Source organism: Dermacentor andersoni, chromosome 6 (assembly GCF_023375885.2).
Source record: "Dermacentor andersoni chromosome 6, qqDerAnde1_hic_scaffold, whole genome shotgun sequence".
Lineage (NCBI taxonomy): Eukaryota > Metazoa > Arthropoda > Arachnida > Ixodida > Ixodidae > Dermacentor > Dermacentor andersoni.
Window position 1 is genome coordinate 22,811,482 of NC_092819.1, and position 64,101 is coordinate 22,875,582.

At 45.9% G+C, this 64,101-nt stretch overlaps 3 protein-coding genes across 3 annotated transcripts; all 3 read left to right on the forward strand.

Moving 5' to 3' along the window:
* Positions 1 to 5,325: 5,325 nt before the first annotated feature.
* Positions 5,326 to 35,881, forward strand: LOC126521366 (uncharacterized). Its single transcript, XM_050170049.3, has 29 exons — positions 5,326 to 6,269; positions 7,766 to 7,870; positions 8,357 to 8,656; positions 9,165 to 9,362; positions 9,677 to 9,857; positions 11,718 to 11,843; positions 12,740 to 12,927; positions 13,712 to 13,996; positions 14,725 to 14,898; positions 15,167 to 15,438; positions 15,789 to 16,041; positions 17,049 to 17,340; positions 18,043 to 18,245; positions 18,883 to 19,145; positions 19,696 to 19,774; positions 20,106 to 20,264; positions 20,434 to 20,547; positions 20,628 to 20,814; positions 21,585 to 21,828; positions 22,479 to 22,659; positions 26,340 to 26,550; positions 28,616 to 28,732; positions 29,387 to 29,559; positions 30,058 to 30,241; positions 31,006 to 31,047; positions 31,459 to 31,534; positions 31,630 to 31,676; positions 32,534 to 32,773; positions 34,812 to 35,881. The coding sequence occupies exons 1-29, from the start codon at positions 6,264 to 6,266 to the stop codon at positions 34,889 to 34,891; spliced, it is 4,980 nt and encodes a 1,659-aa protein (XP_050026006.2). The 5' UTR covers positions 5,326 to 6,263; the 3' UTR covers positions 34,892 to 35,881.
* A 3,933-nt stretch (positions 35,882 to 39,814) lies between these two features.
* On the forward strand, positions 39,815 to 43,798 carry LOC129382259 (uncharacterized). The gene is made up of 2 exons (XM_055065937.2): positions 39,815 to 40,274; positions 42,987 to 43,798. Exons 1-2 carry the CDS (start codon positions 39,860 to 39,862, stop codon positions 43,472 to 43,474), a joined length of 903 nt encoding a protein of 300 aa, XP_054921912.1. The 5' UTR covers positions 39,815 to 39,859; the 3' UTR covers positions 43,475 to 43,798.
* Positions 43,799 to 44,272: 474 nt separating this feature from the next.
* LOC126521369 (U3 small nucleolar RNA-interacting protein 2-like) lies at positions 44,273 to 58,864 on the forward strand. Its single transcript, XM_050170051.3, has 14 exons — positions 44,273 to 44,454; positions 44,537 to 44,643; positions 45,186 to 45,301; positions 45,387 to 45,454; positions 45,553 to 45,594; positions 45,703 to 45,829; positions 45,890 to 46,011; positions 47,739 to 47,831; positions 48,143 to 48,243; positions 52,979 to 53,113; positions 54,558 to 54,620; positions 55,788 to 55,921; positions 57,246 to 57,325; positions 58,695 to 58,864. Exons 1-14 carry the CDS (start codon positions 44,389 to 44,391, stop codon positions 58,842 to 58,844), a joined length of 1,404 nt encoding a protein of 467 aa, XP_050026008.1. The 5' UTR covers positions 44,273 to 44,388; the 3' UTR covers positions 58,845 to 58,864.
* Positions 58,865 to 64,101: the final 5,237 nt, after the last annotated feature.

Genomic DNA, 64,101 nt, shown 5'->3' on the forward strand with positions numbered 1-64,101 from the left:
GAAAGATCTGATCAAGAAACGCCAATGTATGAAAGCCTCTAATCCTACAGCTAGAATAGAACTGGCAGAACTTTCGAAGTTAATCAACAAGCGTAAGACAGCTGACATAAGGAAGTATAATATGGATAGAATTGAACAAGCTCTCAGGAACGGAGGAAGCCTAAAAGCAGTGAAGAAGAAACTAGGAATTGGCAAGAATCAGATGTATGCGTTAAGAGACAAAGCCGGCAATATCATTACTAATATGGATGAGATAGTTCAAGTGGCTGAGAAGTTCTATAGAGATTTATACAGTACAAGTGGAACCCACGATGATAATGGAAGAGAGAATAGTCTAGAGGAATTCGAAATCCCAGAAGTAACGCCGGAAGAAGTAAGGAAAGCCTTGGGAGCTATGCAAAGGGGGAAGGCAGCTGGGGAGGATCAGGTAACAGCAGATTTGTTGAAGGACGGTGGGCAGATTGTTCTAGAAAAACTGGCCACCCTGTATACACAATGCCTCATGACCTCGAGCGTACCGGAATCTTGGAAGAACGCTAACATAATCCTAAACCATAAGAAAGGGGACGCCAAAGACTTGAAAAATTATAGACCGATCAGCTTACTGTCCGTTGCCTACAAAGTATTTACTAAGGTAATTGCAAATAGAATCATTAACACCTTAGACTTCCGTCAACCAAAGGACCAGGCAGGATTCCGTAAAGGCTACTCAACAATAGATCATATTCACACTATCAATCAGGTGATAGAGAAATGTGCGGAATATAACCAGCCATTATATATAGCTTTCATTGATTATGAGAAAGCGTTTGATTCAGTCGAAACCTCAGCAGTCATGGAGGCATTGCGGAATCAGGGTGTAGACGAGCCGTATGTAAAAATACTGAAAGATATCTATAGCGGCTCCACAGCCACTGTAGTCCTCCATAAAGAAAGCAACAAAATCCCAATAAAGAAAGGCGTCAGGCAGGGAGATACGATCTCTCCAATGCTATTCACAGCGTGTTTACAGGAGGTATTCAGACCTGGATTGGGAAGAATTGGGGATAAGGGTAAATGGAGAATACCTTAGTAACTTGCGCTTCGCTGATGATATTGCCTTGCTTAGTAACTCAGGGTACCAACTGCAATGCATGCTCACTGACCTGGAGAGGCAGAGCAGAAGGGTGGGAATAAAAATTAATCTGCAGAAAACTAAAGTAATGTTTAACAGTCTCGGAAGGGAACAGCAGTTTACGATAGGTAGCGAGGCACTGGAAGTGGTAAGGGAATACATCTACTTAGGACAGGTAGTGACTGCTGATCCGGATCATGAGAGTGAAATAATCAGAAGAATAAGAATGGGCTGGGGCGCGTTTGGCAGGCATTCTGAGATCATGAACAGCAGGTTGCCATTATCCCTCAAGAGAAAAGTTTATAACAGCTGTGTCTTACCAGTACTCACGTACGGGGCAGAAACCTGGAGGCTTACGAAAAGGGTTGTACTTAAATTGAGGACGACGCAACGAGCTATGGAAAGAAGAATGATAGGTGTAACATTAAGAGATAAGAAAAGAGCAGATTGGGTGAGGGAACAAACGCGCGTTAATGACATCTTAGTTGAAATCATGAAAAAGAAATGGGCATGGGCAGGACATGTAATGAGGAGGGAAGATAACCGATGGTCATTAAGGGTTACGGACTGGATCCCGAGGGAAGGGAAGCGTAGCAGGGGGCGACAGAAAGTTAGGTGGGCAGATGAGATTAGGAAGTTTGGAGGGTCAACATGGCCACAATTAGTACATGACCGGGGCAGTTGGAGAAGAATGGGAGAGGCCTTTGCCCTGCAGTGGGCGTAACCAGGCTGATGATGATGATGATGATGATGATGATGATGATGATGATGATGATGATGATGATGATGATGATGATGATTTACTTATAGGCTCGGCATACCGCTTGAGAAATCATTCCAGGAAAACAAGCTCAATGAAGCTCGATTTAACGAAGTGATGACCAGGCTCGGATTATTTGGTTAAATCGGGTCGTTTGTAAAATCGAGAAAGGAAGTTTTCGGTCCTTCTAAATCTATAATTGTAACGTAGCGACACAAAAAAGCTACCGCGGCATCGTATTTGCCGCTAAACCAGCCATCTGTCGCATAAACCGTGCAATAACGAAAGCAACCAGCGCCGCCCCTACCAAGGCGGTGTTGAGTCCGCAGTTCCGTGCATGGGAGCAGCGCGCAGCCTCGTCAGAATAAAGCTAGGGCCTCAACTAGGGCGCCTAGATGTTTTAACGCGTTAGCTTTAGGGCGCACGCTCGAAGAAAGACCCGTCTGTGTCAAAATTAAAAACGAATCACCGCTTTTTAAACTTTTATTTCAGAAAAAAACTTCGCTAAATCTAATTGGGCCAAGTTAGTTTCCTTAATTCGGGTTGATGGCAACATTGAACCCTATGGGTACCTTCCGGAGAATGGAAATTTCTTCGTTAGATCGGCAACTTCGTAAAATCGGGCTTCGTTAGAGTGTTAACTGTATCAGGCTTTTTGCAGAGCACACAATTTGTCGTCCAAGGTACGAACAGAGCTTTTTCGCACAGCCATATTGTCACTGGTAGTGTGTTCGTGCGCAAGTTGAAGGATTCTTTTACGTGTGGCTTAACCGGGGACATTTTTTAACTCTCTTTTAAACAATTTGTCCTTGTCCTTCACGCTCTCTCAGTCGATATAGAGGTTCTGGAATGAGTGGGTCAGTAAGATATCTCTGCATTTTTTTTATTAGAAACGGTGCACCAAGTATGTCATAGAAAATCTGACAGCCAGCATCTCGACAGAGAGCACAAGTTCGTGCATGCGTCCTCTCCGAGCACCGAACATGTCTTCACAGGACTTTACCATACATCCTGGAAGTAATCTGAGCAGTCGCATTTAATCAACTGTCTCCAGAACGATATCTTTTCGGTCTCGAAAAAAAATAACACGCGAAACATCTAGCCGCAAAACTAGTGAACGAGTCCAAGTCCACCGCGTTTGACGGAATGGAACAAGTTCGTTCTGCTAGTTCGCTCACTGCTCGATGCGCAAATTAATGCTTCAAGGACCCTGTGCGTCATCTAAATGCTGGAACGCGATGCGCACAATACGTTCATTCCGCACCAAGTTTTGGATACTAGGAGTACATTGCAAATGGATGTTCGCGAAAACATTGATAGATATCTTCCTTGCTACCCATCTGTTTTTTTTTTTACCTTCATCGTCAAGATTGCTTACGTCCAGTGTGCTTCATTACAATCGCACTTTTTACCCCTATTGTAGGCAGCAATTGCAGCGATGCTTCTACTGTGCCAACGCCAACTAGCTATTCGAGATGATCGCCGCTTGTGTCACATTGCATAGCACATGCGCGCGCGTCAGTCTCCTTTACACCTTGAACCAGGGACTGAAATGGGCAAGTTTATAGAATTTTATTAACCGCTTTACGAAAATTTAGCTTCACATATAGGTGCGTTGCATCTACATAATATTTTCTCTTAGCCCCTTAATCTTATTGTTCGTCGTCGTCGTCGTTGTTGTTGTTGTTGTTGTTTCCTGGAGTGAGTATTCTTGTATTTCGCTCTCTCACTATCTCTATTTACGCTCTAAAAATGTTAACCTTGGCTCCCTTATTAAGGAATTCATAGATTGCATTCGTTCAGACCAAATTCACTGCTTGTTCTATTGCTACAGGGGCAGCAGACGGAAGCAGCTGCACAAGAACTGTAGAAAGCTGCTTAGATGGCGACTGCAAAGTGTAAGTCTCACCGAAATACAAGTGATCATATTTCTCTCTCTCTCTCTCTCTCTCTCTCTCTCTCTCTCTCTCTCTCTCTCTCTCTCTCTCTCTCTGGTGTGTGTTTGTACACAAGCATCGGCACGCTCAAGGAGTATTAGCACATTTAAGGAACTGCTCAGCGCGAACCAAGAAGCGCATGCAGTTGCGTTTCGGGAGTTTTGTCCACGTCGTCACAATTTGTTCCTCTCCCAGGCCAAGCACGCAAAGTGTGCCATCGCGTGTAAGACCAAGCACGCGAGAGTCCCATCACAACATCTTGCGACTCGTCAGAAGAGCTACCAAACGGAACTTCCAGATTGTACAGCTTCATGTGCTTCTGCCTTTTTCTTTGCTTTTTTTTATCTCTTTTTTCCCCCCTTTTTTTTTTTCTCTGTGGTCGTTCTTAAGCTGTCGAGATATACCTTCAGTAACTGTTTCGGCCACATTCAGTTCTACAGAAACGAGCCTGAAGTTCAAGTATAGGAAGACCAACGTCAGTCTACCAGTGCATATGTTTCAACATTAGTTGATAGTGTTTAACTGGTCTTTTCACGCCATGGTCGCAGACCCGTTATTGCTGTTAAAGTAGAGGCTAAGACATTCGAATACGACAGCACATACCTGAAAAGCAAGCTTGATTTACCCTAAGCCTGTTCCTACAGTAACAAGAAAGCAGATTAGACCAGACTCATGAGATACTTTAACACCACCGTTCATGTTCACTTGCGTTACCGTGAGGGCATGATGTACGCCGGTATCGGTGTCAAGGTACGCTCATATGCGCCTAAGCACCCGCTTGCAACCTGTGTATCGACAGAAGCTTGCTTAAAGAGATTTAAGTTTTCCGACTGTTTTTTTTTAACTGTTCATTATACGATTCCACGTTGACTCGCCTGTGTGCGCATTGACATTGTTATTTCGGACTAACCGAGCCGAGCAACTATATACATAATGACTAAGACTTACGTTGATTACGTTGGCGTGGCAAGCGTAAAACTGTAACATTCTTTTCCAGAACGATACCCTGCATCAACGGAGCTTGTGATGGACTTGGCCGCTGTATCTGTAAGCCATGCTGGGAAGGTGACTCTTGCGACGAGTTTGGTGAGACGCATTTCGTTCGGTATTTTCTCTGCCTGTGATAGTCTGTAAGGGTAACTTGAGTGCTTAATTTCTTTTTTTCTCTCCAGCGTATCATTAAAGCTTGTTTCTTTCTAAGAAGATATTGTGTCGAGTACGTGGTGTACAGCTATTATTTGCTGTCACATGACAAATTTCTCTTTACCTGTGGTGTTCCGTGTTATAAGAAAATGCATTAATTTAATAACGAGTTTAAAATAGGCAGGTTGCAATATACAACCAGCGTTGATGTTTACGATCATGTGGGCACCATACTAGTGACTGATTGGCCGTTTGCTAAAATACTCTAATCATCGTTAGCGGCCTGTTTTGTGCCCACTGCCGGACAAAAGCATCTCCCAGCGGTCTCCAACAACCACTGTCTTGCGTCAGCCGAGGAGGAGGAGGGAAAAAAACGTTATTTTGACAAGAAATTTGGGATCTCCCAGGCGCCCCTGGGTCCCCGCACGACCCTACTGCACTCAAATGTTCATGTTTAACATATCCATGACGCTGGCAGCTCAACTCCTCCTTATGCCTGCAAAGCTCCTAATCTCATAACGCCACCAATTCCTCTGCAATCCTCGACTGTCTGGGGTTTTTTTTTTCGGGGGGGTGGGGGGATGCAATTACATGCAAGCATGCAAACCCGATTCATGCAGATACGTATTCCTTTGGCAAGCCATTTTATTACTCTGGAAGACCACCGGTTATAAGTTCTGCTCATCACGTGACCTGTCAAACGTCCCTATACTTCTTAAATTCAGCTAGAATATCAACTACACCCTGGCTGCACTGTAAATTCCGCCATGTTGGAATTTTTAGCCGATCAGAGAGGCCGTAGCAGCCCTCTGAGCCAATCAGAGCTGACAAGATCGCGAATTTCACGATTAGCGGTGTTTGTAAACGTTCCGAGTAGCACTCCCTCGCTCTAATTGCACTCAGAAACTATTAATGTCGAAATATAGACCACATATAGACTGCTCCCACGCATGACGCGTGCCGTCACCGCGCGAAACGCCGCCCAGTGGACCTGTACCCGCCGTCGTTTCCGACCCGGTCCGAGGTGGTCGGCATCTCGGAGCCAGATGTCGCCCGGCCCGTGTTCCGCGCCGTGGCCAAGGACCGCGACCTCGAGGACACGTGCGAGGGCCGCGAGCCGTGCGCCTGCGCGGTAAACAGCTACGGCATCGTGGCTGGCAACCGGTACCAGCTCTTCTCAGTGGACAACGTCACCGGCCACGTGACTCTCGAAGACCCACACCACCTGGTCGAGGGCGTCCCCTTCCCTGTCACCTTTGGCGCCTGGTCGCCGGGCAGCTTCGAGAACGACACCGACCCGGACACGACCATGCAGGTGTGCACCGAAGTGTCGTTGTCATTGCTAGTGTTTAAAAAATATAAGAACAAGAGCTTATTAGAGTGACGTGCACATTGCAGATGGTGCTTAGAGAACAAAATAGAGAGTGTTTATAAACTCGCTACAACCTGGACAGTTTTATAAGAGCATTGTGGAATCATCATATCGTGCATTAACCGTGCGTTGTGTGTCATCTACAAGAGACCGAGGATTTGCACCGATGCACTGGGCATGCTTCAAGGGGATATTAATGACACGCAAGGGAGCAGTAAAAACTAGTTTATATTTACAGCCGAACGCTTTCAAGGTAGGAACGTTCACGTACCTAAAATAAAAAATTACCTGAAGGTTGAAACGGTTGCACTCAAGTGAAGGTTGAATAAACTGCCGTTTCAGAGTTGGCTCATCGTAAAAGCCTAGAAGCAGTCCTTCAGTAACCAGCTGTCTGCCCTGCCCACGCACTTCAGCTTCCTCCCAGCAGGTTAAAATGGTCATAAAGATACCGCCTAGGCGGCAAGCATCGATGCCACCAACATGCAGCTTATCTGCGCATATATTACGACGCAACAGTCGCGCATCTCCGGTTCCAGAGCGATCACTTTGTCGTTTATGTTTCAACACGCTATTTGTGTCTGTTTAGAAGAAGGTTGTCTGTGCACGTGGCTTCAGAGGCATCCGTTCTCTAGCGTAATGTGCAGAAGTATCATAGTTCGACTAATCTTTGTAAAAGTATATTAATGATGGTTTGCCAGCTTTAGCTGCAGTGACAGAGGAGAGGTCAGTACTAAAGTGGCAATAATTGCAAGCGGCCTGCAACAATGCTGGCGTTAGGATTACCGGATCGGCGGTGGTTTATGTCGTAAATAATACCACGATAGGGGCTGTTTAAGGTACAGTTTGGATCACCCTTAACGGGAACGCCTAAGTGACAATAAAACCAACACAGCAACAGTATTTCTTCAAAATTATCGGATAAAGATGTAGTTAATGTGAGGCGTCAGAGATATATCTGTGTTTTAACGACATATAGTCTACGGGCATTTGTGTTACGCCTCATGTTGTAATCGATAGATGGAATGCTAACTAGATGTCTCCGTCAAGGCAGGATCATACTTTGTGTCTTCGAAATATGAATACAATAAACATTGCTTTCTTTCTTTTTTGTGTGTGTTCGAGCATCTAAACGTGGCTTCGGAGCTAAGAAATTGTGATAATAATCATCTGATTGCAGCCGCGCTCTTAATCTGCTTAGCCACTGCCCAGATTTCGCCCTTCAAAATTCAGCTTGTTTGCTTGGCTGTATTGAATAGCGCTAGAGGTGTGTGGTAAAGCTAAAACCAGGTGCGCGCCTGTCGCTTTAAATATAACTTATGTAGGCCAAATTTGTGCTGATAACAAGCTTGCTCATGGCGCTCAGTGGTAGCTAAAGTGACAATCTCTAGACAAAATCTTTCGTGCTAAGTTTATTGCACTTCGTCGATTCCACGTCTCAGGTGACCTTCTACCTGGACACAGCCGAGGACCACGAGGAACACAGCCACGCGCTGACTGGCGACATTGACAGGGCTCGCCATTTTCACAACCGCACTAAACGCCAGGTGGGGGCTCACCACCAATGAACTACTTACGGTAGCTCCGTTCCCGGCTCCTGCTTATTTTAAATAAGCGGATACGTCCGCGTCACGGCATCTTCGTGAGGGTAGTAAATAGTCGACGAGTTTGTTTCCGTGATCACGTCGTGTGCAGCTGCCAAACCCTAATTTGTTCATTCATCACCTATAGCTTTGTTTTAAATCATCACTCTGTTTAGACATTTGAAAATGCATTTTAAAACATGTCACGTCACTTGAGTCTTCTCGTTGAATATCAGCAGTTATCAAAGAGACGGCGACAAAAGTTGCCGTGTTCATTAAATCATTAAACAAACCGATCAAGTAAATCAATATCGCAGGCAAAAGTCTAACGTGGTGAAGCGAACTTGACAGTTAAATTGCGCGGTACGTCAGACGGTACAAAATCGCACCCAAAACACATACTTATACTATACACACGCCACGAGTGACGGCTGCCGTACGGTCGCACAGGCGCCGCCTTCGTCGACGGACTCGGAGAATTACCGGACCGACTTCAAGCTGAACATCGTGAGCGGCGACCCGGCCTCCATGGAGCTGGGCCGCGTGCTCGAGTACGAGCTACAGATCACCGTGCCGCCCACCGAGAGGCTGGACCTCCTCGTCGACATCTTCACCAAGGACGTGATCGCGGAGAACTACGTGCCGCCGCTGGCCATCTTCGACGTGAAGACGGACCTGCCGCCCGAGATGACCTTCAGCGTCGGGGAGCCCGAGCCCAAGATGATCCTCAGTGAGTCCCTGAGGAACGTGGTGAGTGTCGCGGCCTGTCAGCGATTGGAGATAGCAAGTTCCTCCTTGCTCTATGGCCCACATTTTATTTCTAAAACAGAACAGGTCTTTCTTAAAGCACTGCTTGCGGTGGGTAGCCCGAGTCCAACTCTTCCAGTGGATCACTTCGAAATGCGTGCATTACTGTCTCGATGGATCTGAATATTCAGCCGAGAAAATAACAAATTTTGAGAACATGCTGTAAGTCCGGAATTGAATCCTGGCAGAAATCAAGTCACGTGCGTTTACCAGAAAGTCTCGCCACATATTTGCACCCAAAATGGGCTGAAAAGTACCTGGGCGTTCCAGTAAATCCCCCTTCTCCACAGACACGAGAAAGTTTAAATAACAGCAAACTTCCCTCACTGCGGGGCACACTTAAGCGGGACGTCATGCCCGTGATAAGCTTAGACTTTCGCTTTTATCATGTGCTTGGCCGAAGCATTTTCCAACGGCTGCTCGATTAATGGCGAACGTCATCACTTCCCAGTATGATCGGGTGGTGGTGGAATTCGGCAACATCATGAATCCGGACACCAGCAGGAACATTCTCGTCCGCTTCTCAGTGACCGCCGTGCGAACACGAATGACGTCTAAGACTCACTACGTCACCGTCGGCGCCGAGTTCGACTTCGAGACGTACGTCTGGGTCGGCCAAACAGAAGTCACCGTTAACCCGCCCAAAGCGGTGAGTGCACCTTTTGTGATGCTATGAAGCACTTTTCATTTTGTAAATTCCCTATCTTTCACAATAAGCAATTCCTTACGTCTGCATCCCAAGTTGCACTTGTACAACCCATGGCGCTGAAGTAGAAAATACTGGATTGATTTGACTACATACAGTTTTTCAGCGGGCATTCGTATTCTGTTCATCTCTGTTTTGTCATAAATAAATTGCTGTGGAAAAGTTGACACAGAGAATGCCTCTCGGGCTACTACATTTCTATCTGTTTTAAACACACACGAAATGAATACTAATGGCTCAATGGTGGCTCATGGCAGAACGAGGACGAGAAGAAGCTGGAGGTCGATGTGAGTGGGCCGAACGAGATCGCGCTGGACAGCGCAGGCATCTACACCGTCGACATGTACCTCAAGATGCGCTCGGACCGAGTAACCATCTCCGTCACGGGACCCACCGACCTCGAGGACCTGCTCGCTGTCGGAAACCTTGGGGTCTCCAGTGAGTGTCCGCTTAAACCACGAGCGTCTTGCGAGGCAAAATACACGAGTTCTTTCACTACGTTGGACGTGGAGCTCTTTGCACGCTTGTGCATGTTTTCCTACATTTGCGGTAGGCAGCAATTATGAGCGCGGAAATTGGCTGAAGCTGTCAGTTCGCCACTGAAACTTCCCGTATGCATTCCAGTAATTCCGTATAGCTCTTATGGAATTTTTACGAAATTTATACGGAATCTTTATAGATTCCGTAAGAAACTAAAAACTATACGGACACACACGGCATTGTTGGAAGGACATACGGATCGTTACAATAGGGTTCATTCGTCCGTTCGCAACTATCTTAACCTGTGCAGCCGCTGCGAGGCTGGTGATGTCACGCTCGGAGACGGGGAGGGCTCCTTGAGCTTCGCAGAACTATAACGCGCAGATGCAAAAGAGAGGGGACGGCTCTCGCGCGGTATAGTTGTGAGGCTCCATATATCACATCCTAAGCTGCCTATGCTGAGTTATTACTACTTAAAACGAGTTCGAAGACGGTAACGCGGCCTACAATGCGTGTACGTGTAGTCGCATAAAACTCACCTTTGCTTTCTGTTTGCTAAAGGGTGCCCCGAGATAACCCTGTACCCATCGACTTTGGTTGCATCGTACGTAGAATTATGATCTAAAATGAAAGAAGAATGCCTGCGTGATGAAAGCGACGAGTAAATACGGCGCGCTCGAAGTTCCCGAAGGAAAACAATATTACAGTCGACTCTCGGTAATTCGACCTCGGCTAGTTCAACTTCTCGCTTAATTCGAACGCACTGGGAACGCACCGTACATTGGCATTGAGGACAAACTCTTTTAGTTTGAAAGTGAAAGCATGCCGTTTCGCTCAAATCGACCCCCGCCGGCATTCCCTTGTGTGCCCGCGGTGGTTACTAAGGCAAGAAAACGCAAGAAATTCAGCAGATAGCGCTACTGCTTCCCGAGGCGTGAAGCTGTTTGACTTTTCTTCTGTTTTACTTTTATTTTCAGAACACTCAGAACTTTACTTTTGCTTTCAGTTCAACGCAAAGGCAGCGCCTAAACATGTAGGCGCTCGTTGCCGCGTGCAGGTTGAGTCGCGCTTCAAGAGCAAAAGCAGGAAGACATCACAAACAGCTTCGGGCAATTATTATTTATTATAATTATTACTTTTTCATTTGCATTTGGCCGCCGTTTCTAAATTCGACCTTTTGGATCATTCGACCACATTTTGCTGGCAGGCGAGAGTCGAATTAACGGGAGTCGAATGTATACACTGCAAGAGTCCTGTTAAATATACTTATAGCAATTGTTCTCATTCCATTCCGTTCCCATTCTATTTATTTCCCTACCCCAACACAGTGTATATAGCCGGTATTTATACTGGCCATTTCTTATTACTCCTACTTTTACATCTATTATTATCATCTTCGCTTCATTTATGTTTCTCTCGAGCACAACCCTTTTTCTACATTTAAGACGTTGCAACGCGTCCACAACCACTCATCTGTGCGTTAGCTTCTACAGGTGATGTTGCTGTTACGTGAACCTGTGAAAGAGTTGCACATCTGTGCGTGTGTGAGTACACCAGCGAAATGTTGTGGAAATATCTGCTGAGTGTGTACTTCCTTTCTACAATTACTATGGAGCAAGCAGTAAGTTTCGCCTACTACATCGATCATATATTAATGTATTAAAAACATTTATCGTGCTTAACCGTGCGTGTTCCGTTACCATGTGGTTTTATTTTTCGCTGGAGGCTATAGAAGGCGCGCTTGTGCTGAATCTGAGCGAATGTGAGGTGTCGGTATTTTCCAACGCGCAATCTCCAAGGCGCATTATTGTTCTTCAGGTTTCAGCGAAAACTACCGGGCCGTTCCCAACGATATCAACCACTACAAGACGGAGCTCACGCCATCGGCGACGAAGGAGACCTACAGCGCTGCCAAAATCGACATGGGCCTCATCACAAGCACTGGTATATTAATTGGATTTTCTCTCATGTGCAAAGCTCAAACATATTGCAAGATCTACCACACGACGCCTTCCGTTAGCCATGCATAAATATACGTGACAAAGGGGCGGTTCTTCACGCGCCTACTTGCGGCTCGCGGCTGGCTACTCTAGCACCGTCCGCTGCGTCATAATCATGCAATATTGTATATTCTTTCCAAACTACGTAAAACTTACCAACTTATACTTTCGCGGTCCACATAAACTTGACGTGTGTTTTTTAGCAACGAGGAAAAGCCGCATAAGCAGTCAGAAGGCTAACTCTGGCATTGAAATTTGAAACAGCAAGCTCTTCTGTAAATATAGTAACTGCGTAAAGAAAATTTTAAAATTAACGTAGACAAACTAAGAACACGAAAAAAAAATATATTATTAGTCAGGACGTATTGTTGGGCTAGTTCGTTCACTATAGCGGCAAACGGTGCCATAGAACGCGAGGAACAATAAAGGGAGACAGGGACGATTACAAGATGACAAACGGCGCCACAGAATACTAAGGACAAGAAAAGGAGGCAGGGACGATCACAAGACTCTTGTGGCCGTCCCCGCCTCCTTTTCTTGTCCTTAGTATTCTGTGCCACCGTTTTCTAATGTAATTATAGTCATTAACAAGCTATAACGCGACCTATGCCCTTCTGGTGCTGCTTTCTCAAACGTACCCCCCTCCCCCCGCCCTCTGCTCTTGAGGCAAGATACAGAAGAGCATAGTGCCGCACAATTCCCGTGGTCTATAGAAAACCGGCGTCGACGACGTCGTCGAGGGCCATTAGCGACGCGCCTATTGCAGAATCTCACTTGATATGCGACCTTTTGAACTGCCTCTACGAACGGGTGAGCCTTTGCCCGTGTGTTCTTTTGCAGGCTCGATCTACCAGAAGGCCCGAATCGACGAGAACAAGATCAGCTTCACGTTCGCTCTGTTCGCCCTGAACAAGCCGGAGTACGTGGGCGAGACCAAGACGGCCATGCTCGAGATCACCGTGGCCAACAAGGTCATGTACAAGGAGCCCATCTACGTCAACCTCACGGACATCAACCTCGACGAGCCGGTTGGTATCGCGCTCTGCAAAGCAGGCTGCACAGACACTCGCCACGGTTGCAGCGTTTCCGTTGTTGCCGCAAAGTTTCCTTCTTCTTCTTGCTGCGCCTGAATTCTTCGCAATCGTTCGTTGCTTCCGTTGCGTCAGTAAGCGTGTTGTTGCAGCTGCGATTACGATAGCGGCTGTGGTCCGATACGCTTGTGCACGACGTCGGAGGAAAGAAATATGCATCGTCGTCACTGTTTAGTGAGCGAGCATTGCTGCTGTTGAGCAAGCTACATCCGATTGGAACCCTTGCCATGTGGCACTGACGAGCGTTACGAATGACGAAAGGACGATGAAAGCGCCAAGGGAAAACGACAAACATTGACGCAGCCTCAGGGCTGCAGTGCGAGACTTTATGCCTCGAGGCTCCGCGCTATTGTTCTGTCGCATTATCCGGCTTAGAACTCGCCACTAGACGTGCTTAGACGTACTAAGCACGTTCTAGTGCTTACAACTATGTCTAAGAACTACGTCGACGTTTGCTTATTGGTCTGATTTACTAAAGATAAACAACTCTTTGCATGCAGTGTGGTTCATTCTTAAAGGAAACACCTGAGTAATATCAGGCCACTATATACCTTCGATTTCGTTGTGGAAGGGTGACTGAAGGGTGACTGGTCGACAGGTGCTTATACCAAAATATTCTCCAGACCTTATACCGAATATGAGCTGAAACCACTAGTGCAATATTATGTGTTGCGTTTGAAGGATGGACCATGTATAGTGTGCCTCCATGTACGCTACGCAGACAAACAACATCGAGGACGTCCTTCCGATAACAGAGCTGACAAAGACAACGCTAGGCAGCCTGCTCAAGTTTACGCTCCACCTGAACGTCACTTCCGGCGGTTTCACGGCGATCCGCGTGATGGCCGAGGTCGATCCCGAAAGCCCGATGCAGCTGTGCTCGGCGCGTTTCGACCTCGAGGAAAGCGGCTTCAACTTGCCCTGGGTTAACACCAGCTCGGCCGAGGCTACGCTCGAGAACGATCACTACGTGGTGGACCTCGGCCGCGTGTTTGTCTCCCACCAGGTCAGCTGCAGTTGATCGTTGTACTACTCGTAATAGGGTTCTCGTGCCTCACGAAGGAAGCACTACACTACACGGTCCCTGTAAAAATAACGTCGAACGCTAGATACCCATCAAACCAGCTGGTAAATATTTTTTTGTATATGACGTGTAAATTGAAACGAAGATCGAAGAAGTAAACAATATACGGCGCAGAGCTTTATTGAAGTTACGCGAAAGTTGCTTCAAACCCACTAAAATATTCAACAGAAATCGTTTTACTGGAGCCTGCGAGCCTTTTCGGAGCGGCCATTACTACTGCACTACCGTACGTGTCGCTTTGTACCACAGCTAAACCGAAACACTTCCGACTCCTAAGCTCGACTAACTTAGACGGATATGTTTCTTTCTTTTTTTTTTTTTACCCTCTGGTGTTAAAGCTCTACATAGCGTTGTAAAACCGCATCCAAATGATGGGGGTCTTAAACATGAGCGAGGAGGTACTTACCCTCACAGCCTTCTCCCCTATCATAGCCCCCAATGATATACATGTTTCTCTCTCTCTCTCTCTCTCTCTCTCTCTCTCTCTTTTGTTTTCTCGTACACCGATTCTAGTATCTGCAAGCACTTTGTGAACACCGCCTCGCCTTTCTACAATAAGAGTCGAGACTGTACAAGCCAGTCAACCCTTGGCGTGTTACTGATTCGTATACTCTGAGACGAGCACGGATTTCTCGTTCTGCTATGTGCAGCGTACGGTGAGTTCTGCCCGGGAGAACACTCTGGTGCTGGAGGTGTTCGTGTACGTCGACTACACGATGGACGTGAACCTCAAGGAGGGAAACCTGTTCCCCATCAAGATGAAGGTCGGCAAGGGAGACGACGGGCTGCTCGTCCCTTTCGAGGCGCTCACCCTCGAACCTAAGGTAGGGCGCGCAGAAGCCGCATGATTCATAACGTACGCTCTAAGGTTGTTTTTTTATCCAACTGTGCACTTTTCATGAACAGTGCTTGTTAAAGTTAGAAGGAACTTAAGAAAACAGCCTTTCATAAAATCCACGTATTGGCAGCGCTCTTTACTCAAAAAACGCCTCTCTAGAAGACTCGTAAATACTAGCTCGGGTGACGCTCAATAACCATATTTGCGGTCTGCAAGTGGCACAGTGTCGTGAGTGCCGTCGACTCTCCTTTCAGCGCTACATGTACAACCCGGACGTGAAGATCTTGGACGCGGTCGGATGGCGGGAGCTGTACGTGAGCGGCGCGGTGGCGCTGGACGTGGTCGTCTCGATGCCAGCGGGCTCGACACACGCCAACATCACGGTGGACGTGACGGGCCAGAACAACCCGAGCTTGCCCGGTCTACACGTGTGCCGCGCCAGGCTGTCCTTTGTGGGCCGAGCCATGCCCTGTCTGCAAGCAGTACGCGACACCATCAACATGGAGGGTGTCAGCTATCCCAAGCTGTAAGAAAGCGTCCCGCATTGCATTTCTAGTGCGTGCGTGCTAAAGAGAGGATATATGTGGCCCTCTTTCTGCCTCCGTTGCCTTGATTTGCACTGATTCTTTAAAAGATGCAAAGTAAGCATGCAAGTTAGTAAGCTGGCAATTAAACGAAAGAGGCAAGTGAATGTGTGCGAGAGTGACTGACAACGAACGAACGAGTGAGCAGGTAAGTAAGGTTGGTAGGTGATTTAGTAGGTAAGTGTGAGCAAAACTATAGCGAGTGAGTGCGAGAGGAGCGAGTGAGCGAATTAACAAAGTACGTGAAGGAAATTAAGCGGAGACTCTTCTGGTTCATCTCCGTCAATCGCAGCAACCCGGCCCGCAGCGACACAGACTCGGGGCAGGTGTCCCTGGGCACGGTGTCGCACATTCCGAAGAGCCTGAACAACCTGACCGAGAGCAAGATGATCATCAACTTTGTGGCCACCATACAGGACGACGCCGAGTTCGCCAACGGGGCGCCGTACGGCATCGTCACCACCGTGTCCATTGGCGGCAAGAGCGTCTTCACCGAGGAAAAGAAGTTTGCCGCCACAAGGGGGCCCTCCAAGGACTTGCTACGGGTGCGCTTTCATGCACCTTCAAGTTCAAGTTCAAGTTTATTGCTATTGCATGTAGAAGAAACGGGCTTACACATTATATACAGCATCAGGGGGTCCCAGAGTGAGAAACTGCCAGGGGGACCTCCTATCATTAGTGGGTACATAAGAGTATTAGAGCAGCAAGTAGAGGGCGAACAAATAAACAAATAAACAAAACAAAAAAGGGGGAAAAACGAGTCAAGAAATATAATTCTTCCTACCAGTCCTATCCAGTCCTATCCTACATTCGAGAATACTTCCCAGCTGGCCCATCTAGCAAGCCTGGTTTGATTAGAAAGACTGAAAAGCTCTGTGGAAGACATTACGGTGTACTGCGGTACCGCGAGCTAATTAGCCATTGATGTTGTGAACTTCTCCCCTGCATGTCACTGAATGACTGCTGGGTTGAAGAAGAGGTTGGTAAAGATGGCGTATAGATTCAGCAAGTTGAACGCGCAATTTATCCCAAGTCTCGAGTAAACGCCTAAAGACATAAGCACGATGAGACCCACGTCTGTTTTGAACCACCACTTCACCGCGATGTATGGTTTACGAACGTACGATGACATATGCAAGCGATGAAGACAGTTTTAACGAAATATAATTAATTAGATTATCATTTGTTCTTAATAATAATGCAGTAATGGCCCTCCGCCATCTTCCGCTTTTACCACTACCCCACTTACAGAGTAATTATTTGTTTTATTTCTGCAAGAGTATCACTCTCCGAAACATTCACTAATTTTCACTAACCTGGACCTTTGAGATCTGTTCGCAACGTACACGGAAAAAAAATGACCACTCGGCAGAGGCAAACGATTAAAATGAAGCGAAAGACGGTGACAGTTGTGTAGCGCGGTTTACTTTTCAGGTACAAATATTTCGATGAGACGCGCCATTCTTACACTCCGGTGGCTGGCTGCTCCTTTCTACTTCACGAAACGGACCCTTTGCTGACGCCTGATGCCCCGTCGCACGTTCTGGCGCAGAACAACCCGATCTTCGCGTACACGCGGCCGCTGTGGACGTCGCCCATCGTTCCCGGCATGGTGGCCGAGTTCGAGCTGGTGCTCAAGGCGCCGCCACGCAGCATGGGCCTGTACCTGGTCGAAGTGAGCACGGCGAGTACCGACGTGAGCGTCTGCGTGCTCAAAATAAAGTCCGTGGGCGACACCATGCCCTGCCTGGACCCCGACACGCCGGCTACGTACGCGCTCCACGACGATCCCAACGACGGCAACAAGAGGGCCTCCATCGCCCTGCAGGCTCTCGCCAACGTCGGTGAGCAAGATACTTTCTGGCTCCTTTGAGGCCACGCGAGTTCAGCATCATCGGCTCCTTAATTTACTTCGTGAAAAACGAAAAAGTGCATGTTAAAAGTGCGACTGCACAGTGGTCGAATGCTGCGTCCTTGTTTGAGACCTTCGCTGAAACATTGGGCTCAAAATTTAGCACTGAATTTTTTTTTATGCGAACGATACTGGTATGGGCTGAAGTCGAGTGACTGCGTGTAGTACTCATTTATTAGTGTCAGTTGAAATGGATTGATCCCAACGCACATAATGTGGGGCTAAAGTAGGACAGCCGGTCGTTAAGAGATATTCTCTGTAATACCTTTCGGCTATGGTATTGACGAAACTTCTCTTATGTTAAGAGCGTTCCGTCATTGGCCAGGGTTTCGACGCTCGCCATTTATGATAACAATCGACGTGATAGCGGTGAAGACCATGACCTATCCCAACTAAATAGAGAGAGAAAAATAGAGATCAAATTACGCCGGAAATGTTGTATCTTGTAACAGTAACGCTGGAGTTAGACATTCGTGAATATATTACCAAGGACAACCAAGAGGCGATGGCTGACCTGGGGAAATGTGTAACCACACTCTTGAACAGTCATTTAGAGTCCATTTAACCCCGCGCTGTCATCGCTTGTTAAGACCTTCATCGCTGCGGCGGTTGACGGGCTGTCGCTCTCGCTCAGGCACGTACCCCATGCGAACGGTGAAGGACCTGGACCCGAACACGGTGGTGTTCTCCGTCATGATCCGCGTCAAGGAGACGGCCACCAAGAACAAGGCGCTCAAGTGCCGCATCTCGTACGGCTCCAAGGGCAACTTCGAGGAGAGCCTCACCGTGCCCGTGGCCAGCGGCGCCGCCGCGCGGACGCCGCAGCACGACGAAACGGTGGGTGCGGTGTGCGCGCCCGTCCCACTCAGCAGACTGAATGATGCGTCAGTGGCGGCCGGGAGTAGGAATCGCACGTGTTATCAATATCGCCAGGGCGTAAACAACCTGATGAATGTTGTCATACTTGGACAGCCGATCAATGATATAGTAGGTAGGGTTGAGTGGGGTGCCAAGCGGGGAGGTCGTTGAGAGTTTCTGTACGTTTCCTGAGCAGAAATCTAAATGGAAGGGGAAGAAACTGCCGTACGCTTCCGCGTATTTCAGTGTACATATCTGAACTGATTCCGCTACGACAGTTGCGCTGATAGTTAACGGGAAAATGGTGCTTCGGTTATAGCTGCCCATGAGCGATCGGAGCCACAAGTCCCCGTCAGAAGCACGTTCTTAAATCAGCTGAGTATAGATCGTATAGCAGCGCAGTGCATTCCTCACGGTTACTGGAAGACGGGGCGACTCCACAACAAGCAGATGCAGAACGGCAAGAAGCGCATGTTCAATCCTTTCAGTTCTTTCCGGGCTTCTTCTCTATAGTTTTCCAGTGACCCCAGACCAGTTATAGCTCCAACTGTCGGCCTTATCGAACAGCTCATGTGATTAGGAATCAGTGATGACCCATCGCCGTCTGCCTGCACAGCTCGCCAAGCCCCCTCGGCAGATGACGATCAGCCCCCACGAGCCCACCTTGCACAGCCTCGCGCCTGGGGCGATGCTACTGGTGACCCTGTTCCTCGAGCTCGAGCCGTTCACCGCGTCTACGCTCAACTTCGACCTGACGCTGGACGAAGGGGCCGCCACCATGGACGATTTCGAGCTGTGCCACGAGGGGGTCTCGCACCTGGGCATGAACTACCCGTGCGTCAAACCCAGCCAGTGGAGCAAGCTGCCCGTCAACGCAGCGTGAGTTGTTGCGCCTGAAGAATTGTCGCGAAGAGCTCAGAGTCGAGTGTTTCTTATGGAAAACATTATCCCTTCCCCATCTCCGATGTAGTGCAATGTCGACCGTACAGAAGCACCATTAACGACACATGTCAGCCCAACTAACCTGCTAGCCCTCTTCGACAACGCTAAGCTTTCGCACTACTGAAATTGCCCCTGTAGAGGCACTCGCCTTGCAGACTCATTAGTTGTGGCACTCTGTTACTGGGAAATGTAGCTTTGTTACAACCGTTAACTAGAGCCTGGAGCAGACTACGAGTGTGCCTTGCATACATGGCAGGCACTTGATCGAGGAGCAACATGTGCCCGTAACACAGTGGATTGCTTTTCTGACCATTGGAAATAACACTAAGGCTAAGTATGTCAACGTGCTCAGCAATGATATTTGTTAACTATCAACACTTAATTTAGCCATAAGTAATCTAGTTAAACTGGCCGCATTCTCTAGCAGAGCTATGGCATCCCAAATCTCCTTTATAACCTGCAATTTTTTTCTCACTTTGTCCAACAGAAAAAGAATATTTGGGCACTACGACTTGCACCTTATCTGCAACTCGTACATCGAACGAAAGACTGAGGAAGAAAACATGGTAAGAACACTCCCTGCTGTTCGTCAGAAAATGCCGATTCACAGTAACACAAACGTGGTGTATCAATGCAGTGTGGTAAATTACGGCAATTATATAATATTCGTACAATTTGCGCAGAACTTTCATGATTACGCAGAAAGGGGATAAATAAGTTCACTCATTGGCACTAACAAATACTGACCAGAATCGTAATTCCTAGTCTACCCTCCAACCCATTTTCTACGCATATATATACGTCAATGCCCTAGGGCTGTCGTCAGGAATGTTGTGGCATGACCTTCAACCGAAAACGGTGCCAGACTGGATGACCACTTCACAATTCTGCCCACAGTTGAGGTTCACGGTGCCGCTGCTGCTTAAACGGAACTCGAGCGTGCTACCTGGAATGGAGGTGAGCATGACTGCCACCGCTGTCTCTGGACAATCGAGTCGGAAGACCGCCACCACCCGACTGCGCATCGTAGATGTGCCGGACCAGACATTGGGAACGGTACGTGCTTGGGAACGGTCCACTACAGGTGCCTGAATGAGCAGACTCAGCGGCTTCGATAGCTATACGCCACAATAGTAACAGATATATCCAGTACCCACCGCGTACGCTGCATGGATAACGCGGTGTGGTGTAGTGTGCGTACTTATACGGTCGGGCGACATTACAGGGAGATCCCAAGGTCAAGTCTTCTAACCCGGGTCCCACAGACATCCGAGTTCGACAGCGGCTCTGGATCCCCTTCAACATCACCCTGGCAAGGGGAACCATGGCCGAGCTGCACGTATGAGGCTGCATTATTGTGTAGCAAACAGTGAGTGCCGCACGGATCAGAAGCGCGAATAAAATCGAGCGCATGCGCAGGTCGAGGCCCGAGGCGCCGTGCACGAAAAGAGTGGCATCGTGAACCTACACGGGCTGCGAGTGGAGGCCGTGGGCCGCAACATTCCTTGCTGGCGAAGCCGACCTCTGAACTTCACGCTTACGTCGTCTTTTGCCAGCGTGCAGACCGACAAGGCGTCCGCGTCGCTGGGCTTCTATGCCAACCCAGGTCGGTTGCCACTGCTGCGCTCATTTCGATCGCTCTGATCTTTTTCTCCTTTACGGAACTTGCGACAGAGGCGTTCTTTAAAGGAAAGAGTAACACCGTGCGAGTTCCTACAGGGTTATACCATTGCGTTATACGTGACTATCCAACTGCTTATCTTTCCATACGACATGGACATGGTCGTATATGGTTTCATAAAAGTCTCGTCTGCGGGAATAATTGCCCTTACGTAACTTCATCCAGCGCTGAGATTGGCTTCGAGAGAAGCTCGGTGCGTGAACGGAGTGAAGCAGCTGTTCACTTTAAATGAGATCACGCGGCATCGCCACCTTTCATTGACACGTGCTTACACTCCGGTTACTCCGGTTTCGTACCTGTAGGGTACGAAACCGATTCAAAGTGCCGAGCGCCGAGGATGAGAGGGCCTGGGTTTTCAGTACCATCGGCAAAGATCATGCTCGACTTCTGTTTCTTTCAGATAAGCTATACAGTCAGTCTTAGTCCTGATGTGGGCACGGTCAACAAAGGCGGAATACATTTTACGCTCGTAACGCTGATAATTAGTGACATCGCTTTAGTTTGTTAAATCACAGCTTTGGGGGTTAGAGTAGAGTAGGCTATGAACCATGATGGTATAGAATGTAGAAGCTGTCCTTTTTGCATCACGTCGTGAGCGACTTCTAGTGCGAAAAACTCGTCTCCGGTATGTGAGACTCGCATCATTCCCGCTCCTTTCTCGCCGCGACGTGCCCGTCCTCCGTTTGGCGTCCCAGGCTACAGCCACGTGCGGGGCAAACTGCAACAGGGCGACGACGACCTGGTGGTGGAGGTGCTGGCCGAGATGACTGACCACCCGGTGGCCGACGACGGCAGCCGTCACCCGGTGACGCTGCAGGTCAGCGCGCTCCACTGGCGCGCCACGGCCACCCACATGCTGCGCATCGTGCGCACGGGAAAGGAGAGCGCGCTGGTCGACGCCCGGGTGCTGGTCGACGACAGCCGCGTCTACGAGAGGGAGTGAGCGCGGCTTCCCGTGTCGTTTGCGGCGAACAGCCGACGCTTTGGCGAAAACTCGAGAGTAACCCGCGTCGAAATTTATGACCGTACAGAAGTACTTCTAGCCGAGTATCCTAAAGTTATGCCGAATATATATATATATATATATATATATATATATATATATATATATATATATATATATATATATATATATATATATATAGACTGCACGCTTCCACGATGAGGACTTTGGCGTCCTTTCGTGTTATAATGTTCAAAAAATTAAAGCGCAGGGTTTGAAGTCCCGAATCTTCGCAGTGGACTATGAGCGACGGGCTTGGGATTAATTTTAACCGCCTGTGGTTCTTTAATGTCCACCTAAAGCGCGGTATGCATAGCGTTTCTGTGTTTCGTCCTCATTGAAATGCTCGTGACGCGGCTGGGAATCGAACCCGCGACCTCGTTCTCGGCAGCGAAACGCCGTAGCCACCGCGGCGGATGCCGTGGGCATGTGTAAACCAGCGGGCTCAACCTACTGTCACCGCTTATTACGACGCTCCGAAATAGCGCTAACAATACCTGCGGGTTCACTCGACTTCTGCGTCAGTTGTACTTCCCGTATCGCGGGACCAACGCCAAAAGAAGTCTGCAACCTCTCCCCGGCGCAGGGACCGGGTCTCTATTGCGGCCTACATTCGTCACTCGGACGACTCGACCTCTGAGCCGAGCAAGCTGGTATTCCGCCTGTTCCTGCCGTTCTTCATCACCTTCGAGTCGCTGGTCGAGGTGGTGTCGGTCAGCCACTACCAACCCATCGTCAGGAACACTAGCACCGGCGTCGACATCGAGGTGGGTGCCGTTTGTTTAGGGCTCGTGTTATCTTTTAGTTGAGTGCGTTCCTTCTGTCAAAAAAGATAAAATGAAGGCATCAAATAATGAGCTCACGAAAGTAAACTGTACTAGAAAGCGGGCTGGTTGCTGCTCTAATTACGTGCATTCTGAAATTCGCGGTAAATAAAGAAAGGATAAATTTCGAAGAACACAGAAGCCGCTGGTAGGCCCGGATCGACCGATAGCGTGCTATATTAAGGCGAAGGCCTTAGGTGGCTCGTTTGCAATGGCTCGTATCCGAAAAAAGCCCAATGATACAAAAAAGCAGTGATGCAAAAAATATTATCATCAGGAATGGCTCATACCCGCGTAAGCAAGCCAATATGGTGGTGGTGGTGATAAACTTTATTGAAAGGGGGAAGGGTAAAAAGGGACGTGGCTGAGGGTTAAGGCTCAAGTAAGGCCCTGGGCCTGCTTGGCCTTTTCCGCCCAGTCCACCAGTTCAAGTTGTCGGTCGACGTCCCCGGAACTGAGCCAGGCTGTCCAGTCAGTCTCGCTGCTGACGGGGGAATGAGAGAACGGGAGCGAGGTGCATTCCCACATTATGTGTGTGAGTGTTCCTGTTTCTGAACAAAGCCTACATTTGTCGCTTTTCCTGCCCCCTGTGATTTTGTTAATGTATTTTGGGTGTGGGTATGTGTTTGTCTGAAGTCGCCGAAACGTGACCGCTTGCGTTTTGTCGAGTTGCTTGGCCGGTGGTGGGAGCGCGCGACGCCTCAAGCGATACCGATGGGCTATTTCATAATAAGTCTCGCAGGGTTCCTCGTGTCTCTCCTCCTCATTCACGCCGTCCGCATCCGCGAACGAGGCTCGGCGCGCGAGATCTCGAGCCAGACTGTGAGCCGACGCGTTGCCGGGCACAGCCGCGTGAGCGGGGGTCCACACGAGGGTTTTCAAGCCGCTTAGGGGGCGTCGTGTGAGCACATGGTACGCCTGTTTGGAAATTCTACCACGGACGAAATTGCCGATGGCCTGCTTGCAATATGCAATGGCTGAATATGAGTGAAGAAACGAAAGAAAGAACGAAGGAAAAAACAAAGGAAGAAAGATAGAGAGAACGAAAGAACCTGTAGGTAGTGCATTATATATAGGGGCTCGCATGTGTCGTTGAGGAGGTCGATCTACAGCGCCATGCGTTTATTTCACACTGCGGCTCGTTACGTCTTGCAAGAAGACTGACGTCCTTATTCGAATAACTAAATGTATTACCACGTGTTCAGCAGGCTTTCGCCTTCACATGTTACAGGAGTGTAACATCCTGTCGAACTTTTTTCTTCCACCATGATTGCGTCTTCTTGTATATTTATAATAAGCAAAACACGAAATTAAATCTTCCGGGCAAATAAGAAACCAAACGCAAACATTTTCCCTGGCGCATGTGACTGTTCAACGCTTCGACTGAAGGTTGAGTGCCTCGCTCCCTGGAAATATTCCTCAAAGTGTTCGCGCAGGGTCAGTATTTTGTAGCGATGCCTTTTCCGATTCTATGCTTTTTCGGGCTTTTTGCGCTTGGCCAGTGGTCAGAGCGACGGTCTGCCCGCATTATCAACGGGATCAGGCGGCCGTGTGTGGTGGATGATAAGAATAGCATAGAATAAGGCATAAGGCATCGCTACAAAATAGCGGCCCAGCTCGCTAACTCGACTCTTTGGTTCTTTTGGTATGCAATGTAGTCCCTGTCTTTCGATAGCCTGTTAATTAGTTGCGATCAGACGCTGTCAAAATCGTATAACATCACGACGAGCTAGCGCTTCAACTTTAAAGTGAGTGAGTGAGTGAGTGAGTGAGTGAGTGAGTGAGTGAGTGAGTGAGTGAGTGAGTGAGTGAGTGAGTGAGTGAGTGAAACATAAGGAAGTGCAGTGTAGATGGACACTAAAGGAGAATACTAAGTGAACGTTGACTGTATGAATAGCATTCTAGAAACCCGGCAGCGCTTGTCTTGTGCGAAGAAAATCCTTAGTTTAAGAGAAAATTGCATCTGTAGGGTCCGCATACCTCTAGAGAGCGCAATTCAAGTCGCCCGCCCCCGAGCGGGCTGTCGTGACTAAAGCTCCTCCATACTGCTGCCGCTGTAAAAAAAAAAAAATTAAAAAAAAGCGTAAGCTGATGGCGGGGTTTTAGTCGTGACGTTGCATACGCCATCATCGCCCTTTACTGCGATCGGTGAGTAAAATGACGCCCGACAGCCGGCGCTACGGTTTCTTGCTCAAAGCGCAAAAGCACGGCCAGAAACTGAGCCAGGATAGAGCCGACAGTGCGAACGAGGAAGAGAAAGCGCGCGCTGAATCATAAACGAGATCTTCCACACTCGTCGTGATGGGCCTCTTTCTTTGGTACTTGAAGTTTGCCCGAGTTTCGCGAGCCAGCAAAACCAGCGCAGCACTACGCGTTAACAAAACTACCTAAACGCGAAAGCGCGGGCGGTGCAGGGTCGAGAAAAGACGAAACCTAAATTTGGACCGCCCGCATCGTTGGGTAACGTCAAAAAGTTTTTTTTCTAAGAATCGAATAAAATAGACAAGTAACATTTCTTTCGGTCTTATATATACAGTGCAATTATCATTTTAATACGGGTGGTTCGCTACGTTATCGGGCTAGTACTTGAATATTCCTGTAGAGCCTCACATTGTGTACTGCATCTACTTCAATTTCTCGATTACTAAAGTTTGTTCTCGATAATATCGGGCGCCTTAGGTATTCTCTAGTATTCATATATCACTTCAGCTTGACTTACTCTTTGCCTTTAGTGTCCCTTTAACAATCCAGCTTATAAGAAAGCGTTAGCTCGGGGTGTCCTATCTGAATACATGGGAAAAGAAAAAATGTACTTGTCGGCAACCACTGCATCATACTCATTGATATTTATTCGATTTAGCAGAAAACGTTAATATCTAGTGACTGTACGAAACGGGTTTCTTATTGAGGCCGTCGATATAAGATATTTTATTAAATGTTGTTAAAATTGCAAGATTCAGAAAAACGCGACTGTCAAGTTTACAACTCTATAACTCAGCAAATAAATTTGGCATCACAATTCTGAAAATTGCAAAAATTTCATCTGATAGTACATATAAAGCGAACAAAGGTTATGTATAACACATGACTCTCACGCAAACCACTACTACGTGAGTAGGACTCTGCAGAACTCTCGTAAGCATTATAACAAATTCACGTAAGATATAAATTGATATATCAAATTTGTCTGCTTTGAATATTCTAACAGATGCAGCTTACAGAGCTCCGATATCCGTTTACGGTACAGAGTTGCGGAGCTGTGAACGCGGTGCTTCCATTTCAAGCTTACCAATGTTTGGCAAGATTTAACGATTCCAAGCCCCAAATCAACATTCCGCTTCAACAGTCACTAGAAGTAGTTTTTCTCTCTAACTCAACAGATTTCATTAAATTTGATCAGGGGTTACCTCAGAAAAGCGTTTCCGCGTATTACATGTATATTAATAGGCGCCCTCGGAGTTGGGCCCGAGCTAAAGCTTCCCCTTAACATCCTTACATAGTGACCACGCGCTAAGTGGCTTCCACGCGCAGCAGCAAAGTCTAACAAAAAAGCCGACTTGCAAAAGTCGGCTTTGTTGCGACGCGGCGTCAACCGCGATGCCCTGAGGCACATAACCGCGCAGCTGCCCACGTTGATGTTCGCCGACCAAGTGGAGCTGAACATGACGCTGGCCGTGGACCCGGAGAACAAGCGCGGCTACGGCAAGGGCGAGACGCTGGCCACCATTCCGTACCGCGTGCTGTGCGACCAGACCTCCAGAGGATCGCAGAAGCAGGCGCAGGGGCTGCCCTGTGCCAACACCAGCCACTTGGTTTTCACCGTCAACAGCAACGGTCTGTGCATGCCGACGCTGTGCATTGGGTTTCACGCAACTGAAACCAAATATCAAAGGGGGGACAAAAAGCGCTTGTACGCGCTTCCAAGGTTCCTTGCATATCTGTTAATCAAAGGCCAAGTACAACAATATTTCGGGCCGCGTAAAAAGCCTAGTTTGGGATTGTGTAGATATAGCCTGCGTGCAGAAATTTACGTTATAAATAAAAGAGAATGAGTGAGAAAAAGCCCGTCAATAATTTGACATTTTGAATACCAAAACTGAGAATAAGAAAACGCCGCCATTACCGTTCGCCTGAAATGATTCAGAATGCCTGGTGGCTCGGCACGACCTCCGCGGTTAGGAACCGCCCGCTGCTGCCCGCGGTGCGCTGAAAAATCTCAGAGGCGACATTCTGACACTTGCGTCACGTCCGCTAACCAGCAGCTGCACGCGTCGTGTGCTGAGGCAGCTATTGTACAATTACCAGTCCTACAATGTTGCCAAAATTATTCTGTGAAATAATTTTGAATTAAGATCCTTTGAATATGACGCAGCCCTTCCCCTTCCCTCCTTCCTCCACTCCGCGAGATCGTGCTGCCGGTCCCGGACAGGCAGCGCACGGGTGTAGGACGCGAGCGATCGTGGGTGAGCTTTTAACGACTGACGCTGTGAGGGTGATAGATCGTGTTCGGGTGATACCAACGGTATATTGCTGGCAGCGTGTGGTCTGGTCAGGAGGAGAGCACGGGGGCTTCATTGTCAAAACATCGCTGACCTCGTAGTTTGATTAATAACTGTGAGAAGAACGAGAAACGGGTATGCCCCACCCCATGCTGTATGCACCGCGTGGCAAGTGCTTGATGTGACCTCGACACACGACACATGCCCACGATGTCAGGACTGGCCACGCGGAACGTGATCGGGTGCTCACACAGCTAGTAATCTAACCTATAACAAAACAACAGCCTTACGTCGCACAGTAGCACTAAAATAAAATGTCATAGCACAAAAAATTAAATAAAAAGCAGACCCTTCGACACCCGTAAATAACAGCGCTACTTGTTTCCAACAAACAACGGTCTGGCTTACTGACTCTATTTGCTGATTTTGTACACTTTGTACAATGTAACTACACGTAACTAGAAGGAAGCTTCAAAAAGAAAAAAAAAAAAGAAGTCGCAGCTTCGACAGAAAGGCGAAACATTGATTGCGATAGAAAATTATTAGGTAACTATACGAAGTAAACTTAGTAGTTTTAGCGGCCGTGTAACCTGCAGTAAATATTCGCTTACTTCATTGTATTAACAAGCATGGTACCACGCTCGCACAGGCAAACACGAACAGATCTCGCTCAATGACACTTGCTGTCAGGATGCTGGCGTTATGAAGAGCTCTAGTGGAGAGCGAACGCTTCAACGCGTCTCCGAAGTTTGAGATTACGTGATCTACAACACTAGACGCGCGAGAACAAAGCGCACACGGAGCCACGAGCCATCTCAGCTCGCCTAATCTTTGTACTCCGCCTCAGATTACCTCCAAGATAGGGCACTGGCGGCCGCGCTTAGCCGCGCCACGTGCAGCAACAGCCGCACTAGAATTGGAGCCGCCCGCTCACCTGCCTCCCCTCTCCCCTTTCGCGCACAACACTGGGCGAGCGGGAAGACGACGTGCATCAAGCCAACATCCTTCTTGGCTCACCCTCTCACGCTTTCCCTCGCAGCTACAGCATACGGAACCGCGGCGCATGATACGATCTTATCGCACTAACGCTTTGTATACTGAACATCACGGCGACGGCGACGGCGGAAATTCGCCTGTAGTCTTCCTATAAGTGATATGGCAATAAAGTGCGCTCGTCCTTGCTTCCAAGCGCTTGTCCTGTGGTGCATGTGTCATTTATTCTTAATTTTGTTGTCATTCTGTTATACAATGGTTATTCTTCCTTCCGTGAAGAAAGTGGCAGTCGTGCAATCTCTGTGATGATTCGTGTGTATACCGTCCAGACTACCACGTCTGAACATTTGAAAAGTGCATGCAATGTTTCTTCTTTACTTTCTTGTGGCTATTAACTGCTTTCACAGAGTGCGTCTTCGAGCTGGGACTGCAGAGTGGACTAATCGAAAACTGCCAGATAACGGCCTCGTCGGCAGCCGACACCTTGCACGCGCCGTGGGAAGTGCGCAAGGGCGGATCCAGTGGTACGTATCATGCGAGCGGTCGTTTCTACAGACCATAGGCAGATCCCGTGTAACGCTGGCTCGTGTGGTGTTTGTCCAAACCGCCTGTTGTTTCCCCGCGCCGTGTATCTTAGTCATTGTTTTCCGAGCTGCACAAATATTTTCGGTTCAGTAAGCTGGTTGTGCAGGAAAGTATCTCCCTACCGCGCAACCGAACCACAACACAATGTTTTAAGAGAAAGCACACTATAACGGGGCAAAACAAGGCAAGCGTTGGGTTTCGCTCTAACGATTACAGACGGCGCTACTGTTCCTCTAGCGCAAATACCACCTTGTTTGTTTGTTTTTTTACGGCATCGTTGGAGACCACACGTACTTCTGTTTTATTTCGGGCACAATAAACTGCACCTACCGCGAAATTTGAGCCCTGTGTGGAATTCGAGTTCGAGTGAATGAGCGTGGTGTAACTAGAACAATTATGTATAACTGGCGCTCCTATTTGCGCTGCATCCGGTACACGCGCCGGTAGAGATGCCTGTTTTTCAATTAAAATCTCTCTATCTCTCTCTCTCTCTCTCTCTCTCTCTCTCTCTCTCTCTATCTATCTATCTATCTATCTATCTTGCTTTGACCCACTGTTCCCGTGTCCTTTCGTCGCCCCGCGTGAATGCGCAGTGTGGTCCCCGGCCGTGAAGTCGAGCCTGCAGCACGACTACCTGCAGGTGAACTTTATGCGTGTCACCAGGGTGTCCCAGGTGGAGGTGGTGTACGTGCCGGGCTCGCGCCGGGTATCCAAGTACCGGCTGCTCTACAGCGACAACGGCCAGGACTGGCACAAGCACGGAGACGTAAGAATTGACGCCGCGTGCGGCAGCAAAGAACTCCTTAGGCAAGCGCTGACCCCATGGAACGCGCCTCGGCGTATGCATGTGACGCCGCGAAGTGCCGACGCGTTCGTGCTACACTGCGCGATGACCGCGCGGTAAGGTCGGGCAAAATCTGTGACACCGAGGTAATGCGAATGCTAGTGCGCAGCCCATGGGCTTCTTGCTCAGCGCGTGAGATGTGCGCGCCGAATATACACCGGAAGCGCCTTCATTGAGGTATACACATCTGCATGCTTGCGAACAAGTAGAGCGATTCTTGTTGTTGGAAAGGATGCGGTTTAGAACACTAGAGAGGTCTGACGCTTATAATTGTTTCCATGATGTACGGGTGCTTTTAGAGCTTTATTCGTGTTTTAGTACTATATAGAAACGAGATGTGCTTTTTGGCCTTCACAATGAAACAAGTAGCCGTATAGCTGAAGTAGGTATTCATGTCGAAGCGCTGTTTTGGGCACGCAGGTTCGATCGCTGGACCACAAGAACGGCGTGGCCATCGACCGGCTCGAGAAAACAATCCAGGCGCGGCAAATACGCTTCGTCATTGAGGAGGCGTCCGACCCGCAGATGGAGGACGAGCTCCTGGTCGGCATGCAGCTGGAGCTGTATGGATGCTACATCGAGGAGTTGAACCAGGAGCACGGAGGTACTATCCTATATAGACGCGTTCGCAGAACTAGCTCACGCTACACTTTGCCATCGTGTCACCACATTGCACTTCGTAATCCACTTACAAATGTCACTGTGGTTGCATTTCGTCTAGGATGGAATAAAAAAAGTGCCGGTGTTACACCACGGTGTACCATCGTCGTCATCATCATCATCAGCAGCAGCAGCGGTCTATTTTATGTTCAGTGCAGGACGAAGTCATCTCCCAGCTATCCACTTCCCCCTGTGCTGCGTTAGCGCTCTCCATCATAGGCCTGCGAAGCTCTCTAATCTCATCAGACGACGTCGTCGTCGGTAGTCCTTGTCAGTGTTTTGTTTCCATTGTCACCCATTGTTTCACTCCAATAGACAGCCGGTTACCTGCTACACGCATTACAAGACCTGCCCCGAATCCACTTCTTCAACCGGAATATCAGCTACGCCTGCACGCTTTATATATGTCACACTGCCCTCGTCCTTTCTCTTAACGTTACACCTACAATTTACTGTTATATCAATCGTTGTGCGAGACCTTAGCTTATCGTCTCGTTATAGTGTTCATCGGTGCAGCAGTCAATTTTGATGTGCCAACATATGTTGCGAGCCGCTGGTGAGTGCATATTACAACATGGGGTTTTCGTAATGTAGCGAAGTTAATGTGGTACTTCGACATTTATTACTGCAAGTTCGCCACGTTGCGGATGTTCAGTGTTTTTCTTGACAGTACTATAGAAGGCACTAAAAATGCGTTTTTTTTTTCAGTTGCTTGTGAAGAGGACAATACCTGGTACTCTCATGTTAAAAGTACGTATATATTTATGCCTAATCTTGTGCACGTGTCCCTGCATTCCCGTTTCTGCTCTTTCTTTTTCGTAGGCAGTATTAAACAATAGGCCAATGCTGGCTCTCCAGAAAATTGCAACATCATCGCACTCAGAAACAACAGAACGCATATCTATCTGTAATTTTTTTTCTTTTGCAGTGAGGCTCTCCTATTCTCATTATATTATAATATGCAGCAGAATAATTTTATATTTAATATTACGAAGACATTTACTTGTATAACCGCGTCACATGACTTTAGGTTTTGTACTTATGTGCTACTATTTTTGATGTTCAGTGTTTGTTCATTTCATTCCAAACGTAACAAAAGAGCTCTTTTTTTTTCACGAGCTGTCAGTAAACTCACAGCAGCAATCCTTCTCTTTCTTTCAGCCAAGAAAACGCGCCACTTTGCAGTGGACACGACCAACAACATCGTCTACTTCTGCGATTTTCACGGAAAGACAGAGTGCGTTCATGCCACAATTTACAACTGCCGCTTGCAATGGCGGTGCCCAGAGATGTAGTGAGAACCACCCTGAGCGCCATGCATTTTTGTTTCAGTCACTTGGCCTGCTTCTCTTCCAACGACGGAGGAAAAACTTGGATAAGTACGCCTCCCTTCACTTATCCATATGCATGTTATGACTCACTAAGTGGCATTTTTTTCTTTATCGTAATTAATGTGTCTTTAATAGGGGGCGCGCGAGAAACTTGGAAATCTAGTCGTAACAAGTCTTCTACAGAAGCAACGTTCAAGATAAGTTAGTGGTTGATGCAAATAGTGACAAACAAAGGCGGGAAAAGATAAAGAAAAAAGAACAGCTTTGCTATCGCTGAATCTGCCAATGAGCAAATAATTTATTGTCATTGATTTGTCGACGACGTGTAAGAGTCTATATTGGGAAAGTTGAAGTCTAATGCCCTTATAAAATATACTCTTCAGTAGGACGGACGATTGGGATAGACCTTAATACGTCCTTGGGAGGAACAACGCTGAGGTAACGAGACGACAGTCTTCTTTTTTATTGCGTATTGGACAGTTTCTTTCAGAGAGCCGTCAAAGCGCTACGATGGTTTTGTGAAAACAATGAAATTTAGTTGCGTCATTCTGCTTCGTTCGCACTATAGTTGTGCGGTTGAGGAGTCCGCCATAAGTGAGATATCTACTAGTTACTGCCGTTTTCTTTTTGTGAGAATCTATTTATCTGTGTCTCGGCTCTGTATGAGCATGCTTATAGTTACGTAAGTTGCTTTGTCAAACAACGTTTCAACCGTCGCAAACGTGCTCATAAACCACTAGTGAAATGTTCCATTAGATTCAGCGCGCGGCGTTGTATCCCCCAGTGTATCCGTTTCAGGGTATCGATTCGTCTCGCGTGTATTTTGTTAAGTCCTCTCTAGTCGCTTTCCAGCCCACGCTCGAGTAGTGACATGAACGCGTTTCGCGCGTGGTCGTGAACGGCAGTCCTGGAGCCGTTCGTGAACCACCTGTTGGGCTTCGACCCGGAGTCCAGCCGCATGCTGGCCTCCGACTCGTCGGGCGAGTCCTTCCTGGCCAGCTCGGACGGCACCCACTGGGCGCTGGTGCCAGGCCGCGCGGCCAACGTCTCGCTCAGCCGCGCCAACTTCGTGCCCAGCCTGATCGTGCCTGCAACGACGCGCTCCGACATCCTCTCCAAGGACCTCATCATCGGCGATTGGAAAGGTATTTATTTGTGTGTTTGTTTATTTGTTTGTTTGTTTGCTTGTTTTGTTTGTTTGTTTGTTTGTTTGTTTGTTTGTTTGTTTGTTTGTTTGTTTGTTTGTTTGTTTGTTTGTTTGTTTGTTTGTTTGTTTGTTTGTTTGTTTGTTTGTTTGTTTGTTTGTGATGCGACGAAAACGTGCGACTCCAGCATATACTGCGACTGCGCTCTGGCACTTTCTAAAAACAGCGCAGGTGACAGGCGTTGTTGTATGAGACTTCAAACCGACGGGCCAATCTTCGCACTCTCGTGCTGCAGCAGTTATCTAAAGATCGCCTATGAAATAGGCCTACTAATAACGCTGCAGCTTTCTTTATTTTTTTTCTAATTGCAGTCACTATCGCTCACTCCGACATCTGTTGTTGTAGGCTTTGCTGCACAGCTACTAGTGTTGTGGTAAAAGCTTTGCCGCAACGCAAGTAGTTGTGTAACGAAGCCTAGACTTAGGGTGAGTTATAACGGCACGTTCCTGCTTCCCCTCCACATTTTGTATTCACTACCAACCCATTTGTAAGTCAGGGCTACTTTTCAAAGCTTTTGACTGAACTTTGCCGAGTCTAAACAATCGGACTACTTTTGAAGAACACTTTTTTTGCTTTTCTTCGACGAAAAGAAAGAGAGAGAAGGTGAAGAAAAGAATGAACTACCCCTAATTGGCTTAGCGAATGAAGGTCTAACTTTTGTGAGCATCCGAACTGTAGAGTCACAAGTTTTGTCGCATTTCCGCGTGCGTGTTATTTCTATTTATTTTTATTTTTTCGAAGACGAGGACTCGTTGACGACTTGAAATCGATTTGGTGTTCGTGGGATGTGGTTATCTGGCTGCCACTTTCCGGCCACTTTCGTCTCGTCAAATTAGACGACTTGAGGCATCCTAGCGCGCGTAGGACAATGAAAAAGGCACGGACTGAATCTTAGAATGAAAAGGATGCAACAAGTTAGCGCAGAGCTATGTACGTACGCAACAGCAATACGGCGTAATTAGCCCAAAAACGCCGAAATTAAGCTAGTGTGCGCTCGTTCACACTGCGCGTACGGCTAAAAGCGGAACCGAAAGTGTGGCTTTACTCAACTTAACATGTGGGCCTATCCCGGAGATGGTGCAGTCTTGGATCTCCCGCATCATGCAAAACTACTTGATGCAAATTAAGCTCCCAGTTCAACTATGTTGGCGGATCCCGAAGATTGTGCAGTCTAAACAACGAACCACGTGGTACACTAATGCGCCCAAGAAGATATTGTCTTTCTTCGGTATCAACCACTGTTGACTCGTCTTGTATCTAAAAACGACGCATAAGAGATGTATCTTACTGCTGTTTTTTTGCTATTTAAATGTTAGACAAGATGTCAAAGTTTACTGTTCATCCACTTATTAAAGTATTTAATAAAGGGAAAGCCAGACATCCACCCAATCGTAGCAATCGTGGCAATTTCCTTTGTAGCAATTGCTACAAAGGAAACCCTTACGGGTTCGTCGAAAGAAAAGCCTCGCAGTTGAAGAAAAATTGGTTTTCGTCCGAGACTCGAACCCGGGACCAACGCCTTTACTAAATATACTTAAAATACTTATACTTGCTAAATACTTTACAAAACGTGAGTATTGTAAGTATATTTTAATATGGTGGTGGTGGTGATGTTGCTGCAGTCGGGGATAAGAACAGATAACAATCTGTTCTTAACAATCAATTAAGCAAACCACGCTTTTGGCATTGCAGTAGGCTATGACGTCCTGGAGAGTTTAGTTGGTGTAGGAATTTCAACGTGAGGCCGCCACCAGCCTTTCGCTTTTGTGTAGTGTTCTGGCCCATTCCCAACCGCTCCCTTCCCTAAAAGCCTGCAGAATTGACATATTTCGTATTTACAATAAACTGTCAGTGTAGTGCAAGTTAGTATCTTCGTTAGTGCCCGCTCAACAGCGCTCGTTATTCTTGTATATCTCTTGTTGCAGAATGGGCTTTAGCGCGGACTTGTTTCCTCCATTTCTTTTTTCTCTTTTCTCAGCCACCTACGACGGGCTTGTGTACAAAGACGCCGAGGCTCCTGCCGCCATCTGGAAAGGCTGCTGCATCAGAGCGGAGTAGCCCCGACACCGGCTAACCACGGTGTCTACGCGTTGAGAGCGTTCCTTTTTTTTCGTTTTTTTTTTCTCGTACACTCTTGCTTTGGCGGACCGAAAAGCAATAAGAAACGAACGAACGCTGTGAATTATAATATAAATTGCGTGGTTATATGGGAAAGGACTTTCGAAGTACGTCGAGGAGCCGTAGATAGCGTCGTTGTCGCGCACCGTTCGCGGTACGTCGCCGAGATACCGTTGTTGTTTGCAACATACATGTATCAGAATTTCACATTTTACAGCAAAGTATTGCTGTCTTAACTTAGCGTTCGTATATAAGGCCGAGATTACGAATTAGGTGACTTGTAAAATAATAATCGTTCGACAGCCACAGGCCTAACTTACAGAACAATCAAACGCGGCACTTCCAACAACATCCAAGATAAGATTAATGATGTTATGCTTACCAGGTTATATTATGACTACAGAATACGGGGCGTTGCCGGAATAGGTGACCACAGATTGTGCTTGCCGCGATGAGCCTTTATCAGGAAACTCAAAGCCGTCGCATCTCAGTTCAGTTAATAACACGTGACCTTAAACGATCGCTTCGCGATGTCACCATATTTGTAATACTCTCTGCAAAAAGCAAAGGCGTCATTAAAAACGAGTGACTACGAACAACGCAGCCTCTGTGAGAACCGTTAATTCGGTTGTATTCAGCAGCTGAAACATATTCGCAGTCAGCTTCAATATCGCATGCAGTAAATCCTCGAGAGCTGAAACCTGCGCAGAGTTATTGCGTTCTAGGACCTCGGAGGACTCCAGTTCCAATGAAATCAAGTTACCAACCATCAAGTGGTCATCAAGTTACCAACCAATATACGCAATCATCATCCAAACTGTGTTTCTTTTACTCGCAAGGGACCACCTGGCAAGAAAGTCAATCACCGTGCGGCTAGACAGCGCAATTTTTTCGAGGCTCACGTAATAAAATTCTACTTTTGGCACGTTATGCTGGCGATGCTTAGTTCGCATTCATAAGTAACACCCTAGTACTGCTACAACAGCGGCCAGCAAGCCTCTCGCAAATCTCTTTCACCGACGACCTTCAGCCGCAAAGCTTGACTAGCTGTCTAATCTCTTACATTCTGAACACCGCCTATGCAAGTGCCCTTATTCATTACTGTACAATGCTGTCCAACACTCCACATTACTGTACAGGACTGTACAGGAACTGAACAAAGCACGTGGCGCGGTGCGGCGCGCGGTGAAATCACGTGTTTTTTCTTTCTTCTGAGCAGTACTATCATTTGTTATCTTTTTTTGCTGACTTTATGGACGTTATCAAGCCCAGATAACCCCCCCCCCCCCCCCCCCCACCTCCCTACGAGACCACGCATACGGCTCGTTCATACAGGTCCGTCAGGTAAACAGCTTTGCTGTAAAAGCACCGAAAGAAAGCGGATTTCTAGAGGTAACGAAAGATTTAAAAGAAAGCTGCTCAGATATACACATCATTTGTGGCGGCACACTCGAGTTAAAGCACATGCTCGAACTAAGCGCATCAAGTCATCGACAAACTCGATTTGGGAGCACGCCACGCCCGCGCTCCAGAGTACTGCCTTCAGCCTTGAGAAAGTGGTTGTACGGCAGATCGCGGCAATTCTGACTAGTCTGCTTCGTACTTCCCATTTGCTTCGGCGGGTCCACCATGCCCTTGAGATGTATCGATATTGGGTGAATCATGGCCGCCGTCTTAAATAGTTCATACCGGTACTTCCAGCACACGTGATATGTTCACCTACAAATGACGTAGCTCTAGATATTCTAAACCATTCTGGACACTAAAATTTCACCCCATTATCGAAAGCGCCATCTTGTCCACTCCGATTGGCTCACAGGACGGCTACGCCGTCCCTGACTAGCTCAAAACGCCAACATGACGGAATTTAACAACATGGCGGAATTTGATCAGGTTCTGGAGCGCGATGTTATAACGGTTCGGAAAGCGAGCTGTTCGCTTGCCCTCGCTTGATTGGTCAGAACCGTGCTTTTACTGACGAATCACGCGAGGGCAAGCGAACGGTTCGCTTTCAGAACCGCTACAAGATCGCGCCCCAGCTGCACATTGTGTCCAGAAGAGTTACCCTGGATGGGTACCACGTGAAGTATGCGTTCAGTGTTGCCTGAAAGCAAGGTGGTCGTGTCTGCCAAACCAGAAACGTGCCCCCCCCCCTTTCCTACCCTACCTCCCTTTTCAGTGAAGCGTCCACCCCCTTCCCTTCGAAAACAATTCCCGGGTACGTGACTCTTGTTATCTTAGGCTTATTGAAACAGTTCAGTAGACTTCCTGTAATCGATCAATAAGACACAAGTACAGCACCAGCGGCACAAGCTACAGTCCTACAGTGGCGTTCAAGCCTCTTCTGAAAGGCAAGTAAGCACGTTTTAATTGACACTCTGTTGAAACTGAAGTGCCATACTTCAATGTGTAACCCAAAAGGTAATTTTTTGCGGAGTCGTGCCTTCTACGGGAATTTCACATTTAGCTCGAGAGAGCGCTCAGGACCATAGCGCAGCTTTCGTGCGCTTCCCAACGCTGGTAGGGCGGCCATGACAAGCCCGCCGCGATCTTCGGCCGCTATCTTTTTTGTCCACAGAAGTCGCCGCACGAGCGCGGCCAGCGTCGGCACGGGTGGGAGTCGAAAGTTCCTTGGTTTTTCGCACAAAGTTCAGTAGTTGGAGCAGTTGCACTCCGACCTGTGCGGGTCCAAGGCGGCAAGATAATGATGCGGCTCGCCGTTGCAATCTGCAAGGAGGACACATGAATGGAACGCCCTGTTACATACATACATACATACATACATACATACATACATACATACATACATACATACATACATACATACATACATACATACATACATACATACATACATACGAAGCCAAGGAAAACATAATGGTAATTAGTTGTGGTTGAAATTTAAATGTAGAAAGTAATGAAGGGGGAAAGTGAAATGGAAATGGACGAAAACATTAGTTGTCGCCGTTGGAGACCGAACCCACAATCTTCGCATTACGCGGGCGATGCATTACCAAGTGTTCTATAGCAACGGTCATCAATCCGTCCACAAACTTCGCTATTTGTGTGTGCTTAGATATAGATCCGGGAGTGCTAGCTATATACAATCGCAATAATTACCGCACCTCCTTGAGGGAGACAGCGTGGTCGACTTGAAAGAACTAGGTGTGCGTGGCCTGCAGGATAGTGAAACTAATATTAGAAATATAAAGGACCAGTGCATGAGGCTGTTCCCACCGAAACTAGCTTTTTACACCGCATCTGATTAATCACTCTATCTATAGGGTGTCGTCGGCCCAGAGCGAGATGTGTCGCCAACGGGATTAGATTTGGTGGGCCTGCCAACGGTAATGCTTCGCAGATCGCATCCGTCAGTGAAAATGCGACGCTGAAAGCATCCTTAAGGGTCAACAGCGCACACAGAAGGGGACAGAGTGAGGATCGAACCACAGGACACAGCGCTGACACAGCGTATGTTCTTCACTCTGTCCCTGTCAGTGTGCGCTGTTAACCCTTTAAGATGCTTGACAAAGTAGCCCACCAAGTCATCTTTGTGAGCTGAAAGCGTGTTTGTAGAGAAGCGCCCATCGCGCGGCACGTGCCTCTGTTGGGGACGTCGTCAACGGCGGGCCTGGGTCCCAGAAAGTTGAAGAAGTTGAGCGCTATGACGACCAGGCAGAAGAAGGCGATGACCGCGATGCGGAGCAGGACGCCCAGGGCGCGGCATAGCGGGCTGCTGACCACCGACGCCGTGGCCGCGCAGCAAGTCCGCCACCACAGGGACGCCAGCCGCGCCGGCTGCATCCTGTCCTTCGCTGGTCGTCCGGATTGGATCAGCTAAGGCCTGGCCGCAGCAATGCTGATGATGATCACTCTGCTTTAAATGGATGTGAAGTGCATTGCTATCAAAACAAAACTTCGTGTGTCGGCGGTGACGGGAGTTCAGTTGTCTGGCGACGAGCACGATCATGTGCACGATGACTGAAGGACCTGGTCAGGGGACACAACGTACGGTCAGAACTTTACTAGTGCTCAAGAGATGTGCATCCTTTATCACTCTACACTCTTAGGCAAAGTTACACCCTTTGGCTTGCCCCTTCTGCCACACAACAATAATCGTTATCTACCTTGATGCGTTTCCTTTCTTTAACGCTGCGAGCCCGGTACTTTCCAGTAACGAACGGCACGCGCGTTATCAGCATAGAACAGTTTACACCCTTTGGAGTGCCCCGTCTGATAACGCGCGTGCGTTCGTTACTGGAAAGTTCCGGGCTCGCAGCGTTAAAGAAAGGAAACGCATCAAGGCAGATAACGATTATTGTTGTGTGGCAGAAGGGGCAAGCCAAAGGGTGTAACTTTGCCTAAGAGTGTAAGGATGGACGCTATAGATTGAATGAACCTTGTGGTTGAATATTGTGGAGTACAATGTACAAAACTATGCCTTTAATAAAAATATATGCCTGCTACAATAGTAGAAGGTCACCTATACGCTAAAGGACCAAAGAGATGCCTCAGTCGGTTTTCAGTTGGTTGGTTGGTAGGTTTGCCTCTATGCATGGCTCATACCTACAAGGGAGATTGTCCAAAAATCGGATTGGGTTAGTAAAATTATTAGTCAAGTCTAGCCACTTCCCCGATCCTATCCCTCCATTTACCAGCTAGCACACCAGATATTAGCGCCCCACTACATCTGCAGCTATTGTTCGATATGAACGTTGGACACAATACATAAATAAAGTTTCTGCTGTACCTCGTTCCTGCCTTCCAATTTTGCTGGTGTTCCGAGCTCCTCCTGACAATCACGGCTGTGTGCAAACGTCGCCCCGGACACGCAGCAGCGCGCGTACAGTTCTACTAGTGCTACTGAGCGAGGTCGAGGCAGACGAAGCAGCGGGGCCGTTCACGATCATGGCCGCTCGCCGGGCAACGGGGCCGGTGCAAGCGATCCGGCGCGACGGCGACGTCGGTCGCCGCGAGGACGCCCCGCTCCTGCGTGCCCCGGTATTGCTGGGTGACGGGGAAGGGCCGCCCACGATCGGCCGATGGGCCATGGCGCTCTGCGAGGAGTTCGTGCAGAAGCTGTACAAAGCCGTGTGGGCCGCCATGGCTCTGCTGCACGCGCTGTGTATCGTCGGCGGTGACAAGCCGCCTGCCGCCGACGCTGCCACGCCGTCCTCGACGGCGCTGAATGAGCAACGGCAGGAGACTGCAGACGCGCCGGTCCCCGAAGCCCGTCGTCGCAAGCTAAATTCGCACGCACCGACGATAGCCAGCGCAGCCAAGCAGCCTTCCCGACTGAAACTGGGTCCAGAAGCGTCCGCGGGTACGACAAAGGCCTTCATATTTCATGTTGCTCGTTTGCGGTTGCGCGCGGGACGCATGGTACGATTCCGAGTGCGATCCGACATACGAATAGAAAGAGGGGATAATTTATTGAGGAAAGGCGGATCGTTCCCTATCCAGTTCCCTATCCTGCTACGCTGCTGCTAGGGGAGGGAAATATATGAGAAAAACAGTGGTATATGAGGGCAGAAAGCAGCGTGCGATTGCAGGCACGTTCGTGTCCGAAGGGCCCATTCACAGCCTTGAATCTAGACCTGTGATTCGCCAACCGAGCGGTAAGGCCGCCTCTCTCGCCCCTATACTGCAGAAATGTCCAATCACGAATTGCATAAACCACCGATCGGAACCAACTCGTGCAAAGACAAAGGGCTACGGCTCCTTCATTTTACGGCAGACTTCTACGTCACAGAGGGGCTGGACGGAGAGCCGGGTTGGCGCGTGCGAAATTGGGTAAATTGAACGAATAATTTGACGTCAGTTACCACGGCCTACGTGGCGATTTCAATTTGAAATGTATAGAACCTTGTAAGTACATCTTTATGTCAATTCCCCTCAATTTTTCAATATAAACATGTGCCGTCAAGTTTCAAGGACATACCAAAGAGCTATAATATTTGGCGTTCAGCGACGAACGCACTTCCCCAGACGACGCAATGCCATCCTCAGTAAGTCTCGGATGTCAGCATCAGGACATTCGCACGTCTTTAGGATGTCCTGCACTAATCCTAAAAGGCTCGTGATCTAGTTCATTTGTCCGTCCTGAGTAGATAATGTGAACATGCCAGGTACATAATTGGAGGACCATTTTAGGATGATGTCTGGACGTGTTCCAAGACACTACTGTTTGACACTGGAATTACAGGGCAATACATTATTTACGAATTGGGTTAATATATGCATAGAGCAGCTTGGATATAGAAGCCGCATTGTAAGGGCTCCGCTTTGATATTTACGCACTTTCATGTGCACTGAAATCACAGAAATTTTACGTCTTTGTTTCTTGCCACCATTAAAAAGCAGTTTGGTATCAAACGAACTACCTCAGGTGCAGCACCACCTATGCACTTGCAATAGCCCAGCTCTCGAGATCTGCTTTTGCTACTTCAAGAGAACCGTCGGTGGAAGATGCGCTTTGGCCACCACGACAAATAATAATAGTAATAATAATAATGATGATGATGATGATGTTTAAAACAAAATAGTCTACAAATAAACGCCTTTTCTTTATGCAGTGCCATATGGATTTCGTTTTTGGTTATGCGCGATTTCGTTCGGGCAAGCATGAAGCTCCCAAATAAATACACCTGGAATCAACGTCCTATGGACATGGTGCTGACGATGTTGCTCGGATATATGTCTAGTTAGGCTCGCGATATGTCCAGCAAGCAGTAGATGTTATGTTTAAAATTCATCGTAGGCATGGTGCTGTGGTCGTCCTCAGTAGGTCCATAAAAAGCTAGGACGTTCGGATGTGACACAGCAGAGCGTGGGTGTAGGCCAGTTGGTGACTCATGACTTTGGGAAGCTACCGCAAGCAAAACGCGAGACTTGGAGATAGGGACAACACGAAGCGGTGTTGTCCCTTTCTTCAAGTCTCGTGTTCTGCATGCGGTAACTTCCCAAAATCAAGATGTTGGGATCTTTCCGGGACACCCAGATGATGTTTTGCTTTTTCTGGGTCGTAAATCGTTTGCGCGAGAGCACTTTCTCCTCGCATCGGCAGCTTTCTATCGGCGGTGAAAGCACGACCACCCACCACCATGGGTGAACGGGTGAAAGAGGTCAAAAAAAGCTATTCAATAATCTGCAACCTCCCTTTGACTATCAAATCGAGCGCACACGTTTCATGAGCGCCTTAAATGGTTTTGTTGTTGTCGTTGTTTTGCATTTTTTCTGAGCAAGGCATTGCACTGTCTAGCAGCTGAGCTTCTATATATAATTCAGCATTGGTCATAAGAGCTTTTGTTTTAAATGGACGAGGACGAGATGTATAAGCGCTAGGACCTTTATTCAGATTATCATGTTAGCTTCCTGGTTGCTAACGCCTACTGCTTGAAAATGGCAATCGGAAGATTTTTGTGGAGGTTATTTTCTATTTCTAAGAAAACGTGACTTTTTTCAGTCTCTTTGTGCTGGGGAGAGTTCTGAAAAAGACTCTACACATTTTTGGCTACGCAGCCGTCAACGACTTGTAAATTTAGTACCTGGAGCATGGTTGAGGCATATGGTTGGGGCAAGCTGAAGCCATATGGCTGAGGACCAAATGCGTGCAAATTGCAGAACAGCCGAGCGCGTGAGAACGCAGAATTAAGTGATCAAGGTATGAGATTTTCGAAAAATAATAAATGTTATATTTCATAGTTGTTTTTCATATCTCGTTTAATGTCTTCGAGATGTGATAAAGAAAGTGTATAAGGTGGAGGGCTTGAACAATAACCACCTCCCACCCATGAAAAGCTTATATATATATATATATATATATATATATATATATATATATATATATATATATATATATATATATATATATATATATATACACACACACACACACACACACACACACACTTCTTACTGCGACAAGCGCTTCGCAGAGTTTGTAAAACTCCGAAAATATGTGGTCGTGCTGCTTTGAAATGGTTATCCGCTTACTTGCCCTAATTGACCTGGCTACCATTTCCTGCAATTCCAGCGCGGAAACGCAGCCTCGAGCCTCCTGCATCGACGATTACCCCACGTACGGCACCGACAACGTCCAGGCGCTGCAGCCCGATAAGGCGCATCCCGATGCCCAGCACCGCGCTCGGACAAACCCGCTCCGGGGACAGGACGGTCAGGCCTTCGCGGTGCAAGCTCACGTCATCCAGGCTTTCGTCGCCCAAGGCCAGTGCCTCGGCCCCGACGCCGACGTCTCCAAAGAATCCATGCGCGGCGCCGCTGTCGTGCTCTAGCGCCGCTCTGCTGGCCACGGCTGCCGAGTGCAAGAAGGGCTTCCCGAAAATCACCTCTCCCGACGTGCGAAAGCTGCGCCAACAGGCGGTGGAATTGTTCAACGCTGTGGTGACTGTGTTCGTGCTTCTCGCCAACTTGACTGTGACGCTGGTGTATTGTCTCGTGAGACTGTCTTGTGTACGTGTCCTCGCCTTGGTGTCGAGGCGACAGGCGGTTGCCGCCGCGTAGCCCCTGTGTGTGTGCGCGCCAAGTCATATGTTGTAGATTTTTTTCTTGTAAATTGTATCCGCTGCTTCACATTGAGCTTAGTATGTTTATCAATTATTACCCGCTGGGCTCCGTCAGTAGTTTTAAGGCAGTACGCATGCATCTTTTCCCGCTGCTTGTTCCTACTAATCTTAGTGCAGACAAGACGATCGACTGTGTCTTTTCGCTGTGGAAAGTCAGAAATTCATGTATGGCAGAAAACCTTGCTAAGTGAGCTGTGACGTCATGCCAAAGGCTAGAGCCAATTGAAAACTATGCTTTGAATAAAGATGGTTGCGTTGAACACTGCCCGCATAATCCTGAGGAAAGAGCCTTGCCATATCCGTGTTAGAAAGTATCGCTGAGTACAGTTACGGCGCATTTCGAAGCACCTATGTGTCACGTACCAGAGCGCGGCTAGTTCGAAACAGAGTTAGTACAATACTAACTTTATGCAAAGACAAAATGCTTCAGGTTTCGAGCCTCCGTGATTTGAGTTATGCCACTTTATTTGATTATTTGAGCCATGATTTGAGCTGACACGTGTAGACTGAGCACTCGCAGCCAGCCGACGCTGAATTGCAGGTAAAACACCCCTTGCCATATTTCCTAAGTCCACAAGGCACACTGTCGTGCACCAATTTTTGCGCGCATATATTTGCGCAAGTGTCCTGCGAGAAAACCCCCGTCCACTCTGCACTCTGCGGTTAAAACAGCCGCCAAAACTATCATCATCATTATCACCTCTTGCGGTGGCTTGCGCGTTGGCTAGCGTCTAGCAAGTTGTCTCGCACGCACGCTGCCAAGCACGCTGTTGCGTGGTGCGATGTCTGCTGCTGTTGCATAGGGAAACTTCGCAGTACTGTTGAAAAGTTGTATAACAACCGCAGGCAGTAATGTCGTTCTTCATAAGAAATGCAGGAGGGGGAAGTCGGTCCCAGCCACGCTTGAAAGACCGCAAGGTAAGTGGCTTGGACGAGCTTGTCAGTCATTTGACAGTGGTTATGTGAAGTTCTGTTTGACCGGTTATGTTTCTCGACCCAGAAACGCGCTGGAAGTTCGGCGAAAACAAACCATACCAGCAAAAAGAGCAGAGTACTCTCCAAGGGCAGACGTGCTGATGAAATTGTGTCGAGTGAATCGGAAGCAGAGTAAGTGAAAATTGTCGAACCACGAGGAAGCGCTTTCAATTTTCCACTACGGCAAATTACCGTATACATATAGATTTATTTTTTTTTAGATGTATGGTTGTCTTGCTCGCGCTTTGTCTTACCTGTGACCTGTATACGGTGAAACAAAATATGGTGATCAGATGCTGCGTTTCCAACTCCCGAACTTGCTTAATAACTGATTATGCATATATATTTGTCCTCCTACATTTGATATGTGTTTGCTATTTGTACACGTGATTTTTATATATTTAGTGCCTAATTGTTTAGATATGCCTTCTTGTAATAATAATATTGTTTTTTTTTTCTTCTGCGATTCTAAGTGTGTATCTTTATTACCTCTCGTGTTCTTCCATTTGACACCCTTGTATGCGACCTTTATTTGCATTGCTGTCAAGTAGGTGGTCAGTGGACGCAGTCGAGCCCTATCTTGAGACTTTTTGTCCGCTGTCCGGAGCATCACTGTCTGTAGATGTTGATCTTAAAATAAACTGAATTTGAACTTGAACCTGATATTTTGCTAGAAATGACATCGTTCTCGGCCGTCATCACGCCTCGGAGGACGAGGAAGAGCTTGAAACTGAGCAAGAGAAAAAGCTGAGGCTAGCAAAAAAGTACCTCGCTGAAATTGAGAAGCAGGGTAAGTGGGTCACGATTTATTTCGTCCTTTCATGACGTATTTTAAGTGACAGGATTGTGGCAAATGATAACGTTTGTTTCTTTAGAGAGAGAAAAGCTTGATGCCGAAGAAATAGACCGCTCTGTTGTATCTCATCGACTGCGTACTGACTTAGTAAGTAGCTGCCATTCATTTACTGTTGGGTACGTCAAGTTTTGCCGATTTCCGGCTACACTTTTTTTTTTCACTGTAATTTACTTTTCTATTAACAGTTAGAACAAAGTGGACAGCTTCACAAGAAGATTGCAGAGAAGGTGAGTGTGAAAGGTTGTTATCAGCTGGTTAAGGTTTTGCAGCCTGGTAACGTGAAAAGCTCACATTAAGCACGCCTTATACACGCATTTCATACTGTTTGCCTTTAGGTGCAAGCTGTTGACAAGGAGCACATTTTGACCCTTAAAGGGCACAAGCTGTCCGTAACGTGTGTGACGGTCTCGCACGATGGCCAGCACATCTTCAGTGGCTCCAAAGACTGCAGCATAATCAAATGTAAGTGTTCACCTGGAGTATTGCCTTATTATTCTAAGTCTCTACTTTCTCTAAACACAGGGTGTGCAAAGACAGGCAAGAAGCTCTTCACCGTACCAGGTGCCAAGAAAAACCAAGATCCGAAGTCTGGGCATGGAGGCCATGTCCTGGCAATTTCCATTTCTTCGGATGGCACATACCTGGTCAGTTAGCATTAAACAATTTTATTTAACTAACTCAACTATGTGGAATTTGTATGCTGCCCTTTTAGCTTTCATGATTTCTGTAGATGGGAACTGAAGTCTGTCTGTGGGAATGACCACAACTATTGGTGGTGGTGAATTCATTTTTTTCAGTGTCATTTACTGAGCACTAACAAAAAAGCACAGTATTCATGTGTTTTGCGTAATCAGTGCTTCTTTTGAACATGTCAACTTTAGCTGTTTTTATCATTTGCTGCCATGGCCGCACAAGAGTGGTTTGCTACGTACATGTGCAATTACATGTATGCAAGTGCAATTTCACTTCCCTACTGTTATGAGTGCTCTCTTTAGAACATGGAGAAAGACAGTCCCAAATTGTTGAAATAATTTAGAATGTGGCTTTATTTGTGCCATTTTTGTGTTGTACAGTTTTTTTTTTATTCGAAGTGCTCTTTTTTTATTAGCTGTAGAGTCTTTGTTGTTATATTTGGTGAATACAATATATGGCCTTTAAGTGTGACGGAAGCAACCTGTAGCATATCTAGTATTGCATCTGCAGAGGACATATATTTGCAAAACTGTCATTTCAGAAGCCACCAGCTTTCTTCTATCACCAACTGTTTTAGCAGTAGCAAACTCAATCTGACTTAGCATCAAAGGGAGAGAATAAATGTAAGAATGGTTTTCTGTTGGTGTAATGGTTCTTTCACAGTAGTAAATGATTTCTATAATTGATGTGTAAGCATTGTTTTTATTAAGTGTTGTCCAACTTTCTGACAATGCAACAATCTACATCAGGTTATGAATGGCCTCTGACAATTTGGTGTTTCACTACTGAAAGGGCAAGTTGCACCGTAACCTTAAAGGCTGTACTTATGTTGTGCTTCGGTGTTATCACACATCTTACTGAACATGACCGTAAATGAATGTAAAGGCTTAAGTTCATTACATTTTACTAGAATGTCAAAGGCATGGATTGAGTACTCTAATACACCTTTTGATATCAGCTTAACAGCGTATTGTTGTGTGACAGCAGGCACCAAAGCTTTGATAATGAAATGTCACATGCATTTTGGGCACCACCGTTACTGATCTGCATGTAGTGAGCAGCCACTCACATTATGAGGGCACACTGTAATGATTTTTTTTAAATAGTGTTGTATTAACTGAGCCAGTGATAACACTACACTGGTATGTAGCAGTTCCAAAGGTCATTGAACTGATATGTAGCAGTTCAATGCCCTTTGGAACTGCTACAATGTATACTATTCCAACTACACATGTATTATCATGGACAATTGAAATGTTAACAAGAAATTGCAAAGCAGAACCACTTTCACAAGTAAAATCTAAAGAGCACGATCTTGCACCACTACTGATCTAGTCATCAAAGATGGTTCAGACAATTGAAATGTGGATGGGAAATTGCAAAATAGAACACCTTTCACAAATAAAAACTTAAGAGGGCTATCTTGCACCGCTGCTTATTAGGTCGCCAAAGATGTTTCAGGTCTCCCACAAAGTGCACTAGCCAAAGTTATGCCAACATTACATAAATTCATGAAATCGGAAGCAAACGAAAATGTGTTCTAGTTAGCTTCAACTTATTTGTGTCCGCAAGAGTACATTTAGGCTCTCTTAAAGATGGATTCTTTTGAACAGTGGCTTGTTTTCTCGAAGGGCAACGCAATGTGTATCCAGCACTCATCCATTTCCTTTTTCTGCAGGCAAGTGGCTGTCAACTCAAGGTTATATTTATTTGGAACCCAACCACGATGCAACGGATCCACATGTTCCAGGGTCACAGAGGTCCAGTTACGGTATGTACATAAAGCGCTGCAACATGCTTTCTAATACTCTTACAAAAGTATTGCACTCACTTTCACCACTGTCTTGTAGCACATTTCCGTTTCTTTCTTTTTCCTGTCATTTAATGTCGCACTTCCAGGAACCTCATTTTTTTCCTTGCTCTTCAGGTGCAATATCTGTTTGCAGTTTTCTTTATTACACAGTCTCTTCGCCACATTCTGTGTTTTATATGACTAAAAACTGTGTACTAATCATGCAAGCTATGTTAACGTGGAATCCTTTTACAGAATAAATTCACTCATCAGGTGTTCATCTCATGCAGGGTCTTGCTTTTCGAACTGGAAGCCACCAGCTGTACAGTTGCTCAGCCGACCGCTCTGTGAAGGTCTGGAACCTGGATGAGATGGCCTACGTTGAGACACTGTAAGGAAGACAGCACATGAGTTCATTGAAAATAAGAGCTGCAGTTCTGGTTCTGCTTGATGGGGAATTAATTGCAACAGACCAACAGCAGACTATGAACACAGAGGGCAGGCACTTCCATCACAACTAATCTCTTTTATTGGAATCTCTTTTATTGCACAAAGTAGCATAAAAAAAAAATGAGAATTTACGGTAAAGCAAGAATTAGCTCACTAGTGTAGACTTTGAAACAAGATAAAAATATTGCATGTTAAGTGTCTGCTGTGCGTGTGTGTTTATTTATTGTCTGTTGTTATACAGTTCTTTCTTTTTAAAGATGGATGTCGACCACACTAGCCGCACCTCACACTTCTGGTGCAGTGCAGCTCTAGTTATCTCCGTGTGTTACTTGCTCTTTGCCTACCCGCCATAGCAGCTCAGCAGCTATGTTGCTGACCACAAGTTTATGGGTTCAATTCATGGTCACAGTGGCCACATTTCTGATGAGGGCAAAATGCAAAAACACTCGTGTATTGTGCTCAATGTGCCTGTTAACCCCAGATGGTTGAAATAATCCGGAGCCTCTGTCCCTCATAACTCACTGTACAGTTTCACTTTAAACCTCATAATTTAAGTTTTGTTATCTGGCCCTACCAATTTAGGGAGGGGTCTATTGCAACAGCAGATTGTGACTCCATGAATGATGCATCATCGCTACGTAATGTCATACCGAGAGAATGGGAACTGCATTGTGTTGTGCAGAATTGCACTGGATGGTTTCAGCCTTTTCGGATAAACAACTGCTCAACGTGTCCCTATTTATTTCTGCTTTTGGCATTGCTAGGCATTATGCATATGCTTCTCAATTTGGGGAGGGATGTCTAATCTATCTACACAACCTAACAGCCGTTGTTGTAAACTGTAGAAGCATTGTGAACAAAGTGGATGAATTCGCGGGCCTCATTGAAGACATAAGGGCTGACATTGTGTTTGGGACAGAATTGTGGCTGATCCCGTCCATCAGTGATAATGAAGCATTTCGAAACCACTTTACTGCTTATCGAAACGATAGGGCACAAACGAGTGGTGGGGTGTCTTTGTTCATTCTTCTTTAGGGTCATCTGTTTGATATCGGACATAATGATGTGGAACCAGTCTGGAGCAAAGTGACCCTTACTGATAATACCTCATTTATTGCTGGAGCATTTTATCGCCCGCCAAATTCTGATGCGGCTACGTTTCAGCGATTGTACGAGATCATCTCTAAAACATCAGATCAGATAATTCTTGCCGGCGATTTTAACCTACCGGACTTGAACTGGTCTGATGGGACCTGTATTACTATGACTGGCTGTTAAAAAAATTTTGAAATGAAAAACATTGTTGACACATTCGGCTTCACTCAATATGTGAGTGCACCTACACGCAACAATAACATTTTAAACCTGTTTCTTTGTAACTCACCAAGTGTTTTAGATCTCTGGTGTCAGTGACGACCTCGTTGTTGTGGCTAATATTAAATGTGTGATCAACAATCCAAGCCACACCAGTCAAGGAAAGTATACTATTTTGATAAGGGTGATTATTCTGCTATTTCTCAAGAATTATTTGCTCATTTGTTCATTTTAAATTGCCTCTGCGAGAATGCTGATGTTGGACAACTGTGGCCTCTTATCAAAACAAAAGTGATAAACTGAGAGCAAAGTATGTGCCGAGCATTGATTCAGTTAGACAGAAAATGTGCAAGAAGCCATGAGTGACGCCTAAGATTAATAAAGAAAAGAAGGCACGTATATCTCGCATTTAAAAAAGCATGAAGCAGTTATCAGTTTAACATGTTAGTTGAGGTAACTAATGAATATAACACTAAAGTACAAAGTGCAAAGGATCAGTACTTCAGTCGACTCAATAACAGTATGAAAACAAATCCAATGCTTTTCTAGAAATATGTGAAAGAATGTAGGTCTGACTCAAGTGGAGTAAATGAAATTGTTCACGATGATGAAGTCTTTTCCGACAATACAGCTAAGGTATCTTGTCCTAATTTTTTTTTTTTCGTTCTGTATTTTAATTCAAAACTAGTTTCGCGGAATTATGCTTGAAGGCTGAGCCATTAATGCCACCTGTCGAACTCAATGTGAGTGGTATCGAATCATTGTTAAAGAGTATAGGTGAAACCAAGCTCCCTGGTCCAGATGGTATTTCTCCCGGATATTGAAGCGCTCTGCCTGGCCAATCGCATCCTACCTTTATCTAATGTATATCAAATCTCTTTCTACTGGAGTGCTGCCTGAGGACTGGAAAATGGCACAAATAGTTCCTGTATAAGGGTGGTACAAAAAAATATGTAAACAATTATAGGCCGATTTCTTTAACACTATCTCCTGTAAAATATTAGAGCATATTTTATTCAGAGATATAATGAAACGTTTATTACAAAACAGATTATTAATTGATAGTCAACATGGTTTTCGCAAGGGACTGTCCTGCACAACACAATTAATTGAATTCTATAACGACTTATTGTCTGAGGTGGATGAAGACGGGCAGATTTTAGAAAGGCATTCTACGTGGTTTGTGACCCATTGAACTTCATAGTGCAAATGTTGATCGGAAAGTGTACAACTGGATTGCCATTTACTTGTCACGGCATCGACAATGTGTTATACTGAACAATACCCCTTCTTGGGTCGCGGTCACATTGGGTGTTCCTCAGGGGTTCATTTTGGGGCCGCTATTGCTTTTGGTTTATATTATAATATTCCTGCTGGGATGTCTTCATGTTTACATCTGTTTGCCGACGACTGTGTCGTTCATGTACAGAAAAATCAAATATGAACAGAATTCTATTGATTTGCAGACTAATCTTGCAAAAATTGTCTCATGGTGTGAAAAGCTGAAAATGGCACTAAATGTGAAAAAATGTGTTCATGTGTCTTTTACGAAAAAAAAATTATTAAGAAAATGTAACCGTATTTTTTTTAATATTGACATTATTAACCAGCAATCTATGTACAAATATTTGGGTGTGATGTTTTCGAGATACTGGAAGGCACATGTGAATAACAATGTTGCAAACGCTGCCAGAGCTCTAAATTTCATACAACGCAATCAGAAATCCTCACCCTCTACCCTAAAGAACACTGCTTACTGTATTTACTCGAATCTAATGCACACTTTTTTTCCGATAAGACGGGTCCAAAAATTGCGTGTGCATTGGAATCAAGTACGACCCTAAATCAGCATTACCATATTGCCATCGGCATTTCATTATGGCTCCCTTGTACGCACTTCGAGTCTAGCTGCCGTAGCTTTCTCCATGTGCTGCAGTACGGGTGCTTAGGCAATGCTTCCTTTGGCATAGGTTAGTGTACCATCCATCTTCCCGTTTTCTGTGTTCACTCTATCAGCATGGAAGTGCCGACTGCAAAGACATGCCGAGTTCATCTCGATGCCGCAATTAAAAGGAAAGCGATCTCGTTTGCGGAGACGGGCGGAAATCGGGCCGCATCACGGGCGATCGGAGTTCCCGAAACTTGCGTGTGGGACGGGCGCAAGCAGGAGAAGTGTTCTACACCAGTGGCTACTACGTACGGCGCGACTGTGCAGCCCCTATCTTGAAAGTGATCTGCGACAGAGACGAGTCTATACTTCTAGGCGCACGGTGCACAGTGCTCTGTTCTCGTCGCTTAGTTCGCGTTGAAGCGAGAGGCCGCACACAGATCAATTCCCTCGCTCTTGCTAACGCACTTCCTGACTCCAGCGTTTTGATAAAAAGTTTCCACGGTCATTGAGTGAGACGTGTTCATGTGTGCTTGTGCGCACGTGACACTATGCTAGTTAGTTTAGCTAGTAAGCGAATGTTTAAAAGTAGTTAAGCTCGATAAAACTACTATTCTTACTTTTCGTATAGCTGTCTACTAATTTGCTGTCGTAATCGATTGTTCGCCTTTCGAACGAAACTGCAACTTTTTTTATCTATCGCAAGTTTCAACCATTGGAAGTAATTTTTTTTTTTTTTTTTCAAAAGAGAGAAAGTTGTATTTCTGTATAAGAGAATGAGGTGCATGGTACTGTAAATGACTTTTCTTCTTTTAGGTCATGGTAAACGGGTATGCATTACAATTTTTTTTTCGTTTATTTTGGTTGCGAAAAACGGGTGCGCATTACAATCGAGTAAACACGGTATATTTCATTCATTCATCCAATTTTGGAGTATGTGTGTTGTGTTTGGGACACTTGCCAAAAAACCTCAATTTACCAAATTGAGAGAATACAGAATAGAGCAGCGAGGTTCACTCTGGGGCGGTACACGCGAAGCAAGAGCTGCACTGAAATGAAAAGCGAGCTGGAATGGGAAGCGCTGGATTGCCTCAGGGGTGGGGGGGGGGGGGGGGGGGGAGAGAAAGCTGCATTTGAAGTTGGTATTTCAAATATATCATACCAAGACTGATATCAGCAAGGACACTTATCTTAAACTGCCGCATTATATATCTGAAAGATCTGATCATCACTTTAAAATTCAAGAACACCAGACTAGAAGGAACCTTTATGCTAATTTATTTCTTGCCCAACCTGTAACAGAGTGTAATTGGTTGTCTTTTGACCACGTGTGCTGTATTAATAATCTGTTTTTCTTTTCCAAGTTGTAAGCCCCCTGCTTACATGTCCTTGGGCAAAGGGGGCTATCTCAATAAATAAACGCATCGTTGCCACTTCAGTAAATTGTAATTTAGATGCCCTTTTGTTTCCTCAGTTTTGGCCACCAGGACACAGTCACTGCAATTGACAGCTATACCCGTGAGCGTGCTGTCACTGCAGGCAGTCGGGACAACACGGTGCGAGTCTGGAAAATCCCAGAGGAGTCTCAACTTGTCTACCAGAGCCATAGGTGTGCGCCAGCTTCCCTTTACTTGCTGTCACATTAGCTGCAGTCATCTAACATTCTAGCAAAAGCTTCTTCTTTTGCCAGCTCAACTTCGAGCCTTTTACTTGCTGCCATGTGTGCCCTGAAATAGCAAAACTTTTTGTGATGCAGGTTCTTCAGAAAAAACGACTTTTGATCACTTTTGATGTATTCTCTCCAGAAGTGAAAAGTCTAGTGCGTATTTTGCCATGCAACCAACCATCACACTGCACCTCTGAATTCCAGATTCACTAGGGAATGTACCCCAAGACTTAATATCTTTAAATTAAAAATTCCTTGCTCTAAAAGCTTGGTGCAGTTGGTTGTGCATGTTTTGGTTGAGCTTTGAAGCTATTTCTGAGGATGGTGTTTCCGTCAGCAGTTTCTTTAATTTGGGATAAAATGGAATGGTCCATATGAAGGTTGAAAACGACTTGGAGGACATCTCACCATATTAACATGAATCACGGCATGTTGCTCAATGTGTTAGGTAACATTTAGTATTGTATAACATATGCTGGTGCCAGTTAGAAATCCTGGCTGAACTTTTCTGCTGTGTATAGCTGATAAAACTTGTACTACAACACGAAAGGACATTTAAAGGTGCCGTGAAACACTTCTTGAACATAGCGAGAAAACATTGCCGATCTGTTAATAAGAATTCTGTGAACATGTGAACCAAATATTATTTCACTGCATGCAGCAGAGAATTTAGAATCTCATGTCAAAAGCAGGGAATTGCTTGCCTTCGCTTCTGCAGTGTCACAGCAAGCAGCTGCACACGCAACAACTATCGGTTTATTTTATGATCGCGAGGACATTCTCAGTAATACAAGTATTGCTCATTTGAGTTAAATAAATGAGAAATATATATGTCTGCAATCTCAAAAAGACAGAAAAACCATTTCCTTTTTGCGCTGCCGGTATAAACATGATAGTTTCCTGTTGCTGCTTCTGCTGTGCATTGCCTCTGAGGTAGCACAGATACCGCGGTTGCCGCGAGTCGTGTTGCATTCAACCTTTGTGCGGGGCCAGCGGGGCATTTCTCCCTTGTGCCCCCTTGCTGTCTCCCCTGCATAGCTTCCAGCGCACTAGTGGAAATGAAACGAAAGAAAGCCGTTGATCAGTCCAATAACTATGTCTAACTTCGCTTGTGCTTGAAAGATTCAAAATACTTTTGGGGCAGGAGATTTGTGAGGCCACGTGATTTGATAGTGATGTCAATCTGTAATTAGTTAAAAAGGTGTTTCGGGGTCCCTTAAGACAGCCCTTACTAAAGAGATGCTTGTTACATGCTATGCCGCCTTAGTATGTATTATTATTTTATTTTTTTAATTTTATTTTTGCAATTGTATGCATGTGTGTGTGCAGTCATGCAGGAGTTAGTGTTGCATTTCTCACAATACAATTCACTCTCCTGTGTTTGCAGTTGCTCTGTCGACTGTGTCAGAATGATCAACGAGCAGCACTTTGTGTCCGGAGCTGATGATGGGTAAGCCGGCACTTCTTTCAGCTGCCATTTTGTGCTGCTAGTTTATATATGCCCTGCTTTTTTTGTGTGTGTGTGTGCATCGTTATGATTGTCCTTTTCCTATTGATGCCACTGTATTTGGTTATATTTGCTTATTTTTTTCCACGACAATTTACCATGATTGATCCTGACAAAACACTGTTCATTCCTCGATGATCCACATCTTGACAAGTGCACTAAATGTGCACAAATTCATTAATGGAGTTCTTAATACAAACACAAAACCCAGATATATATCATAAATTGACCTTTAACATGTACCCGGTATGCTAACGTAGGAATGCTAACTACACAGGTACGCTAAGCGCAATTATCCTCTACCTCAGCTACTGCCATTATGTTATGCTCAGTTACAAGAACTGAATGAACGCATGCGCTTACCATAGTTAACCTAATAAATGTGTAGAAATTTTTTGTGTGCCCAAGTGTAACTGGTGCTGTGCTTTAACTGAGGTTCAGCTTGACTTGACCTTGGTTACCATGCCTATGTAACTTGTGTTTGGGTATTCAGTGAAAAAAGATGAGTTATTTGTGGGCACTTTTTTACTGGGACAAACTTTTATTACTTAGTGGCCTTTGTGTGCAAACCACGACGTCTGTGACGTTGCCAAAGTGACTTGGGACACTGAGAATGGGGATTGGCAACAAACGAAAAAGAAAAGTCACTGACTGCCCCATAGGTTCCTGGTTTACAATAGGCATTCAGTGATTTGGCATAAGTACAGTAGAGAAAAACAACAATGAAAGCTTTTTGCTGGGCTTTTCTGCTCATCAGCATATAAGCAAACCTGCATAAATGCCAAGACGGAAGTGAGAGTAAGAAACTCCTAACTCATTATTCAGCTAATCACTACTGGATTTCACATCTGAAAAGATGCTGGAGAGGCTGCACTGTCAATCAATTTTAACTTTTGATTCAGCACCCAATGCAAGGTGTTCTTGCTTTCCCATGGCAGAGAAATACAGCTTCTGTGACTAAAATTATTTGTAGATGTTGATAGAGTTCTGTTTAATTAATGCTATCTGGCTAATGCTTACCTGGTGTGACATCACTAGATTTTCAACAAAGCTGCTCGTGTGCATAAAAAGTAATAAAAGGGTTTATAATTAATGCTGTTTTTCATGCAGGTCACTCAGCCTTTGGGCTGCTCTAAAAAAGAAACCGACTTCTGTGGTTCATCAAGCGCACGGTTCCCAGGATGGAGCCCCACTCTGGATTACTGCAGTAGCTGCCCTACGTTGCACAGACCTCATAGCTTCAGGTACATAAGAACTGCAGTTTTCTAAGGGAAGCTTCCTGTGTGAACCTTCCCGAAATTTGCTGACCATAGTTGCTGCAGCTTCCACCGTCTCGCCGAATTTCCCACACACAGGGCAGCACTCGTATAATGAATCGGCTCGTAAATAGCCATACAGATGTTCTAGTGAGGTACACTGGAACATGCTTGTCTTGGTTCTCTATGGATTCATGCAATGAAACAACAAGAGGTACTTAAATATCCTCACTGCAACAAATACACGTCTTCAAGTGCATAATTCCTTTATTAAAGTGAAGCTTTCTGTGTCTTGTTCGCCGAGGTTTGGCATGTTTGCACAGTTGGTTTCTCACTTAGTAAAGTGGGCCAGTCTTGGAAGCAATCAAGTAGTAAACTGCACCACCCCAAAGACAGTGTGGTCCGTAGTTGCATAGGCCACGTGATAAAGGACATCTTGCCATCTTTCCGGGCAGGCACGTAATCACTATGCTGCAAAACACAGTGCAGCATAGTTTTATAGAATTTAATTCACTGCTCCACAAAAGCGTTCTTTTTCATAAATTCTAACATGTGCCTTGAATCTGCATAATTCTCTTTTTTGTGCAGTGAAGGCAGTATGTACCCACTTCTAGCAGTGGGCCAAGTACAACTCTCTTATTTGCTCAAGCACCGAGATGAATGCAAATATTTAGAGAGCTTTTATTTATAATGAAGTATGCCTATTGGTGATAATATACTCAATAAGGTTTCTGTAAAAGATAAGAGCTGGTTCACATTCTAAGTATGTAATCTGAAATCGAAGACTGCAGTCCTAGCTTGACGTGTACTGAACTTGCCAATTTCATGTTTGATGTACGAGTTAGAAAAAAAGTTTCTTTCTCACAAAACCTTTGGTCTGTGTAATTTAGTTCAAAGGTGCACGTGTTTTGCAGAATGAATGAACTAGTGGTCAAGCAGGCTGTTGAATTTTATAGATATCATGTGTTTCTCTTCAGTACTATTTGATTTCTCAAACTAAATGCAACGCACTTATTTCCTCCGCTGTAATTTCATTTTATAGCCTAAATTTGTTTATAGCATTGCTTGCCCCTGATGTATTAGCAAACTGCAGTGTTTAGTTGAAATTGCCACAATGAAGATTACGTATTGTTGCAGAGATATAAGTTGCACTACAACACATGTACCATATGCAGTTTGCATGCAGGAGTGATATGTGATAAATATTGAGGGCCTGGGCTTGCTAATGGTGGCTAGAAGTGTTGCCAGTTCTGTGAGTAAAAGTGTTCTCATAGTATGCACAAGTAGAGCACTCTTTTTGTTTCTCTCTAAGGTTCCTGGAATGGAGAAGTGAAGCTATGGAGTTCCGGAGAAGAGTGCAAGAAACTGAAAGAAGTTGCAAGCATACCAGTGGTACGTTGGTAAAACAGAATGAGGGTAACATACTTTAAAGTTTAAGATGAGGTAATGTTGTTGTTTTTGTGTGTGTCCCGCATCGCTGACCTCCTGAACGACTGTTCCTTGTGCATTTATACCGCACTTTCTTTAGACCTTTTCATGCTTGCTACTTGCTTGTCGTGGCTTTGAATTGATGCATGTGTGCTGAATACTGTCAAACCTTGTTATATTGTTAATTTGTGATGAAGTTGCACTCAACATGAAAATACCTTCACTATATGCAATATTTGTTATAAGCATATATTCATTACATGCTGATGTTTGCAAGAAATGTGATAGAATTACACTTCATTATATATGTTTGTTATATGGAGGCTTGATTGTGTATGCAATTGAATATACCGTATTCACTCGCATAATGATCACACTTTTTTGTCAGAAAAATTGATGCAAAATCAGGGTGCAATCATTACGCGAGTTAAATTTCCAGCAAAAAAAAAAACATTTTTTCGTCCCGCGTTTGCTGCGGGACACCAAAACAAAAATGGCGGCCGGTGGAGCAAGCCAAACGCGATTTTTTTTCTTAACGTGAGTGCATCACGTGCGTTGAAACAGTTTCTTCCGTATCAGTAATGAGTAATGTCGTTAATATCGGCAAGTTTGCGGCAATAACGTAGCCATGTCCACTTTGAGGGGACAGAAACAGATGGGCGCGCTTAGCTGCCAGTGACATAGAAACACATGGCCGGCATGCTGCGGAAACTGCAGGATTTGTCTTCACTACTATCCTAATACGGCACGTTTCCGCTAAGGGTGGGCGAATATTTTAGCTGCGTTACAAGCGTCAGCGTATGAATAGGGTACACTTTTAACATATCAGTGTAAACGTGGCCACTATCGTTACTGCTCGCGATTTGTTGCGTGCCCACGAGTGCAAATGAGAATCGAAAGGCGCCTTTTTTGTTGTTGACCACAACCATTATAAAGCCTACACATAATAAAGGCAAGTTTGGTTGCAGCTTTTTTTTAATCATGGAAGTGCGGAAAGTGATGAAAGTAATGAACTGAGGCATCTACTTAAGAATGTTTGGTGCATGCAGACCGCTTGGTTTGTCTTGAAGAGTTGTTCGCGTATCATTCGACAGAGGGTAAGCGTGATCATTATTAGCTAGACTTGGCACACGACATATCGCTGCGGCAAGTTCTGGGTGCGATCATTACACGGGAAATTTAAAAAATCTAATTTTGACGACAAAATTCAGGGGTGCGATCATTATGCAAGTAAATACGGTAGTGTTCAGATTATATGCAGAATAAGGTGAGCTTTACTGGGTTTATATGTTCACTTATTAGGCCCACCTTGTTTTCTCCTGTTTCTTTCTAGGAAGGGTTTGTGAATGCCCTTGTCTTCAACAGCTCTGGAAATGTCCTGGTGGCAGCAGTGGGTCAGGAACACCGATTAGGACGGTGGTGGAACTTGCGAGGAGCAAAGAATTCTGTCGTAGTTCTCCCCCTCGTCTTCAAAGATGTGTAATAAAGTGGCATGGTAGTATACAGGGTGGTTTTGCTTCTTTAATAATGCAAGTGTAATCCAGTATATCTATACCCCAGATATGCAATTTCAGCGAGTTGCTGTTTTGGCACGCCTGTGTTGATATCCATAAACATGCTTCCATTGGTGACATTGATTAGAAACACAGATCACGGGTGACCAATCCCGGCACTCTTGCAAACTCACCGTGCCATCTAGAATGCAAGCGAAAATGTAAACTTTTGGTTTCTGCGTATATCTTTTTGCCATGTGGAAGCAATTGTGCACATTAGTGATCGCAAAAATTGCAGACACTCTGGTAACTGAGCTCTCATGTGAACGACATCAGTTCCTCAATTATGCTGCGTCCTTAGATGTTTATTTGGATGCTACTATAGTAGCAGCGAGTATGAGGACAGTGTCAGGTGATGCAGTTAAAATTTGGACAATGCAGACCTGCAAAGCCAGCCCACACAGTTGCCAGCTGTTCAGCAGTGAGTTCCACTTTCTCTTCGTTTACGAGTGATTGATTTATTGTACGAAGATGTCATAGAAATGTTGGCAATATTATATCCTATTTTTAGTTTATGCAGATTATTGTGAAGGTTTGCCGCTGCTAACTAAACAGAGTGACGTTTTGCCCAGTATTTGTGCACCTATTAGGAGAAGGCAGTTTTCACTAGGTAGAATACATATTTTTAATTAAGGTCTTGTCCCTTTTGGTCTAGAACAGCAGTTCTTAAATGGGGGTCTGTGAAGCCATCTTTGGGGTTCTGCGAAACCCACACTTTTTGTGTGTGTGGGTTTGGCCATTGCAAGCCATAGTGCTCTCTGGTTGGGGACTACAGAACTGTTTCTCCTTCTCCATGAGATGGCTGTAAAGCATTTGTTGCAGTTTTCTGTGACATATGCATGCGAGCATGCTTTTTTCAGGCTTGGATGCTTGAAAATCAAATTCAGAAACAGGTTGAATGTGACTGCAGATACAGTATGCAACTTTGCTTAAACGTGACAACACCGTGTATTGACAAGCTGTTCAGATTGAATTGATGTGGCGCATTTGTTTGACCATTCTTTGCCCGGTAGCAATAAAAGGAACCTGTTGCACACTGCATGTTGTGTTCATTTATAACCCCCCGTCACTGCTAGGGGTCTCCCATCACTTCCACCATTCCACAAGGGGTCCCCGACTCATCCATGGCTGAGAACGATTGATCTAAAATATCAAAATTTGCGTGACTAGGTAATCACAGTATTATAAATATTTTGTGTGTGTGTGTGTGTGTGTGTGTGTGTGTGTGTGTGTGTGTGTGTGTGTGTGTGTGTGTGTGTACGTTTTCGGCTGGTCCACCAGCCGAAAACATTAAGTAAACTCGTCTTCCAAAAAGTTTCTCGTCTCTTACCTGCACACATATATATATATTTAAAATGTTTGATACTTTTCAGCAAACTTTGTTTTGTTCAAATGTTCTTGCACATTACACCTAAGTGTTCTTCAAATTTGTTCTTTTTTAAGTACATTTCTTGTTCTTTATATTGATAGCTTAGGATTGTAACCATGATTGTATATTTTAAAGAAAGCTTCAAAAACGGACATTTTTCCCTTAGGAAGGAAAGTTAATATTAGTACGCCCAATGGCCACAAAGCATTGTGCCGCTTCTCTGGGCGCTATAGCCTGACTTTGTCTAGGTGGTCAGTGGTGATCCTCTGCAAACATTCACAGAAAGGCACAAGCCGCTGACAAGGTGCTCCATTGTTCTTGCGCTGCAGTTGCTTTAAACTGTGTTTTTATCTCCAACTTCAGAAGAAAGCTTTATGCTTACCTCTGCTTTGCTTGTACATAAATTTTCTGACAGAATTGCATTTTTTGGGACAGCTCGTCCCATTTCATGAAAACACTTGGCAGTATTACTTACCTGGTTCTTCCACGAAAAAGATCTGCGGATCCCATGCAAGAATGATTGTCAGCACCGGCAGGTTCCTGGTTCTACAGGGTGAACTGTTTTAACAGTACAAAACTGTTGTGGGACCTAGTGCGAAAACAAATTTTCTATTAGTCTTCAAGCCCACAGAAGTCAAAAGCTGTCCACATCTCCACAGCAGCCTAATTGCTTTTATGATGACTAGGTGCGTGCATAACTGTGGTCTTTCATTTTATTTTTTCCCACTTGAGCCAGGCAAGCAAGCAGTGTCACAATTTCTAATAACCCTTTCGAACTAAAAGGCATGATCTTGTGAAATTTAAGTACTTGCGAAGCAGCGGCTGCCATAGAATCCTACTATTTTATTTTTTATCATAGGCTAAAATTATACAAATGATTGTGCAATTTAGCTGCACTGTTTCTGTACACTGCTCTGTGCGGCCGTTGCTGGCTATAGCGGAGTTTTGTGACCAATAGCAGAGCATTTCCAATACAGTATCATTTTTTTTCTTGTTAGTATTGTTTATGGGAGCTTGCTTGCAAGTATGGGGTTAAGCCCATAGAGGTTATGGTTCAGCCAGCGTGATGGGTGGTAAAACGGTATTGCCTAAACTTGGTACTTCTTGCTTTAAAAGACTTTATAACATTGCGAATTGGTCATTTGCAACAAAGTACTACGTTATTAATCCGGCAATCGGCAATGATTGCATATGTGCACAGAGACATGTTGCCATCATGTGCTTAGAAAATGATTGCAGATAAAGCGTAATAGTCAAGGACACACTAATGTATGAAGCCACAAGCACAGGTACACGCATCTACGCTCTAAAAACAGTTGCACCCTTTGGGTGTATATTTGCCATACAATAATCGTCATCTGTCTCGCCCGCATTTCCTTTAAGCTGCGAGCCCGGTACTTCCGAGTCACAAACGGCATACACGTTACCAGCATGACAGAGCATCCTCGACAGGAAAGTAACGAGCGCAGTGTTTTCAAGAAAGCAAATGCAGTCAAGACAGATGACGATTATTGTTGTGTGGCAAATATACACCCCAAAGGGTGTAAACTTTTTTTAGAGTAATATGTACTACCCATCATTCCCATAGTAGCTGAACGATCAATGATATGGCAACGAATTGGCCTATAGTCTAATACAACTTAAGTCTGCAGTGGAGCCCCGCCCATGTCCTCATAACCGCCAGCCACTGTTCCTCCGCTAGGCTGCAAATGGCTCTTACTTCAAATTTTCCGTTACCTAAACAAGTCGGTAACCACAAAAATAAAATTATAAGCATGTAATTTTATACGTTTTCACTCGTCTACTGTATCGGAATGGTGAATGCCTAATTCTTTATTGAATTGAAATAAAATGTTCGCTTCGCTGCAACTATTACTGTCAAGTTTCACTTCAGTCGGCATTGAAGCTTCATGAGTAAAACGGACTCAGCAGTGAAATTAATTGTACCGTAGACTTTCGAAGAGTGAAATGTTCAGACTTGATACACTTTGTCAATGTCTATTGCACAATGTATCGCTTCCACCAATGAAAAGACCATCAAGAACAGCAGGCGCTCTGGAGGCATCAAGTACAACGCGATTTTGAATACGTCGCATAATGACGACTTCGTTTGCTTCTGTGATTGGCTAGCAGAGTAACACAATTCCGCGCGGTCCGTGTATGGTGCACTCTAAGAAAAGTTTACACCCTTTGAGTCGTATCTTGCCACACAACAATAAACGTCATCTGTCTTGTCCGCATTTCCTTTCTTTAACGCTGCAAGTCCAGTACTTCCCAGTAACAAACGGCATGCACGTTATTAGCATGACAGCATTCTCGACAGGAAAGTATCGAGCGCAGCGTTTTCAAGGAAGGAAATGCAAGCAAGACAGATGACGATTATTGTTGTGTGGCTGATATACGCCCCAAAGGGTATACACATTATTAGAGTATGGCCACCATACACTCTTAAGCAAATTTACACCCTTGGGGTGTATATTTGCCAAACAACAATAATCGTCGTCTGTCTTGCTTGCGTTTCCTTCCTTGAAAACGCTGCGCTGGATGCTTTCCTGTCGAGAATGCTCCGACATGCTGATAACGGGCATGCCGTTCGGGACTTGGAAGTACCGGGTTTTCCGTGTTAAAGAAATGCGGACAAGACAGATGACGATCATACACTCTAAGAACAGTTTACACCCTTTGGCGTGCCCCTTCTGCCACACAACAATAATCATCATCTGCCTTGATGCGTTTCCTTTCTTTAACGCTGCGAGCTTGGTACTTTCCAGTAACAAACTGCATGCGCGTTATCAGCATGATAGCATTTCCGACAGGAAAGTAGCGGGCGCGGCGTTTTCAAGAAAGGAAATGCATCAAGGCAGATGACGGTTATCGTCGTGTGGCAAATATGCACTCCAAAGGGTGTAAACATTTCTTATATATATATATATACACTCTTAAAACGGTTGCACCCTTTGGGGTGTATATTTGTCCCACAACAATAATCGTCATCTGCCTAGCTTGCGTTTCCTTTCTTGAAAACTCGGCGCTCGCTACTTTCCTGTCGAGAATGCTGCGTCACACTGATAACGCGCGTGCCGTTCGTGACTGGGAAGTACCGGGCTCGCAGCGTTCAAGAAAGGAAACGCGGGCAAGACAGATGACGATTATCGTTGTGGGACAAGATACGCCCCAAAGGGTGTAAATTTTTCTAAGAGTGCACTCTAAAAACTGTTTGCACCCTTTGGGGTGTATATTTGTCCCACAACAATAATCGTCATCTGCCTTGCTTGCGTTTCCTTTCTTGAAAACTCGGCGCTTGCTACTTTCCTGTCGAGAATGCTGCGTCACACTGATAACGCGCATGCCGTTCGTGATTGGGAAGTACCGAGCTCGCAGCGTTAAAGAAAGGAAACGCGGGCAAAACAGATGACGATTATCGTTGTGGGACAAATTTACACCCCAAAGGGTGCAACTGTTTTTAGAGTGTGTACTCTTAGAAAAAGTTTACACCATTTGGAGTGTATCTCTGCCACACAACGATAATCGTCATCTGCCTTGCTTGCGTTTCCTTTCTTGAAAACGCCGCGCCCGCTACTTTCCTGTCGGGAATGCTATGTCATGCTGATAACGCGCATGCCTTTCGTTACTGGAAAGTACCGGGCTCGCCACGTTAAAGAAAAGAAACGCGGACAAGACAGATGACGATTATCGTTGTGTGGCAAAAGGTCGTAATTTTGCTTAAGAGTGTATACAGTGCAGGAGGTTGATGCCGCCGCCCAATTTAAAGGGTTCAGCCATAGAGTTTCTCAGTGTTATAGTGAGAAACTCTATGG

Coding starts and splice junctions, on each gene's coding strand:
- LOC126521366 (XM_050170049.3), top strand. Junction 22,660..26,339: donor GCACCGGCGTCGACATCGAG/GTGGGTGCCGTT, acceptor ATAACCGCGCAG/CTGCCCACGTTGATGTTCGC. Junction 28,733..29,386: donor GCGCAAGGGCGGATCCAGTG/GTACGTATCATG, acceptor GTGAATGCGCAG/TGTGGTCCCCGGCCGTGAAG.
- LOC129382259 (XM_055065937.2), top strand. CDS start 39,860: ATGGCCGCTCGCCGGGCAACGGGGCCGGTGCAAGCGATCCGGCGCGAC. Junction 40,275..42,986: donor GGGTCCAGAAGCGTCCGCGG/GTACGACAAAGG, acceptor CTGCAATTCCAG/CGCGGAAACGCAGCCTCGAG.
- LOC126521369 (XM_050170051.3), top strand. CDS start 44,389: ATGTCGTTCTTCATAAGAAATGCAGGAGGGGGAAGTCGGTCCCAGCCA. Junction 44,455..44,536: donor CACGCTTGAAAGACCGCAAG/GTAAGTGGCTTG, acceptor TTCTCGACCCAG/AAACGCGCTGGAAGTTCGGC. Junction 44,644..45,185: donor TCGAGTGAATCGGAAGCAGA/GTAAGTGAAAAT, acceptor ATATTTTGCTAG/AAATGACATCGTTCTCGGCC.